Here is a 72,089-nt window from a genome sequence, read left to right as displayed (position 1 = left end):
AGCCGTCTTACCACTCAGGAAGGAGACGCGTTCTGTCTCCTAGAGATGAACATACTTTAGTGCAAATCAATCTCAGAACAACAGCAAAGGACCTTGTGAAGATGCTGGAGGAAACAGGTACAAAAGTATCTATATCCACAGTAAAACGAGTCCTATATCGACATAACCTGAAAGGCCGCTCAGCAAGGAAGAAGCCATTGCTCCAAAACCGCCATAAAAAAAGCCAGACTATAGTTTGACCTAAAACAGGGAATTTTTACTAGGATTAAATGTCAGGAATTGTGAAAAACTGAGTTTAAATGTATTTGGCTAAGGTGTATGTAAACTTCCAACTTCAACTGTATATGTGATCCCTGCAGGAATTGAACACCAAGACCTTGGCGCTGCTAGCGCCATGCTTTTACCAGCTGAGCCACATAGAACCACAGTGTGTTTGTCTTTCACACAGTGCTGCCAGTGAGTGGTACCTTAAAGTTGGAGTGCACACGGTTGTTGTAGAAGATCCCCAGAGGGGTCAGCTCTGCCCGGGTCTCTGGAACCAGCCCATGAGAGTCCCCTGTGGATGAGCTGTGGAACACATACCATATCCCTGCATCCTGTAGGATGACATGGGGGAGGGGTGACAGAGAAGGGAGAAAAAGGAGAACAAAACAAGGCAACAGTAAACATGTCGTCACTACGAATGATGCAGCGCCCCCCTCCTTGAGCCAATCAGTGTAATTTTGTAAACGTCAGATGTCTATGGCAAGATGCATCATTCACCCAAGTAGTGTCGAAATCGGGCCAATGGTGTCTGAGATATCACATGTGACTCCTCAATTGGTGTCTGAGATATCACATGTGACTCATGGAGCAGGTTGAGAGCTTCAAGTTCCTTGGTGTCCACATCACCAACAAACTAACACGGTCCAAGCACACCAAGACAGTCGTGAAAAGGGCACGACAAAACCTATTCCCCTTCAGGAGACTGAAAAGATTTGGCATGGGTCCTTTGATCCTCAAAAGGTACTACAGCTGCACCATCGAGAGCATCCTGACTGGTTGCATCACTGCCTGGTATGGCAACGGCTCGGCCTCCGACCGCAAGGCACTACAGAGGGTAGTGCGAACAGCCCAGTACATCACTGGGGCCAAGCTTCCTGCCATCCAGGACCTCTATAACAGGCGGTGTCAGAGAAAGGCCCTAAAAATTGGCAAAGACTCCAGCCACCCTAGGCATAGACTGTTCTCTCTGCTACCACACGGTAAGCGGTACTGGAGCTCCAAGTTTAGGTCCAAGAGGCTTCTAAACACTTCCAAATCCAAGCCATAAGACTACTGAACATCAAATGGCTACCCAGACTATTTGCATTGCCCCCCCCTTCACTCTTTTACGCTGCTGCTACTGTGTTATTATCTATGCATGTCACTTAAAGAACTCTACCTACATGTATATATTACCTCAATTACCTCAACTAACCGGAGCCCCAGCACACTGACTCTGTACCGGTACCCCCTGTATATAGCCTCCACATTGACTCTGTACCGGTACCCCCTGTATATAGCCTCGCTATTGTGATTTTACTGCTGCTCTTTATTATTTGTTACTTTTATTTATTTATTTTTGGTATTTTTCTTAAAACTGCATAGTTGGTTAAGGGCTTGTAAGTAAGTAATACCTGTTGTATTTGGCACATGTGACAAATAACATTTTATTTGAATTTCATTGTGGTGGACAATAATGTGGCTTTGACAATGAGGTGAAGAAAAAAGAATGATCCTTGAGCACTAAGACTGTCATTGAGTACTGCGCTTACACATTGACACAATTGTGCCTGAACTTGAGCAGTAGGGTAACGATGTTCAACTTTACCCCCCAGTTCAAGTCATAGTTTATTGCTGTTGATGTAAGAGTAGGAAGACAATATCTCCCCAGATCACATGAGATGAACCGGTAAGCCACAGTTTTACATCCGAATGAGTTGCTAAACCGTAAAGCTGCAGTTCGGAATAAAAAATAAAAAAACGAAATGCCATAGACGGCTGAGCGATGGCCTGGAGATACTTAGCCGCTCAAATTCATAGACGGAGCTATGGATACAAGGACTGACCATCCATTAGATCAAAATTATAATGACTAATGTCTGAGATGAGGGGAGCAATACAACCGTACCAGATAAACAACATCAGTGCCCTGCTAATTGCTATTCATTCCATTAAACAGTGGTTGCTTTGGTGGGTTGGCGTACATCATTATAGTCTTACCTGGGAGCCAGCAGCAGCGTTGCTTATGAGGTTATTATTGGGGTTGGAAATCCAAAACGTAGACACTGCCCTAGAACAAACACAAACACACGCACACCAAGACACACACACACACACAGGGAGGAGGACGGGCATTAAAGAAGATGTCTCCAGGCGTGAGTGATTGTTAGTATCAGGATATATGAATTTAATATGAAGCAGAAACAGAACCCTGACTCCTGTTATCCATGGAATAATCCACCTCTCCCACATAAATCCTGTACAGGGACAGGTCTGCCAACACACACGCTCCTGCAAATACAGCGCCTGCTGCTCCCCAAACAGACCTCCTTTTCAACCTCCACCAGAAACACAAACACATCCCATGCAGCGGGACTACTACAGCCCTATCACTCTCACACAGAGGACATGACCTCTCTGTCTTCTCTCACGGTAGGCCTGTCCAATAAAGCCGCACATACACTTCATCTAACTCATTACGCACGCGCACGCACACACACACACACACACACACACGAGTGTACAAAACATTAGGAACACCTTCCGAATATTGAGTTGCACCCCCTTTTGCCCTCAGAACAGCCTCAATTGACTCTACAAGGTGTCGAAAGCACTCCACAGGGATGCTGGCCCATCTACACTGGTTGAAATGGATTTAACAGGTGACATCAATAAGGGCTCATAGCTTTCACCTGGATTCACCTGGTCAGTCTACTCAGTATATACCTCCACTTTATAACTCTTTCATTTTGAGCCATTATCTTTTCAAATGTCTGCCTCTTCACTTGCTTTCTGTTCCTCTACTATTCCCCTCTGTCACTTGTTCACTCTTTCTATCCATGGCCAGACAAGTCTCTTCTGTGTCTTACTTGCACTCCATGCTCGGTGAAGGGGTGTAGTTCTTGTACACTTTGTCTCGGATGCTGGTGCACATGGTCTCATTGCGATCGGTGGGCAGGAGCGTTCCCGGTCTGGTCACCAAACCCAGGTTGTGGAAGAACGTGTTCCTCTGCTCTATCCCGTCCTCCAGGAAGAAACAGTGACCCAGGGTGTCATAGCCTACAGTGTCCTTCACCTGGGAAGGGGAAACATTTGGGAAAGGTTACACAGAGACAGGAGTAAAGAGGAAACGTTTACTGGAGCAGAGCATGAAATCAGCTTGGAGCTGAATGTTGGTCGATTCACTTCAATCAACACATTTTAGATTAATTTGTTTAAAGACCAGCATCACATGGTCCTCATTTCCCAAGTTCTCACAAACACACACACACAGGATGGGCATTTGAAATGGTTTCGCTATTCGAATAAATTCATGATTTTTTTTTCTTCAGATATCTGGACATCAGGAGCCGGTGTGTGACAGTCTATTATCCCTTTCATATACCCTTTACTTTATGGTATGATGCCTGTAAAAAGAAACCTGCTCATGTTTTTTTTAAACCCATTTCATACAGTCCAATTTATATTAAAAAAAAAAAACATTTTCTCCCCAATTTCGTGGTATCCAATTGGTAGTTACAGTCTTGTCTTATCGCTGCAACTCCCGTACGTACTTGGGAGAGGCGAAGGTCGAGAGCCGTGCATCCTCCGAAACACAACTCAGCCAAGCTGCACTGCTTCTTGACACAATGCCCGCTTAACCCGGAAGCCAACCGCACCAATGTGTCGGAGGAAACACCGCACACCTGGCGACCGTGTCAGGATGCATTGTGCCCGGCCCGCCACAGGAGTCGCTAGTGCACGATGGGACAAGAACATCCCTGCCGGCCAAACCGTCCCCTAACTCGGATGGTGCTGGGCCAATTGTGTGCCGCCCCATGGGTCTCCCAGTCGCGGGCGGCTGTGACAGAGCCTGGACTCGAACCAGGATCTCTATTGGCACAGCTAGCTTTGCGATGCACTCGGGACGCTTACAGTCCCATTTTTACCACGTTCTTGTCGAGATGAGCCTTTTATATCTCCCGTGTACATGCCGGCAAGTTTAGAAGTAAGAGTAGATGTGGGACGATATCTATTTTAATTCAATCCATTGAATATATACCATCACAAAAGGCAGGTCCTAAGAAACATTATAAGATCAATAAAATAATTGAATGGCATACTTTAATTATGTTACTGGCGGCACAATGCACATTAAATCAATCAATAGGCCTAGTTATTTTGTTAAATAAACAGACCAGACACACTTAGCCTACCCTGATCACAATTAACACACATATATTTTATAGTAAGCTAAGAATATGAAATAATAAAATTAAATACAAATAATATTTTTCCCACACAACTTGTACCCGCAAAACACCAGTCTCAACGTCAACAGTGAAGAGGCGACTCTGGGATGCTGGCCTTCTAGGTAGAGTTGCAAAGAAAAAGCCATATCTCAGACTGGCCAATAAAAAGAAAAGATTAAGACGGGCAAAAGAACACAGATACTGGACAGAGGAACACTGCCTAGAAGGCCAGCATCCCAGAGTCGCCTCTTCACTGTTGACGTTGAGACTGGTGTTTTGCGGGTACTATGTAATGAAGCTGCCAGTTTAGGACTTGTAAGGCGTCCGTTTCTCAAACTAGACACTCTAATGTACTTGTCCTCTTGCTCAGTTGTGCACCGGGGGCCTCCCAGTCCTCTTTCTATTCTGGTTAGAGCCAGTTTGTATGACAGCGGTTCCACACGTTCCCGTGACACAAGTTGTGTAGAAAAAATATTATTTGCATTATATTCTGTTATATTAAATTAAATTGTATTTGTCACATGCGCCGAATACAACAGGTGTAGTAGACCTTAAGCCCGTAACCAACAATGCCGTTTTAATTTAAAAAATAAGTGTTAAGTAAAAAATAAACAGTAACAAATAATTATTAAAGAAGAGCAGTATAATCACAATACCAAGGCTATATACAGGGGGTACCGGTACAGAGTCAATGTGCGGGGGCACCGGTTAGTCGAGGTAATATGTAGGTAACGTAGGTAAAGTTAAAATAAGTGACTATGCATAGATAATAAACAGAGTAGCAGCAGTGTAAAAGAGGGAGGGGGCAATGCAAATTGTCTGGGTAGCCATTTTATTAGAGGTTCAGGAGTCTTATGGCTTGGGGGTAAAAGCAGTCTTTTGGACCTAGACTTGGCGCTCCGGTACCGCTTGCCGTGCGGTAGCAGAGAGAACAGTCTATGACTGGGGTGGCTGGAGTCCTTGACAATTGTTAGGGGTTTCCTCTGACACCGCCTGGTATAGAGGTCCTGGATGGCAGGAAGCTTGGCCCCAGTGATGAACTAGGCCGTACGCACTACCCTCTGTAGTGCCTTGCGGTTAGAGGCCGAGCAGTTGCCATACCAGGCAGTGAGGCAACCAGTCAGGATGCTCTCAATGGTGCAGCCCTCTTCACAACTGTCTTGGTGTGTTTGGACCATGATAGTTTGTTGGTGATGTGGACGCCAAGGAACTTGAAGCTCTCAAACTGCTCCACTGCAGCCCTGTCGACGAGAATGGGGGCGTGCTCAGCCCTCCTTTTCCTGTAGTCCACAATCATCTCCTTTGTATTGATCACATTGAGGGAGAGGTTGTTGTCAGGTCTCTGACCTCCTCCCTATAGGCTGTCTCATCGTTCACGGTGATCAGCCTTACCACTTTTGTGTCATCGACAAACTTGATGGTGTTGGAGTCGTGCCTGGCCATGCAGTCATGAGGGAACAGGGAGTACAGGAGGGGACTGAGCACGCACCCTTGAGGGGCCCCCGTGTTGAGGATCAGCGTGGCGGATGTGTTGTTACATACCCTTACCACCTGGGGGCGGCCCGTCAGGAAGTCCAGGATCCAGTTGCAGGGGCGGAGTTTAGTCCCAGGGTCCATAGCTTAGTGATGAACTTTGAGGGCACTATGGTGTTGAACGCTGAGCTGTAGTCAATGAATAGCATTCTCACGTAGGTGTTCCTTTTGTCTAGTTGGAGTGCGGCTGCTTGGCCAAGGATACCCATTTCATGAAGCTCCCGACGAACAGTTTTTGTGCTGACGTTGCAGTTTGGAACTTGGTAGTGAGTGTTGCAATCGAGTACAGACAATATTTACGCGCTATGCGCTTCAGCGGTCCGGTTCAGTGAGCTTGTGTGGCCTACCACTTCGTGTAAATCCTATGTGAAAACAGTATATGTGTGTGTGTGTGGCACAGACACACAGAGAGGAGAGAAAGCCAGAGAGAGAGAGAGAGACACACAGAGAGGGAGAGACAGAGAGACACAGCGGGAGAGCTGGGCCAGCTAAGTTAGCTGGCTAAAGTAGAAATGCTAATTGAGGCTATTTTGCTGTGCTACCAGTCCTTGTCTAAAACAACTCCATTCATATGAAACAACAGCCTACCTGTAGGTTGATCATTGTAGCCTACTCCTCATTTAGTCAATTTAATTACGTCATTTTAATTCAGTTTTGCATTGATTAGAAATCTCCCACTTTACTTGTTACACATGGAGCCTCAATGTAACACCATTTTGATTGACCGACATAACAACAAGCTACACATGTGAAACGTGTATAGGCTACCGGTGTGTCTTTATGGGGTGCACTCATAAAAAAAGTCATAAAACTAGGCCTAGGCTATATAAAAACAATGAATACTCTCCCAAGTAATTGAATACTAACGTCCGTTCGGATATTCAAATAACCGTGCCCATCCCTAAAACACACACAGTCTTTGGATTTTAGAAAAGCACTATGTATTATTATTATTATTATTATACACTACCATTCAAAAGTTTGGGGTCTCTTAGAAATACCCTTGTTTTTAAAAGAAAAGCACATTTTTTGCCCATTAAAATAATCAAATTGATCAGAAATACAGAGTAGACATTGTTAATATTGTAAATGACTATCGTAGCTGGAAACGGCAGATTTTTTATGGAATATCTACATAGGCGTACAGAGGCCCATTATCAACAACCATCACTCCTGTGTTCCAATGGCACATTGTGTTAGCTAATAAAAGTTTATCATTTTAAAAGGCTAATTGATCATTAGAAAACCATTTTGCAATTATGTTAGCACAGCTGAAAACGGCTGTGCTTATTAAAGAAGCAATAAAACTGGGCTTCTTCTTCATTACATAGTACCTGCAAAACACCAGTGAAGTGAAGAGTGAAGAGGCGACTCAGGGATGCTGGCCTTCTAGGCACAGTTCCTCTGTTTAGCATCTGTGTTCTTTTGCCCATCTTAATATTTGATTTTTATTGGCCAGTCTGAGATATGGCTTTTTCAATGCAACTCTGCCTAGAAGTCCAGCATCCCGGAGTCGCCGCTTCACTGTTGACGTTGAGACGGGTGTTTTGCGGGTACTATTTAATGAAGCTGCCAGTTGAGGACTTGTAAGGCATCTGTTTCTCAAACTAGACACGCTAATGTACTTGTTCTCTTGCTCAGTTGTGCACCGGGGCCTCCCACTCATTCTATTCTGGTTAGAGCCAGTTTGCGCTGTTCTGTGAAGGGAGTAGTACACAGCGTTGTACGAGATCTTCAGTTTCTTGGCAATTTCTCGCATGGAATAGCCTTCATTTCTGAGAACAAGAATAGACTGACGAGTTTCAGAAGAAAGTTATTTGTTTCTGGCCATTTTGAGCCTGTAATCGAACCCACAAATGCTGATGCTCCAGATACTCAACTAGTCTAAAGAAGGCCAGTTTTATTGCTTCTTTAATCAGCACAACAGTTTTCAGCTGTGCTAACATAATTGCAAAATGGTTTTATAATGATCAATTAGCCTTTTTAAAATGATAAACTTGGATTAGCTAACACAATGTGCCATTGGAACACAGGAGTGATGGTTGCTGATAGTGGGCCTCTGTACGCCTATGTATATATCCCATTTCCAGCTACAATAGTCATTCACAACATTAACAATGTCTACACTGCATTTCTGATCAATTTGATGCTATTTTAAATGGACCAAAAAAAAAATGCTTTTATTTGAAAAACAAGGACATTTCTAAGTGACCCCAAACTTTTGAACAGTAGTGTACGTGCACCACACACACTGACCAGCAGGCCGTTGGTGGCGTGGATGGTAATGCAGCGGGAGAAGGAGTGGTGGATGGAGAGGCCGTCCACGTAGGTTGGTTCCCGGTAGCCCCCTCGTCGGTCCACGTCCCCACAGCGGTGGAAGTGGACCGGGTAGCGGCCCTTCTCCTGCTGCCCCATGTTCCTCAGCTCCACGTGGGACAGGTGCACCGAGGTAAAATTCCTAAATATCTGAGTCGAAATGGGATAGAGGAGAGAGAGCGAAGAGTACGTTTCGCTGTGTATCATATTATGTTTATACACACACACACACACACACACACATATATTTAAGTTTGGACACACCTACCAAATCAAGGGTTTTTCTTATTTGTACTATTTTCAACATTGTAGAATAACAGAAGACAACTAAACTATGAAATGACACATATGGAACTAAAAAAGTATATTTTTATATTCTTCAAAGTAGCCACCCTTTGCCTTGATGACAGCTTTGCACACTCTTGGCATTCTCTCAAACAGCTTAACCTGGAATGCTTTTCCAACCATCTTGATGGAGTTACCACATGCTGAGCACTTGTTGGCTGCTTTTCCTTCACTCTGAGGTCCAACTCATCCCAAACCATCTCAATTGGGTTCAGGTCGGGTGATTGTGGAGGCCAGGTCTTCTGATGCAGTACTCCATCACTCTCCTTGGTCAAATAGCCCATACAAAGCCTGGAGGTGTGTTTTGGGTCATTGTCCTGTTGAAAAACAAATTATAGTCCCACTAAGCGCAAACCAGATGGGACGGGCTATGACCGCAGAATGCTGTGGTAGCCATGCTGGTTAAGTGTGCCTTGAATTCTAAATAAATCACTGACAGTGTCACCAGCAAAGCACCCCCACACCATCACACCTCCTCCTCCATTCTTCACGGTGGGAACCACATATGTAGAGATCGTCCATTCACCTACTCAGCATCTTACAAAGACACGGCTGTTGGAATCAAAAATCTCACATTTGGACTCATCAGATCAGAAGGACAGATTTCCACTGGTCTAATGTCCATTGCTCGTGCTTCTTAGCCCAAGCAAGTCTCTTCTTATTTGTGTTCTTTAGTAGTGGTTTCTTTCCAGCAATTCGACCATGAAGGTCTGATTCACGCAGTCTCCTCTGAACAGTTGATGTTGAGATGTCTGTTACTTGAACTCTGTGAAGCATTTATTTGGGCTGCAATTTCTGAGGCAGTTAACTCAAATGAACTTATCCTCTGCAGCAGAGGTGACTCTGGGTCTTCCTTTCCTGTGGCGGTCCTCATGAGAGCCAGTTTCATCACAGCGCTTGATGGTTTTTGCAACTGCACTTTAAGAAACTTCCAAAGTTCTTGAAATGTTCTGGATGGACTGACCTTCATGTCTTAAAGTAATGATGGACTGTCGTTTCTCTTTGGTTATTTGAGCTATTCTTGCCATAATATGGACTTGGTCTTTTACCAAATAGGACTATCTTCTGTATACCACCCCTACCTTGTCACAACACAACTGATTGGCTCAAATGCATTAAGAAGGAAAGAAATTCCACTATTTAACAAGGCACACCTGTTCATTGAAATGGATTCCAGGTGACTACCTCAATTTATAAAATAGGAAAAATATAGGAAAAACCCTGGAATGAGTAGGTGTGTCCAAACTTTTGACTGTGTACTATTATGATTGTGTTGATCTATTGATTGCTATATTTTACAGTTACAACTGACATCTGTTGAAGAATGGAAAAACATGCATGCAGTCGGGAGTTTACATACACTTAGGTTGGAGTCATTAAAACTTGTTTTTCAACCACTCCACAAATTTCTTGTTAACAAACTATTGTTTTGGCAAGTCAGTTAGGACATCTACTTTGTGCATGACACAAGTAATTTTTCCAACAATTGTTTCCAGACTGATTATTTCACTTATAACTCACTGTATCACAATTCCAGTGGGTCAGATGTTTACATACACTATGTTGACTGTGCCTTTAAACTGCTTGGAAAATTCCAGAAAATTATGTCATGGCTTTAGAAGCTTCTGATAGGCTAATTGACATCATTGGCTTCATTTCCAAGATGGCATAGCAGGCGGACGTCCTTTGTCCTCGTCTTGTCGTGTCCCGTGTATATATATATTTACATATTTTCTTCGCATATCTTTTTATATATATTTTTTCTAAAAACTCAACTTCAAACACTCTCCTGCAACCCGCCTCACCAAGTTAAAAAAAAATATATTATTCACCTCAAATCTGAAATCCACAACAGAAGCTAGCCAGTTCACTGGCTAACGTTAGTATTCAGCTAACCACGGTTGGTGGTCATCAGCTATCCTTTAGCTCGAAAAACTATTGCCAGTTTTGTACAACGCGACTCAGACCAGAGCATACCGGACCTATTTTCTCTCCATATCCCCGGATTTCTACCGCAAGCTCTGGACATTTACACCTGGATCTTGCAGCTAGCTGCTATCCGTGTGACTATTGGCTAACGTCGGTCCCGGAGCAAACATCAATTATTCCGGAGCTAGCCAGCTGAAGAGTTCCATCAGCCACTGCTGGGCTACAATCACCTATCCGGACCCGTTTTACTGCCAATGCGGAGCCCCACAGGGCCTTCACGACTGGACTACCGACGTTATCTGCCCGAGGGAGTTATCCAACTGGCCCCTCCGTCGCGACGTAACCTGAACGCCCATCTGCGGCCCGCTAATCGTTAGCTGTCTACCACACGGAACCCCACTAATCTACCGACGGAAACGCACGAGGTGGCTAAAAACAGACCTCCATCCTCTGCCAGCTTGCTCTCATGGCCCGGGTAGCTGTCTGAATCGCCGTGACCCCAACCAACCTCACTACTCACTGGACCCTTATGATCACTCGGCTAAGCATGCCTCTCCTTAATGTCAATATGCCTTGTCCATTGCTGTTCTGGTTAGTGTTTATTGGCTTATTTCACTGTGGAGCCTCTAGCCCTGCTCATTATACCTTATCCAACCTTTCAATTCCACCACCCACACATGCGATGACATCACCTGGTTTCAATGATGTTTCTAGAGACAATATCTCTCTCATCATCACTCAATGCCTAGGTTTACCTCCACTGTATTCACATCCTACCATACCTTTGTCTGTACATTATACCTTGAAGCTATTTTATCGCCCCCAGAAACCTGCTCCTTTTACTCTCTGTTCCGGACGTCCTAGACGACTAATTCTCATAGCGTTTAGCCGTACCCTTATCCTACTCCTCCTCTGTTGCTCTGGTGATGTAGAGGTGAATCCAGGCCCTACAGTGACTAGCTCCACTCCTATTATCCAGGCGCTCTCTTTTGATGACTTCTGTAACCGTAATAGCCTTGGTTTCATGCATGTTAACAGTAGAAGCCTTCTCCTTAAGTTTGTTTTATTCACTGCTTTAGCACACTCTGCCAACCCGAATGTCCAAGCCGTGTCTGAATCCTGGCTTAGGAAGACCACCAAAAACTCTGAAATCTCCATCCCTAACTACAACATTTTCAGACAAGATAGAACGGCCAAAGGGGGCGGTGTTGCAATCTACTGCAGAGATAGCCTGCAGAGTTCTGTCCTACTATCCAGGTCTGTACCCAAACAATTTGAACTTCTACTTTTAAAAATCCACCTCTCCAAAAACAAGTCTCTCACCGTTGCCGCCTGCTATAGACCACCCTCTGCCCCCAGCTGTGCTCTGGACACCATATGTGAACTGATTGCCCCCCATCTATTTTCAGAGCTCGTGCTGCTAGGTGACCTAAACTGAGACATGCTTAACACCCCAGCCATCCTACAATCTAAGCTTGATGCCCTCAATCTCACACAAATTATCAATGAACCTACCAGGTACCACCCCAAAGCCGTAAACACGGGCACCCTCAAAGATATCCTAACCAACTTGCCCTCTAAATACACCTCTGCTGTTTTCAACCAAGATCTCAGCGATCACTGCCTCATTGCCTGTATCCATAATGGGTCAGCGGTCATACGACCTCCACTCATCACTGTCAAACGCTCCCTGAAACACTTCAGCGAGCAGGCCTTTTTAATCGACCTGGCCCGGGTATCCTGGAAGGATATTGACCTCATCCCGTCAGTAGAGGATGCCTGGTTATTTTTTATTATTTTTTTTAAATGCCTTCCTCACCATCTTAAATAAGCGTGCCCCATTCAAGAAATTTAGAACCAGGAACAGATATAGCCCTTGGTTCTCTCCWGACCTGACTGCCCTTAACCAACACAAAAACATCCTATGGCGTTCTGCATTAACATYGAACAGCCCCCGTGATATGCAACTTTTCAGGGAARTTAGAAACCAATATACACAGGCAGTTAGAAAAGCCAAGGCTAGCTTTTTCAAGCAGAAATTTGCTTCCTGCAACACAAACTCAAAAAAGTTCTGGGACACTGTAAAGTCCATGGAGAATAAGAACACCTCCTCCCAGCTGCCCACTGCGCTGAGGACAGGAAACTCTGTCACCACCGATAAATCCACTATAATTGAGAATTTCAATACGCATTTTTCTACGGCTGGCCATGCTTTCCACCTGGCTACCCCTACCCCGGTCAACAGCACTGCACCCCCCACAGCAACTCGCCCAAGCCTTCCCCATTTATCCTTCTCCCAAATCCAGTCAGCTGATGTTCTGAAAGAGCGGCAAAATCTGGACCCCTACAAATCAGCCGGGCTAGACAATCTGGACCTTTTCTTTCTAAAATTATCTGCCGAAATTGTTGCAACCCCTATTACTAGCCTGTTCAACCCCTATTACTAGCCTGTTCAACCTCTCTTTCGTGTTGTCTGAGATTCCCAAAGATTGGAAAGCAGCTGCGGTCATCCCCCTCTTCAAAGGGGGGGACACTCTTGACCCAAACTGCTACAGACCTATATCTATCCTACCCTGCCTTTCTAAGGTCTTCGAAAGCCAAGTCAACAAACAGATTACCGACCATTTCGAATCCCACCGCACCTTCTCCGCTATGCAATCTGGTTTCAGAGCTGGTCATGGGTGCACCTCAGCCACGCTCAAGGTCCTAAACGGATAATGCCTTAACCGCCAATCGGATAAGAACAATACTGCTGCAACCGTATTCATTGACGCTGGCCATAGGGCTTTCGACTCTGTCAATGCACCACATCCCTCATCGGCAGAGCTCGATAGCCTTGGTTTCTCAGATGATTGCCTCGCCTGGTTCACCAACTACTTCTCTGATAGAGTTTAGTGTGTGTCAAATCGGAGGGGCCTGTTGGTCTGGGCCTCTGGCAGTCTCTATGGAGGGTGCCACAGGGTTCAATTCTTGGCCGACTCTCTTCTCTGTGTACATCAATGAATGTCGGCGCTTGCTGCTGGTGAGTCTCTATGTCCACCCTCTAACGCAGACGACACATTCTGTAATACTTCTGGCCCTATCCTTTGGTACACTGTGTTATACAAACCCTCCAGACGGGCTTCAATGCCATACAAATCTCTCTTCCGTTGGCCTCGCAACTGCTCTTAAATACAAGTAAAACTAAATGCATGCTCTTCAACCCGAATCGCTGCCTGCACCTGCCCGCCCGTCCAGCATCACTACTCTGACGGTTTCTGACTTAGAATATGTGGACAACTACAACATACCTAGGTGTTGGTTAGACTGTAAACTCTCCTTCCACCTCACATCAAACATCTCCAAATCCAAAGTTACATTAGAATTGGCTTCCTATTTCGCAAACAAAGCATCCTTCACTCAGCTGCCAAACATACCCTCCGTAAAACTGACCATACCTACCAATCCTTGGACTTCGGCGATGTCATTTACAAAATAACCCTCCAATACCCTACTCATAAATTGGATGCATTCTATCACAGTGCCATCCGTTTTGTCACCAAAGTCCCGTATACTACCCACCACTGCGACCTGTACGCTCTGTTGGCTGGCCCTCGCTTCATACTCGTCGCCAAAATCCACTGGCTCCAGGTCATCTACAAGACCCTGCTAGGTAAAGTCCCCTCTTATCCAGCTCGCTGGTCACCATAGCAGCACCCACCTGTAGCACGCGCTCGCAGCAAGTATATCTCTCTGGTCACCCCTAAAACCAATTCCTCCTTTGCCACCTCTCCTTCAGTTCTCTCCTGCCAATGATGGAACGAACTACAAAAATCTCTGAAACTGGAAACACTTATCTCCCTCACATAGCTTTTAAGCACCAGCTGTCAAGAGCAGCTCACAGATTACTGCACCTGTACATAGCCCATCTATGAATTTAGGCCCAAACAACTACCTCTTCCCTAACTGTATATATTTATGGTATTTAGCTCATTTGCACGCCCAATTATTTCTATTTCTACTTTTGCACATTATCTTACCACTGCAAATCTACAATTCCAGGTGTTTTTACACTTGCTATAATTGTAATTTAACTGTCGGCAACCACTGGCCTTGTTTTTTGCCTTTACCCTCCCTTATCTCACCTCAATTGCTCAATTGTATATAGATATTTTTCTACTGTTTATGATGCTACTGTTTGTTTTAACTCCCATGTGTAGACTCTGTGTTGTTGTATGTGTCGAACTGCTTTGCTTTATCTTGGCCAGGTCGCAGTTGTAAATGAGAACTTGTTCTCAACTTGCCTACCTGGTTAAATAAAGGTGAAATAAAAATAATAATAATAATTGAGTCAATTGGGGGTGTACCGGTGGATGTATGTCAAGGCCTACCTTCAAACTCAGTGGCTCTTTGCTTGACATCATGTGAAAATCAAAAGAAATTTTTAAAAACATGGTACACCTCCACAAGTCTGATTTATCCTTGGGAGCAATTTCCAAACGCCTGAAGGTACCACGTTCATCTGTACAAACAATAGTACGCAAGTATAAACACCATGGGACCACGCAGCCGTCATACCGCTCAGGAAGGAGACGCGTTCTGTCTCCTAGAGATCAACGTACTTTGGTGCAAAAAGTGCAAATCAATCCCAGAACAACAGCAAGGGACCTTGTGAAGATGCTGGAGGAAACAGGTACAAAAGTATATCCACTGCTCCAAAACCGCCATAAAAAAAGCCAGACCACGGTTTGCAACTGCACATGGGGACAAAGATCGTACTTTTGGAGAAATGTCCTATGGTCTGATAAAACAAAAATAGAACTGTTTGGCCATATTGACCATTGTTATGTTTGGAGGAAAAAGGGGGATGCTTGCAAGCCAAAGAACACCATCCCAACCGTGAAGCACGGGGGTGGCAGCATCATGTTGTGGGGGTGCTTTGCTGCAGGAAGGACTGGTGCACTTCACAAAATAGATGGCATCATGAAGCAGGAAAATTATGTGGATATATTGAAGCAACATCTCAAGACATCAGTCAGGAAGTTAAAGCTTGGTCAGAAATGGGTCTTCCAAATGGACAATGACCCCAAGCATACTCCCAAAGTTGTGGCAAAATGGCTTAAGGACAACAAAGTCAAGGTACTGGAGTGGCCATCACAAAGCCCTGACCTCAATCCTATAGAACATTTGTGGGCAGAACTAAAAAAGCATGTGCGAGCAAGGAGGCCTAGAAGCCTGACTCAGTTACACCAGCTCTGTCAGGAGGAATGGGCCAAAATACACTCAACTTATTGTGGGAAGGTTGTGGGAGGCTTCCCGAAACGTTTGACTGCAAGTTAAACAATTTAAAGGCAATGCTACCAAATACTAATTGAGTGTAACTTCTGACCCACTGGGAGTGTGATGAAAGAAATAAAAGCTCAAATAAATCATTCTCTCTACTATTATTCTGACATTTCACATTCTTAAAATAAAGTGGTGATCCTAACTGACCTAAGACAGGGACATTTTACGAGGATTAAATGTCAGGAATTGTGAAAAACTGAGTTTAAATGCATTTGGCTAAGGTGTATGTAAACTTCTGACTACAACCGTATGTATTCATCAGAAGAAATAATGTACGTAAGACATTATACAGGGCAAATATTTTGCTTATGCATCACGGACAAAGATAATGTGTGTGAGGGAGGGGTGTATGAATCAGGAAGTGTATGTCATCGGTCTGAGTTGCGTAACTGTTCTGCCGGGGGGGGGGGGGTTGGGTTAAATAAAGAGTACAATACTAAACACAAAACATTAAGAGTAGGGAGAGTTGTTCTCCAGGGCTCCTCTCTCTCTCTGAGTGGTGCGTGGGTTGTGTTCATTCGGGCATTCAACGGAAAACCCCAAAATTATAATTGCAAACAGAAATGAAAACGTACTGAAACAGTCCCTCCCTGTTTAAGTCCGTTTTATTCCATTTGGTGCCTAATCAACATCTCCCTGCTGTGGCAGGTCATGTGTGAATGCAGAATGCCCTCACTCATCAGTGCCTGCAGTATGCTCCAATGACCCTCTGCCACAGCAATATGGGAAGTTTCAACATGATTACACCAGACTGAATGGCATTAAATAAGCATATAAACTCCGGCTTAAATGCGCAGGGCAGTCATTCCGAAGATTCAACACAGACCCTATACTCAGAGTTACACACAGGTACATAAGCACTCAGACACACACCTTAATGTGTCCACCGTATGTGTCGTGGCCAAAGAACTGGCACCAGTTGTTTCCATAGCAGGCGTTTTCCATCTCTCCATAGATGAGTATGTTCCTGCTGAGCATTGCTACCTCCGCCCGCATGTCCACCCCGTCCACAATCTCCCCCACATGGCCAAACTGGGGCCTCCCTGGGGGGGGGGGGGGTAAAGAAAACACATACTTTTTTATAGCATATACCATTGTCATATATCAGTAAAAGCAACAACTAGTTGCTGCATGTTAACACTTAAATATATGTCTAAGTGTTCATATTAACAACAGTCAGCCAAATATATGGTTGTCATGATACAGTAGGTCTGCATATTTAATTGGGCCAGGAGGGTGACTTTAATCCCAAACAGAACAACTTCTGCACCTCTCCTTCTAACCATGAAAACAAACTCTAAGATAAAGAGTTGACACTGTCGCTTTGCCATTATTGTCTCCCAATATGACCAGCCGACTGCTGCCAGTACCAACCTCATTCGCGTGCACACACACACACACACACACACACACACACACACACACACACACACACACACACACACACACACACACACACAGAGGGAGAGAGAGAGAACACTTCCGATAAACACATGCTGTAGACAGATGAGGACATTTTTTTCTGGTTGCTATTGCTAAAAACACAAATTCAATTCTATGATATACAATCTGACCATGACTGGCATCCTCACACACACAGCAGAAAACAGGGGGAAGGAAGGAGGGAGTGAAATATATAATTAAGCAGCACCATCCCATGAAGGAAAAAGAACAAGTACTATCCCCGTCTTTTCCCAAGGGTCATATATAGAAGATGTGAAATGAAAAACCAATGCTCACCTTGAACTCTGACCTGTCTGCTGGTGCAGCGCGGGCATGGGAGGAGGGTGAACTCCTCTGCCTGATGCATGGAGTAGTCAGTACTGGCAACCACAACCTGGTTCCCAGGTTGCCAAGTGTGTACATCATCTTGCAGGTTTAGGACAACCTGGTCCACAGCATCAACCTGGAACCCAGATATGGGAAAACCTGGAAGACCACAGAATGGGTGGTATAAGATATGTTGCATAAGCGGTTTTCTACTGCATATCAAAGAACTAATGGCGGGAACAGGATCTAGAGTCACGAAAAGTCATATTCAGTGCCTTCGTAACATTTTGTTACGTTACAGCCTTATTCTAAAATCCCCCTCATCAATCTACATTGAAATGTTGGCTAATTTATTAAAGATAAAAAACAAAAATATCACATTTACATAAGTATTCAGACCCTTTACACAGTACTTTGTTGAAGCACCTTTGGCAGCAATTACAGCCTTCAGTCATCTTGGGTATGACGCTACAAGCTTGGCACACCTGTATTTGAGGAGTTTCTCCCATTCTTCTCTGCAGAGCCTCTCAAGCTCTGTCAGGTTGGATGGAGGCGTCGCTTCACAGCTATTTTCAGGTCTCTCCAGAGATGTTCGCTCGGGTTCAAGTCCGGGCTCTGGCTGGGCCACTCGAGGACATTGAGAGACTTGTCCCGAAGCCACTCTTACGTTGTCTTGGCTGTGCGCTTAGGGTCGTTGTCCTGTTGGAAGGTGAACCTTCCCCCAGTCTCAGGTCCTGAGCAGGTTTTCATCAAGGATCTCTCTGTACTTTGCTCCATTCATCTTTCCCTCGATCCTGACTAGACTCCCAGTCCCTGCCGCTGAATGCCCCCCCACAGCATGATGCTGCCACCACCATGCTTCACTGTAGGGATGGTGCCAGGTTTTCTCCAGACGTGACGCTTGGCATTCAGGCCAAAGAGTTGAATCTTGGTTTCATCAGACCAGAGAATCTTGTTTCTGATGGTCTGAGAGTCTTTAGGTGCCTTTTGGCAAACTCCAAGAGGGCTGACATATGCCTTTTACTGAGGAGTGGCTTTCGTCTAGCCACTCTACCATAAAGGTCTGATTGGTGGAGTGCTGCAGAGATGGTTGTCCTTCTGGAAGGTTCTCTCATCTCCACAGAGGAACTCCGGAGCTCTGTCAGAGTGACCATCAGGTTCTTTGTCACCTCCCTGACCAAGGGCCTTCTCCCCCGATTGCTCAGTTTGGCCCGGGCAACCAGCTCTAGAATGAGTCTTCTTGGTTCCAAACTTCTTCCATTTAAGAATGATGGAGGCCACTGTGTTCTTGGGGAGCTTCAACGCTGCAGAACTTTTTTGGTACTCTTCCCCAGATCTGTGCCTCGACAGTTCTGTCTTGGAGCTCTACGGACAATTCCTTTGACCTCATTGCTTGATTTTCGCTCTGACATGCACCATCAACTGTGGAATCTTATATAGACAGGTGTAAAGTTTGGTGGAGGAGGAATAATAGTCTGGGGCTGTTTTTCATGGTTCGGGCTAGGCCCCTTAATTCCAGTGAAGGGAAATCTTAACGCTGCAGCATACAATGACATTATAGATGATTCTGTGCTTCCAACTTTGTGGCAACAGTTTGGGGGAAGGGCCTTTCTTGTTTCAGCCTGAAAATGCCCACATGCAAAAAGCGAGGTCCATACAGAAATGGTGGTCGAGATCTGTGTGGAAGAACTTGACTAGCCTGCACAGAGCCCTGGCCACATCCCCGTCGAACACCTTTGGGATGACTGCGAGCCAGGCCTAATCGCCCAACATTAATGCCCGACCTCACTAATGCACTTGCAGCCATGTTCCAACTAGTGGAAAGCCTTTTCAGAAGGGTGGAGGCTGTTATAGCAGCAAAGGGGGGACCAACTCCATATTAACGCCCTCATGATTTTCAAATAAAAAAATAAAAAAAATCTAATCATACAACTGGCGCCGAATACAACAGCTGAAATACTTATTTACAAGCCCATATCTAACAACGCAGTTAAGAAAAATAAGTGTATTTACTAAAAGAAACTGAAGTAAAAATATATAGTGTGGGTAGCCATTTGATTAGTTGTTAAGGAGTCTTTAGGCTTGGGGCCAGAAGCTGTTAAGAAGCCTTTTGGACCTAGACTTGTCGCTCCAGTACCGCTTGCCGTGTGGTAGAAGAGAGCAGTCTATGCCTAGGGTGGCTGGAGTCTTTGCCAATATTTAGGGCCTTCCTCTGACACCGCCTGTTATAGAGGTCCTGGATGGCAGGAAGCTTGGCCACAGTGATGAACTGGGCCGTACGCACTACCTCTGTAGTGCCTTGCGGTCGGAGGCCGAGCAGTTGCCATACCAGGCAGTGAGGCTCATACATGCTTGTAAGAAGTTATAAACCATTATACCAGCAGGCTTTAAAAAGTGTCAGCCAAACTGGTTATAATGACGCACCGTTCTTCCATTCGCTGTAGGCTGTGACAGAGAAGCCGACCCCGTCCACAGTGGTGAAGTTCTGGCGTGCCAGCGCCTTCCCTCCTGTGTCATGGTTCTCATGTTCCCGCACGGCTTCTGAACACGAGCCGTTCCCTCCACCAATCACAGATACCAAGGCCCAGGCCTGCCTATGGAAAGAGACATCAGAGAGAAAGAGAGAGAGAGAGAGACACACGAGAGAGAGAAAGAGAATAGAGAGAGCTTTTTAAGTTGAACAGAAATTGAGGTAACACTTTACCTAAAGCATAGAGGTAGGTATAACACTATGGTTTGAGCCTTTGTATTGTCTTATAACAAGGTTTATTGTTATGTTATGTCTCTCCATACATAAAATTATAAGGATGACTGACTATAAGACATTATAAGTGGGTTATACATACTCATGACAAATCTTACAACGCATAACTGCATCATAATGTATTAAACCAGCATGCTTCAAGTATAGTGTTAGAGACCCATTTCGCTAAGGAGGAAGCCTATTTACGAATGCCCCATCTTTAGCTTTTGACACAACCAAAAAGGGAAGAACGCGTTTAAAGTGTGTCCAAGCCCAGTGTGACAGAGCTGGCCTCACCCTGTGCACATCCAGAGGTTAAAATAATCACTGGACTGATACAAATGGTCAAAATTCAATCAACATTTATTATGCTATCAAACAGATGGGTTGAAAGAGGTTAAAATACAAACCACGCAAAAAGGTTATTAAAGCAACAAAAATACTTTCTGCAAAGCATATAGCATCACTAGAAGCCGATTTATACTTGATTTGGCAATGTGATCCGGAGGCTCCGTACAGAGGGTATGATGCAATTGTAAAGCCTCCGGATGCCAAATCAAGCTCTGTACCGCATCGCTGTGTGCCTCCCAAATTTTTTAACAATGCGGAGGGCTCCATATAGCTCCGCCTTGAAATGTCAGAATAATAGTAGAGAGAATAATTTATTTCAGCTTTTATTTCTTTCATCACATTCCCAGAAGTTTACATACACTCAGTATTTGGTAGCATTGCCTTTAAATTGTTTAACTTGGGTCAAACGTTTTGGGACTTTTTACTAGGATTAAATGTCAGCAATTGTAAAAAACTAAGTTTAAATGTGTTTGGCTTCCACAAGCTTCCCACAATAAGTTGGGTGAATTTTGGCCCATTCCTCCTGACAGAGCTGGTGTAACTGAGTCAGGTTTGTAGGCCTCCTTGCACGCACATGCTTTTTCAGTTCTGCCCACAAATGTTCTATCGGATTGAGGTCAGGGCTTTGTGATGGCCACTCCAATACCTTGATTTCGTTGTCCTTAAGCCATTTTGCCACAACTTTGGAAGTATGCTTGGGGTCATTGTCCATTTGGAAGACCCATTTGCGACCTAGCTTTAACTTCCTGACTGATGTCTTGAGATGTTGCTTCAATATATCCACAATTCTCCTGCTTCATGATGCTATCTATTTTGTGAAGTGCACCAGTCCTTCCTGCAGCAAAGCACCCCCACAACACGATGCTGCCACCCCTGTGCTTCACGGTTGGGATGTTGTTCTTTTGCTTGCAAGCCTCCCCATTTTTCCTCCAAACAGTTCTATTTCATCAGACCAGAGGACATTTCTCCAATAAGTACGATCTTTGTCCCCATGTGCAGTTGCAAACCCTAGTCTGGCTTTTTTATGGCAGTTTTGCTGAGCCGCCGTTCAGGTTATGTCGATATAGGACTCGTTTTACTGTGGATATATATACTTTTGTACCAGTTGCCTCCAGCATCTTCACATGGTCCTTTGCTGTTGTTCTGGGATTGATTTGCACTTTTCGCACCAAAGTACGTTCACCTCTAGGAGACAGAACACGTCTCCTTCCTGAGTGGTATGACGGCTGCATGGTCCCATGGTGTTTATACTTGCGTACTATTGTTTGTACAGATGAACGTGGTACCTTCAGGCATTTGGAAATTGCTCCCAAGGATGAACCAGACTTGTGGAGGTCTACAATTGTTTTTCTGAGGTCTTTTCTGATTTCTTTTGATTTTCCCATGATGTCAAGCGAAGAGGCACTGAGTTTGAAGGTAGGTCTTGAAATACATCTACAGGTACACCTCCAATTGACTCAAATTATGTCAATTGGCCTATCAGAAGTTTCTAACACCATGACATCATTTTCTGGAATTTCCCAAGCTGTTTAAAGGTACAGTCAACTTAGTGTATGTAAACTTCTGACCCACCCTATTTGTGATACAGTGAATTATAAGTGAAATAATCTGTCTGTAAACAGTTGTTGGAAAAATTACTTGTGTCATGCACAAAGTAGATGTCCTAACCGACTTGCCAAAACTATAGTTTGCTAACAAGAAATTTGTGGAGTGGTTGAAAAACGAGGTTTAATGACTCCAACCTAAGTGTTTGTAAACTTCCGACTTCAACTGTATATGGACTGGTTTGAATTATGAAACAGTTTTGGGCCTAATTAACACAAGTACCAAAATCACACATTTAAAATATATAAGTAAAGATGCATTGACTGCAATAAAATGCATGTGTCAGTTCACCACACTGCGGTTTCATCAGTCGCCCGCCATCGATGGCTCATCCGTAACCAGCCATTGGCCCGGTCCTTCCCCAGGAGGCTTGGCACTTTTCGCTCTACAAGTTGTTTGGCAGTGAGTGAGTGGAACCAAGCCTTCCCCGGCATTCCTGGTTTCCACACACACAAAACAAGCTTATTTAAGACTTTTACAGCCCAGTTCAGAAGTTACTACTGCTGCTACTGCTCTTAAATGTTGCCAGGGCCATTTCTAATAATACTAACTAATACTGATGGTACAAATGTCACTGTAGGCATAGCTTCTTCTATTGTAGCTACAATGCCTTCACAAAGCAATTTTTAAGTCTTGTTATAGATTTTCAAGACAATTTAAGTCAAAACTGTAACTAGGCCACTCAGGAACATTCAATGTTCTCTAGGTAAGCAACTCCAAAGTATATTCGGCCTAGTGTTTTAGGTTAATGTACTGCTGAAAGGTGAATTTGTCTCCCAGTGACTGTTGGAAAGCAGACTGAACCAGGTTTCCCTCTAGGATTTTGCTTAGCTCTATTCAGTTTCTTCCTTAGTCTTGCCAATGACAAGCATATCCATGACATGATGCAGCCACCACCATGCTTGAAAATATAAAGAGTGGTACTCAGTGATGTGTTGGATTTGCTCTAAAAATAACACTTTGTATTCAGGACATGAAGTTAATTTCATTACATGAAGTTAATTTCATTTTGCAGTTTTACTTTAGTGCCTTATTGCAAACAGGATGCAAGTTTCGGAATATTTGTATTTTGTACAGGCTTCCTTCTTTTCACTCTGTCATTTAGGTTAGTATTGTGGAGTAACTACAATGTTGTTGATCCATCCTCAGTTTTCGCCTATCACAGCCATTAAACTCAGTTTAAAGTATGGACACATTTTTCTATTTTCTACATTGTAGAATAATAGTGAAGACATCCATACTATGAAATAACACACATGGAATCATGAAGTAACCAAGTAACCAAATATATTTTTATATTTGAGATTCTTCAAATATTCTTGCACACTCTTGGCATTCTCTCAACCAGCTTCATGAGGTAGTCACCTGGAATGCATGCCTTGTTAAAAGTTAATTTATGGAATTTCATTCCTTCTTAATGCGTTTGAGCCAATCAGTTGTGTTGTGACAAGGTAGGAGTGGTATACAGAAGATAGCCCTATTTGGTAAAAGACCAAGTCCATATTATGGCAAGAACAGCTCAAATAAGCAAAGAGAAATGAAAGTCCATCATTACTTTAAGTCATGTTTAACACTTTTTTGGTTACTACATGATTCCATGTGTTATTTGATAGTTTTAATGCCTTAACTATTATTACATAGGCTTTCACCAAATTGTAAGGAATTTCAGGATTTTTATTTCTTGGGGTGGATTATCCCTTTATGTGGTCATTTTCAACCATCGCGTAACCTTTTCAGGCGTGGTAACCGTTTTAAACCATTTCCCCTTGCATTACTGTATGGATTTTAGCCTCGCATCTGAAGAAGCACTCCACACAATGACGTCTGGAAGAAGGCCTGACTGTCAGCTCTCTGTGGAGGCTGATCCTAACGACACAATCACGGGCCAACACGCCACTCAGCAGATCAAAGAGCACCTTTACCCGCTGAAATAAAAACAAGAACCATCTGTGAAAGCACCCTGCCCTCCCAGCAGCCATTAGTCAGTGTTTGTGTGTGTCTGTATGCATGCATGTGTGTGTATAAGAGAGAGCAAGAAAGTGCCAGTGAGAGAAACTGCATGTTTTTATTTTTTTATTTTATCCCAGAACATCCTTAATTGCCCGACACACTTCACACACTTTTTTAACGGGCTCTTTGTTTTGGCCAGTAATGGCCCTGTGGAGAATAGATGAGGTCACGGTACTACTGTCCATCAGAGCTCGGCCCTCTCAGATTAGGTAGATGACACATGGCCAGGACGCACCAGGCAGGGGCGGATAAAGGGCTTTTAAAAACGGACAAACCATTTGATGTGAGGAAGGGCAATGGTCATTACTGTCACTCTATGCAGTGGGTGTGTTTGATCATTGATAGTCTATGTGTTGGCTTAACATGGATTGTTGCTGTTCGTTTCAGAGGCTCACCTGCAGGATCCTGGGGGGCAGATGATGCATGAATGCCCATAGGCACAGTACAAGTGTGTGTGTGTGTGTCAGGGTTTCCATTAAGGAAATGTGGCGCCGGACAACGTGACCGGGAAGGTTTGAATTTACCGGCAATTTGAGGAATTTACCGAACCCATATGCATTGGGAGTGTAACCCATTAGGGCAACCACCCACGGTGCTCAGAATGACAGAAATCACATTTAGATGATGGTAATTCATCCTAAACAGAACATGCAACTCTTGTAGTGAAGCAGACAATAAAGCATCATTTTATAACAGCGCACCTGATGCGCTGTATATGACAGATTTGAACATCTCTGTTAGAAATTCTCAGAGAGGAAACGTTTGCAGAGTTCACAACCTGCTACACTTGTGAGAAACAAATGTGTATTTATTTCATAACCATAATTTACGAGTCAACTGTTTAATTGTCTTTTGTTTGGAGTGCTCCATGTGAGAAATGAGCATGGGTATGGTTTCTCGGTCTTGTTAATGTTGAGGGAGCGTGCGCGCCTTAGCACACATAGAAGTAGCCTGCTACGCGCAAATGTAGGAAAGTGCCCATTTGGGGATGTTTGATTTCTGACCACATCCAGCATTAATAAGCTGAGCTTCTCAGTATATTTTCTTTTTACATCCATTGCTCACAGTAGGCCTATTCGAAAAATCTTTGCAACAATCTCCCCTTCAATAAGCACCAAGCCTCTGTGTGAAAGAGCAAATACAATGAACAAAAATATAAAAACCAACGTGCAACGATTTCTAAGATTTTACTGAGTTATAGTTCATGAAAGGAAATCAGTCAATTGAAATAAATTCATTAGGCCCTAATCTATGGATTTCACATGACTGGGACAGTCGTACAGTTTTGCATCTGTTGGTCACAGACACCACAGTTTCATCAGCTGTCCGGTTGGCTGGTCTTAGTCGATCCCGCAAGTGAAGAAGCCGGATATGGAAGTCCTGGGCTGGCGTGGTTACACGTGGTCTGCGGCTGTGAAGCCATTCAGACATACTGCCAAATTCTCTGAAACAATGCTGGAGTCAGCTTAAATGGTAGGGAAATTAACATTAAATTATCTAGCAACAGCTACAGACATTCCTGTAGTCAGCAAGCCAATTGCATACTCCCTCAAAAATGTTGACATCTGTGGCATGGTGCTCTGTGACAAAACTGCACATTTTAGAATGGCCTTTTATTGTCCACAGCACAAGGTGCACCTGTGTAAATATCATGCCGTTTAATCAGCTTCTTGATATGCCACACCGGTCAGGTGGATAGATTATCTTGGTAAAGAAGAAATGCTCACTAGCAGGGATGCAAGCAAATGTGTGCACAACATTTTAGAGCAATAAGCTTTTTGTGCATATGGAACATTTCTGGTATCTTTTACTTCAGCTCATGAAACATGGGACCAATACATTACATCTTGCATTTATATTCTTGTTCAGTGTATCATCATCAGATGATCCCATTTATCCAGTGGAGACATAATAAAATACCTTTCCCTTGCTCAACAACTGTCTGCCCTGAGCTCACTGGCGCTGGCCTGGAATAGGCTAGGTGATACAATGTCACAAGTTTGTTCGAGACAGCTTCCAACTGGATCCAGTTGATTGATTTGATACTATGTTGCACTTGACTAGTGCAGACAGGCAGATAGGCTGAAGAGAGAGATGAATGTGATTGAAAGAACCAGAATTTATCAGTATATTAACTACTGTTTTTATATGTCGGCTTTATGTATTTTTATTTAGTTGACAATGGAAGTTTTAGGCCAACGGCTGCATTGGCCATCTGAGTTCCACGCGCTCATTTAGGTTATTTATACAAGCTCCCGATTGGTGCAGCGCTCTAAAGGCACTGCATCTCAGTGCTAGAAGTATCACAACAGACCTTGGTTTGATTCCAGGCTGTATCACAACCGGCCGTGATTGGGAGTCCCACAGCGTCTGGGTTTGACCGGGGTAGGCCGTCATTATAAATAACAATTTGTTCTTAACGGACTTCACTAGTGAAATAAAAAAATATATGAATCTGCCAATGATCACGGTGTATCAAGTGGCTGGTGCTCTTGCATTAGTTGAATTTTATCATTTACCACATGAGAATGACTTTGATCAATTAAGACGTTATTGAAATGAAACTGTTCCACGGAAATGTGAATATGAAAATCATAACTGGCACGCAGATAGGTAGAAATGGTAGGATAAATTGTATGTTTCCCCAAACTTGAAACTCTTGTGCCGCCTATAATGTTTTTAGAAAATAATTGCCTCCATGTTTCTATGGTCAGATTTTCAAGCAAAGTAAGGCATGCCTAATAATAGGAAGTAAAACATTCAGGTTTCAAACCATTAAGTATGTTTTCAAAATGCAAACTGCCTCCAGCTCACATTGTAAAGTGGTGGGTGAGGCGCTGATCGCCAGCCTACCGTTGTTTTTTCTCACGGTCAATTTGGCAGGGAACATCTTTATTCATCGGCTTTTCATTTTATATATAGGTCAAAAGCCGTCAATTACCAGCTGACGAAAACCCTGGTGTGTGTGTGCAAGCTTGCGTGTGTGCATAGTCCGAAGTGCGCCTGTGCAATAACTCAATTCACCCTTGCACTCCTTTGGCAAAGGGTACAAACACTGTCAACTACCCTGAACCCTGCTAGCTAGCTCACACACAGACATGCAAGCTACGCACAAACAAAATCAGTGTGCAATCAGGAAGCATAACAGACCCTGTTTATGGTGCCTGGGCAGTACAACTGATTTGTGATCAGTTCATGAAAGCGTCACGCTATGGGTTTGATTGATATGGCGCTGGGGACCAAAGCGTTGCCTTGGCAACAACTCCACGTGTGAAACGTGACTAATTTACACTTACCTAAGGGAATTGTTTAAGGGCATTGCATAGATTTTTAATTAGGTAAGCGCATACTGAAGGGGTTTTACGGTAGTTTTAAGGCATGTACGGCAGAGTCTCTGGTTACTATGAAGACGCAGTGTTGCCAACTTAGTGACTTTGTCGCTAGATTTAGCAAGTTTTTAGACCCCACCAGGGAGTTTTATTGGTAAAAAAGAGTATAGCGACAAATGTAGCTACTTTTGAAGGCTGCCCCAGCAACTTTTGGTTGATTTCCCAACTTCCCTTTTTGTGTGTGTGCTTGCGGCTCTGCCGGGTGCTGTGTGTGTGTGTGTGTGTGTGTGTGTGTGTGTGTGTGTGTGTGTGTGTGTACACCAGTGGCGGTCGGTACCATTTAAGATTGAGGGAAGATTGGCCTTATTTCTATTACAGCATATCGGATGACTGTCATTCATATTCCCTTCACCCAGCTCAACGTAACATTGATAGGTTTAAGCTACTACATGATACTCCTTATACCCATACATTTTCCCTATACCCATCACAAGGTTGCTACAACCTAGCCTATGAATGAAAGTTTACAACGGAGGTGCACAGGTCGAGATACATTTTTGTAATCAAGGTGACAGACATTGAAACATTCAATACCGCCTTGCAATCTTTTGCCTGCATCTAGCTGATCTAGGCAGATATCATTAGTCCAAAAGCTGCAAATGAGTTTCTATTGGATAAATTCAGTTAATTTTTTATCTCCGTTTAGTTCAGTTTGCTTCTGTTTAAGAAAAGGGGTTTATAAAAAGAAACATGTTTTATCACATGCAAACACAGTTCACTTTCATAGCAGCCACATACAAACAGCATGATCCTTTTGATCGTTGTATTTGCGAATGCGCAAATTAACGTTATTTCTTGAAAAATAGTTGGCAACACCGCGGAGACAACCTGATTCACTGAACTTCTCCTCAGAGGTCATATTTATTTTGGGAGATGGCAAAAGACAGTAGAAGACAGTAGAAACAAATTGATTCAGAAGATAAAACACATTTAATTTAGTTACTATTTACTCCACTTGTTTCTATTACTTTCTAGCATGTCAAGATAACTTATAGTAGGTAGCTAGCTAGCTTTGTAGCCATGGATTGTGCACCTTCCATTGTTTAACTAAGTAGCTAGTTATACACCTAGCTAGGTTGCTGATGTTTTCCTTTTGCAACCAGGGCAGAGGAAAGCAACATTCATCTCCACAAATGCTGTTTACATTGAAATACCCTTGTAAAATTGACTATCCTACCGATCCTTGACTTCGACGATGTCATTTACAAAATAGCCTCCAACACTCTACTCAGCAAACTGCATGTGGTCTATCACAGTGCCATCCGTTTTGTCACCAAAGCCCCATACACTACCCACCACTGCGACCTGTATGCTCTACTTGGCCGGCCCTCGCTACATATTCGTTGCCAAACCCACTGGCTCCAGGTCATCTATAAGTTTTTGCTAGGTAAAGCCCCGCCTTATCTCAGCTCACTGGTCACCATAGCAACACCCACCCGTAGCTCGCGCTCCAGCAGGTATATTTCACTGGTCACCCACAAAGCAGACCTTTCCTTCGGCCGCCTTTCCTTCCAGTTCTCTGCTGCCAATGACTTGGAACGAACTGCAAAAATCACTGAAGCTGGAGACTTATATCTCCCTCTCTAACTTGAAGCATCAGCTGTCAGAGCAGCTTACCGATCACTGTACCTGTACACAGCCAATCTGTAAATAGCACACCCAACTACCTCATCCCCATATTGTTACCTATCCTCTTGCTCTTTTGCACCCCAGTATCTCTACTTGCACATCATCATCTGCACATCTATCACTCCAGTGTTAATGCTAAATTGTAATTATTTCGCCTCTATGGCCTATTTATTGCCTTACCTCCCTACTCTTCTACATACTGTACATACATACACATGTATTTACACACATACATTCACATGTATTGTGTGTAACTCGGTGTTGTTGTTTTTGTTGCACTGCTTTGCTTTGCTTTATCTTGGCCAGGTCGCAGTTGTAAATGAGAACTTGTTCTCAACTGGCCAACCTGGTTAAATAAAGATGAAATAAATAAATATCCATAATGAATTAAGCACATAAGGGACCTCATGGGCATCCTTAACTTCACTTAAGGGGGGGAAGAAAAAAAGAAAAAAAATCACCTTAAAATGTTTTGTGCAAATCACTTAAAGTTAACGAAACTTTAAAGGTAAAGGGGAAAATTAACTTAAGATGTTTTATGAGCTCTACACCTAAAATAGTGAGACACCCAAACTAGACTATTTGAATGGGTTTTACAGCAGATCACAAAAACAAACAAAAAAGTTGTCCTGTATTCAAGTCACTTCCATTGCTAAAGGTCCGTATTTATGTGGACATGATGTGTGTCCCTCTATGTTCAGGGGAGATGGTGTGTTTTGACCTGTTCGGGAACTCTGTGTGAAGGCGAAAACTACAGTCTCAGCTCATTTTGCACAAATCCTGGAAGCAAGCCTGTTTAACCCTCCAGTCATTCACTTCCTGACATAATATGGAGTGATATTCTGCTGGCAGATAAAATGAGATCTTTCATGCCTTATAGAGGCGCACCCTTTCCTTCAAAGGGTGCGCCTCTATAAGGCATGAAAGATTAGGCTTGATCTTGAAGGACAGAGTAAAACGAAACCTCTGTCACCGCCATGAGAGATGGGTAGTATAAACAGTTACACACCCCTCCAGACAATGACGCAGCTTCAGATGGAAAGCAATTCGATATTCCTGTGACGCGCTACACACTGTGACGATCTCAAATGAGATGACTCTCTTGCGTCACCTACGACTCCATCTCAAGTCATTGTCTACCTATTCTTTACCAAATTCATTAGGTTATATTGATTTTGTATTCAATTGTATTGTTACCTGTATTTGAGGTCATGGACGTATGTACTACCAAGCAGGCTCTGGATGGTTCTCTTAGTCTCGTCCAGCAGGCTCTTGACAGCCGAGTCTCCCACGGCCAGCGTGACGATGCGCCTCGCAGGCAGCGACCGGAGCAGCTGCGTGAGCCGCCGGCTGTCGTTGCGTGACTCGTGCGTGTCGTAGCGCTCGCTGAACAGCACACCGGCCGTATCCTGGTCCACCACACGCAGGTTGATGCCACGGCTAAAGTTGCGCTGGAAGGCATAGCCCCCCGTGGCTAGGCCTGAGGAAGAGACGCTGCGGGTCAGGAGGGTCCACGACAGCCTTTCTGTCCCGTGAATCTCCAGGGTTGCACCACCACGCACCCCGATGAACTTCCGGCCCAATTCCGGTACTTCCGCGACTGCCTTTTCGTCTGAACGGCCCAGCAGGGCGATTGTGGCCTGGGAGCGGTAGCGGCATTTGGGGGCACCGATGTGCAGCGAACCCCCGTCTTCAATCAGCACATGGCGCGTTCTGAGAGTGATGTTTTTGGAGCCCTCAGCATTGTCTGCAAAGACCACTCGGCCTGCGAGGAGACAAATATAAATGACAAAACATGAAAGCAATCCGTTCAGCAGAGGCTGGGTTCTTTATTCCTCAACTTCATCTCGGAACCCAGTGCCAAATATTGCATGCTGTGACTATTTACACTGGCTTCGGAAAGTATTCATTCCCCTTACATTTTTGCACATTTTGTTACGTTACAACCTAAATAGATTAAGTTACATGTTAAAATCGGGCCTCCCGGGTGGCGCAGTGGTCTGAGGCACTGTATCGCAGTGCTAGAGTTGTCACTACAGACCCAGATTCGATCCTGGGCTGAATCACATGAGGCTCAAAATTGAGCACAGGTGCATCCTTATTCCATTGATCATCCTTGAGATATTTCTACAACTTGATTGCAGTTCACCTGTTGTAAATTCAAATGATTGGACATGATTTGGAAAGGCACACACCTGTCTATATAAGGTCCCACAGTTCACAGTGCATGTCAGAGCAAAAACCAAGCCATGAGGTCGAAGGAATTGTCCGTAGAGCTCTGAGACAGGATTGTATCGAGGCACAGTTCTGGGGAAAGGTAGCAAAAATGTCTGCAGCATTGAAAGGTCCCCAAGAACACAGTGGCCTCTATCATTCTTAAATGGAACAAGTTTGGAACCAACAAGACTCTACCTAGAGCTGGCCACCAGGCCAAACTGAACAATCCGGGGAGAAGGGCCTTGGTCAGGGAGGTCACTCTGACAGAGCTCCAGAGTTCCTCTGTGGAGATGGGAGAAGCTTCCAGAAGGACAACCATCTCTGCAGCACTCCACCAATCAGGCCTTTATGGTAGAGTGGTCAGACAGAAGCCACTCCTCAGTAAAAGGCACATGACAGCCCTTTTTGTTTGCCAAAAGGCACTTAAAGACTCTTTGGCCTGAATGCCAAGCTTCACGTCTGGAGGAAACCTGGCACCATCCCTAAGGTGAAGCATGGTGGTGGCAGCATCATTCTGTGGGGATGTTTTTCAGCAACAGGGACTGCGAGACTAGTCGAAGGAAAGATGAATGGAGCAAAGTACAGAGAGATCCTTGATGACAACCTGCTCCAGAGCGCTCAGGACCTCAGACTGGGGCAAAGGTTCACCTTCCAGCAGGACAACAACCCTAAGCACAAAGCCAAAACAACGCAGGAGTGGCTTCGTTCTCAATATCCTCGAGTGGCCCAGCCAGGGCCCTGACTTGAACTCGATCGAACATCTCTGGAGAGACCTGAAAATAGCTGTGCAGCGATGCTTCCCATCCCACCTGACAGAGCTTGAGAGGATCTGCAAAGAAGAATGGGAGAAACTCCCCAAATACAGCTGTGCCAAGCTTGTAGCATCCTAACCAAGAAGACTCAAGGCTTTAATCGCTGCCAAAGGTACTTCTACAAAGTACTGAGTAAAGGGTCTGAATACTTACGTAAATGTGATATTTCAGTTTTTTGAAAAATATTCTAAAAACCTGTTTTTGCTTTGTCATTATGGGGTATTGTGTGTAGATTGATAAGTGAAAAAAACTATTTAACCCATTTTAGAATAAAGCTGTAACATAACAAAATGTGGAAAAAGTGAAGGGGTCTGAATACTTTCCAAATGCGCTGTACTTCTGAGATAGCCAGAAACAGCATTCAGACCAGAGAGAGGACCTAGCCTACCTCCTGATTGGATGGTTAGGGAGTATAAGGTGGCAGAAGAGTCCAATCTAAACAGATCTCCCCTCCGAACAACCATGGCCTTCTCTGGGTTGTGACCTGGGTTCCAGCTGCTCAGGGAGGTGCTGTGGTCTGGACAGTTCCCTGTACACACAGACATGACCAATCAAAGACAACATCACTGACACAGCACTTAGATAGAGATACTCTAAGACAGAGCAAAACAGGATATGATAGGTCATTGACTATAGTTCAGTCTCATTCCTGTGGAGCAATGGGCCTAAGTAACTTAGCCAGGTCAGTATTATCAGCTCATAACATCCTCATACTCACAGACACATACACACTCACCATCCAACACGTCTCCACTGGTGAGGCTGAGGATGAGGATGATCGAGAGGAAGAAGGCCCCCAGTGAGACACCGAAGCATATTAAGGTATTCCTCTTTCTCTGACCACGCTCTAGGCGGTGGCCATTCTCTGATAGGCTAAAGGTCGCCCGGCGCTCAGGAGGTGGGCCAATGGGCTTCAGGGGGGGAGGGGGTGGGGCCTTGGTTGGAGGCGGGGAGTGGACGGGTACGACCCTGCCGGGGACGAATCCTGGCGACCGGTGGTTACCGTTGGGCGGGGCCACAAAGACGGGGAAGTAACTGGGGCCATCACTTATCTGCATGGTATCTGACCTACTGACAGAGAGAGAGAGAGAGAGAGAGAGGGAAGAGGGGGCCAGGGAGAGAGGGGGAAGAGTGAAAGTGGAAAAATAAGGGGATCTTAAACTCAGGGAAACAGGCAATGATCCAGCAGGCCTTTACTGTTTTCCCCAGGTGGGGAGTTTAGCTGAAATGTATAATTAATCCGTCCATCCAGGACGTGACCGTGGCTGCTCTTGTCCAGAGTAATGAAGGAGATGTTCAATGTATTGCTATATTCTGAAGCCACGTTAAAAGAGAACACAGATGGCACCAATTAGAGTGCTAGAGGAAAATGCCCCCCCCACACACACAGCCAGCTGGAACAGTAGTAATGGTCTGACTAGCCAATGATTTAATAATTAGGCCTAAACATGTCAGCAACAGTCCCATCATACATGAGCATCAAACTGTATTCTTTCAATGAGAGAAACATACGAACTATACACATGTGCTTCATACACATTTAATACATTCCTCGTGTCAGAAATGCAAGATATGAAAGGAGTAAGTAACTGGCTGGGTTAATCATACACATCTGCAACAGAGTAGAGTGAAATAGAGTAGCATGGAGGATGTAGTGCTGGATTTTGGTCACATATCTATTTTAAATACACACCTCGGTCTCCACTGACAGATGACAGAAACATGTTGCATCCATACATTAATTAAGTAACTTAACTTTTGAACGACATGGAGTGTGCAGTTTGGTTAAAAAACAGAAGCAAGTGTGCATCAAGCACCCCCTTTTTACTATGCAATAATCATAACATTCTTCTGTTGAAAATTCAAACAGTCGCTCCGTCTGTATAGGCTACAGACAGGCCGTTTGCTAAATACTTATAGGAAATCTTCTATCATCTTCACCCGGGGCTGATTGCGGTACCATCGGAACAATGTGAGGTCTCCTACCTTGCACGGGATTAATCTGTGCCTTCACTGACCATTCGCTCTCTTCCAAAATGCAAGCGTTGCCCCCGACGCGTGGACTAACGGAACTAATAATTAGAAAAATCAATCGTTTGCGTTCTGTGTACTTTTTATACTTTTACATGGTGTTTTCTTTAGGGGCTGTAGACCGCCAGCCCCATTCACAGGCGCGGTTTGGAGAGAGGAAGTGAGGAAGAAGGAGCGCACGAGCACGTGGGAGGAGCTTGAGTTGACTCCCACTGCCGCCACCTGCTGTCGCACGAACGGTAGACAGGGCATAGGCCAGGGAGTCTGTTGTTCTTGTTCTTCTTGTTCTTCTTGGTGTGAATTTCCGGCAAGACTCGAAGCTTTTATATATGTATTTATTTTTAGCGTGTTATAAACCCTGGATGAATGACAGGTGGCGCTGTATTGAAGCCAATGCACAGCCATCTTGGCACTCCTCCATTGTAAAAAAAAAAAAAAAAAAAAAGATTTTGGAAGCTATATAAATGCATAACTAATATCTACATTCGTTTTGGACACGCTTATTATATTACAGACACCTTTTCATTCCTCCCAAACAAGGTAAATGCCTTTTATATTCTCTCCGGGGAATATAACAATGTGCCTTGCGTGAAAGCCTCTGTCTTTCCGGATGACTGTGTGATCTTGCTCTCCATGGCCGATGTGAGCAAAACTTGAAACAGGTTAAGAATCACGAGGCCGCCTGGCCAGACGAAATACCAGGGTGCGTTCTCAAAGCATGCGCAGACCAGCTGGCAGGTGTCTTCACAGACATTTTCAATCTCTCCTTGTCCCAGTCTGTAATCCCAACATGTTTCATACTGACCACCATTGTCCCTGTTCCCAAGAACTCTAAGGTAACCTGCCTAAATGACTATCACTGTGTAGCGCTCATCTGTAATTAAGAAGCGCTTTGAAAGGATGGTCATGACACACATCCACGCCACACAGGAGGCTGCTGAGGGAAGAACTGCTCATAATAATGTCTGAAACGGAGCAAATAGAATGGTTTCAAACACCTGGAGATCATGTGTTTGATATATTTTAAACCATCCCACTAATACCTCTCCAGTCATAAGCTTGGGTATATTGGTTCTCTCCAATTAAGGTGCCACCAACATCCTGTGCAACACCATCATTCCAAATACCATATACCCAAGCTTATTCGCATACCGCCCCAACAGATCCAGAGAAGACAATTTCAATTGCACTTCACATTGCCCTTTCCCACCTGGAAAAGAGGGGAAATAACTACAGTATGTTAGAATGCTGTTCATAGACTACTGCTCAGCGTTCAACACCTTAGTCTCCTCCAAGCTCATCACCAAGCTAGGAACACTGAGACTGAACCCCTCCCTCTGCAACTGGATCCTGGACTTCCTGACAGGTTGGGCCCAGGTGGTGAGGGTAGGCAATAAAACCTCTACCACGTTGACCCTCAAAACTGGGTCCACTCAGGGGTGTGTGCTTAGTCCTGTACTCCTACAGCTGCATGGCCGCGCATGACTCCAACACCATCATCAAATTCGATGACGACAAGACGGTGGTAGGCTAGATCACCGACAGCAATGAGTCAGCTAACAGGGAGGAGGTCAGAGACAGCAGTGCTGTGCCAGGACAACAACCTCTCAACATCAGTAAGACCAAGGAGCTGATTAAATCAAACATCACTAATGCTCTTGTGGCTGAATGGAAACAAGTCCCCGCAGCAATGTTCCAACATCTAGTGGAAACCCTTGCCAGAAGAGTGGAGGCTGTTATAGCAGCAAAGGGGGGACCAACTCCATATTAATGCCCATGATTTTGGATTGAGATGTTTGACGAGCAGGTGTCCATATACTTTTGGTGTCCTTAAAAATATTTAGATATCAGGTCATCACAGATTTGGCCCCTGGAGGGCGTGGCACCCATCTGATGAAATAAAGGTTGAATAAAATAAATAAACACATACAAGAAGGAGCAGCTTGGCATCACCTTGATGCAAAAGTAAACAGCAGATGGCTGACAGGAACGACTCCTGGGTCAATTCCCTTATATGCGGACCCAAACAAGGGATGGGATGTTCTGATGGTATTAGGTAGTGGCCTAGAGAGGGATAGTACTATAAACAGTTTAATTTTTTGTTACTGAAATAACCCCTTTTTCATTTACAAGGGAATGTGTGCATTACCACTAGAGGTTGGGGTGGTCTGTTGTATTGACCCTTATGGTAACACTTACCAGAATACATTATCCCTGCAAGCTTGAGGTTAAGGCTTATGCTATGTCTCTCTATGTATCAACATTTCAACTGACTCAAAATGGCTGGTATTTAGTCAGGATCTTTGTGATATTATTAGAAAACATTGTAAGGGATTCATAATTATGACAAGTCTTGTAATGCATTGTTTTGGGTTAGCATGACCCAGAAGTTGTTCCTGTCAATTGTGTGCTGTTTAGTCTTGTATCAAGGTTAATGCCAAACTTCTCCTTCCTGGATGTGTTAATTTATTAATTTTATTCAACTTTCATTTTGTAAGATGGTTGCCAACACAACATACCTGGGGGCGTGACACCAATCTTACAAAAATGAAGGTTGAATAAAATAAATAAATGAACATATGCAGAAAGGAACATTTGTGTTAACCTTGATGCAAGAGTAATATACAATAATAATATATATCATATATGCTATTTAGCAGACGCTTTTATCCAAAGCAACTTACAGTCATGTGTGCATAAATTTTACATGTGGATGGTCCCGAGAACCAAACCCACAACCCTGGCGTTACAAGTGCCATGCTGAGCTACAAAGAACTACAACAGCAATGAACTGACAGGAACGACTACTTGGTCAATTTAATCATATGCGGACCCATACAAGGGATCAAATGTTCTGATAGTATTTGGTAACGTGCCTAGAAAGGGATAGTAGTTTTAACACAAACAATATAAACAGTCAGTGTTCTATGCACCATCAGCTTTTGAAGTAATTAAAGCTTTAATGCACAAAGGTAATTGATTGTGGTTTCAGCATGGCTGTGCTACGGTCATAGGTACAGTATAGCCTATCTATTTACTAGGCTACTTGTCCAATTATATGAGATGAGGATGATAATTTGTTCCTTCGGGAATATAAATCCACCACGGCCAAAAAAGGTGAGGAATTTATACTGCAATGATTATGAAAATAAAATGATTATGAAAAAGATTCCTATGTCTAATTACACTGAACAAAAATATAAATGCAACATGTAAAGTGATGGTCCAATGTTTCATGAGCTGAAATAAAAGATCCCAGAAATGTTCCATATGCACAAAAAGCTTACTTCTCTCAAATTTTGGGCACAAATGTATTTACATCTCTTTTAGTGAGTGTTTATCCTTTGCCAAGATAATCCATCCCCCTGACAGGTGAGGCATATCAAGAAGCTGATTAAACAGCATGATCATTACACAGGTGCACCTTGTGCTGGGGACAATAAAAGGTAACTTTAAAATGTGCAGTTTTGTCACACAACACAAATGCCACAGATGTCTCAATTTTTGAGGGAGTGTTCAATTGGCATGCTGACTGCAGGAATGTCCACCAAAGCTGTTTCCAAATCATTTAATGTTAATCTCTCTGCCATAAGCCATTGTCATTTTAGAGAATTTGATAGTACGGTTTGCTTATGTCAACGTTGTGAACAGAGTACCCCATTGGGGCAGTGGGGTTATGGTATGGGCAGGCATAAGCTACGGACAACGAACGCAATTGTTTTTTATCCATGGCAGTTTGAACGCACAGAGATACTGTGACGAGATCCTGAGGCCCATTGTCGTGCTATTCACCCGGCGCCATCACCTCATGTTTCAGCATGACAATGCACAGCCCATGTCGCAAGAATCTGTACAAAATTTCTGTAAGCTGTAAACGTCCCAGTTCTTCCATGGCCTGAATACTCACCAGACATGTCACCCATTGAGCATGTTTGAGATGCTCTGGATCAACGTGTACGGCACCGTGTTCCAGTTCACGCCAATATCCAGAGACTTTGCACAGCCATGGAAGTGTGACAACATTCCACAGGACACAATCAACAGCCTGATCAACTATGTGAGAGGTGTCGCGCTGCATGAGCCAAATGGTGGTCACACCAGATACTGACAGGTTCTGATCCACGCTCCTTTTCTTAAAGGTATCCTTGACCAACAGATGCATAAAGTTTTACCAGTCATGTGAAAGCCATAGATTAGGGTCTAATGAATTTATTTCAATAGGTGACCTGTACAGATTTTCAATCTGCTCAGTAATGGCAAATGGCTGCATTATGTTTTCCTGTTAGCTTGTGAATAAGCTTTTCATCATATTCCCGATTTGCACATAATACTTACTTGCCAGCTTGCAATAAAATATTTCAACCACTAGGAGATGTGCATATGCATGGTCTAAAGTTTGCAGGGAGGTGAGCACACTCAAATCAAGCGCATTTTTTAAATGAATGCCAACTTTTGCCTGAAACCCCAAAATGTGCATGCACTGGTTATATTTTGTACTTACACAGGGTTTATTAATGAGGCCCCTGGAGTTTGCAAAAAAGGAACGTGAAAGACTGATCATAACGCAAAAGATTATGATTGAATGAAACAAAAATCCAACTCTTTGGCCTGAATGCAAAGCACTATATGTGGAGAAAACCAGGCACAGCTCATTCCCCATCTAACACCATCCCTACCATGATGCATGGTGGTTCAAACAGTAATGACCCCAAGCAGCCAAAGCAACGCTGGAATGGCTTCAGAACAAACATGTGAAAGTTCTTGATCGGCCCAGCCAAAGCCCAGACTTGAAACCCATTGAAAATCTGTGGAATCTTGAAGATTAATGGGGAGCGGCAGGGAACTAATTTAAGAGCTTGAAAGAAAAAAAACCTGCAGGGAAGAACGGGAGAAAATCCCCAAATCCAGATGTGTAAATCTGATACAGATATACCCTAGACGACTCAAAGCTGTAATCACGGGCAAAGGTGCTACTACAAAGTATTGACTCAGGGGTGTCAGTACTTAACTGAGATCAGCATTTCATTTTCAATCAATTTGCAAAAATGTCTAAAAAACATGTTTTCACTTTGTCAATATGGAGTACTGGGTGTAGATGGGCGAGAAATCCATTTTGAATTGAGGCTGTAACAAAATGTGGAATAAGTCAGGGTTAATACTTTCTGAAGGCACTATCATCTTGTGAGTGTCTAGTCAGCTAGTGCTTTCAGTGTCTACAACATACAATCCAACCCATTCTGCCAAGATGTTGTCATTCTTCAAATACTTACTTTAAAATTGTTTATATCCGTTTTATTATCACTAATCAAGACCATGTTACATAATTTCCTTCAGTAATGCAGCGTCTTGGGAAAAAAACAAACAGAAATCACATCGTCTGGGTGACCAGATTTTCAACGGTCATCATAATAAAATAAAATAATGCTCACCACAGATGGATGCCAGATCATATTCAAGTTACAGTAGTACTTACAACTAGAATTTAGAGGCTTGTCCAGTACAAACTATTTATAAAGTGAAAACGGATGAAAGCATTACATTTAAGTACAGAAAAGTCCCCAGTAGAGTTCAATGACACATTATCTAACAGCAACAACCAATCCTAACATTTCAGTTCATCAGATAGTACCAATCAAAACTAGAGGTTATGTGTAGCATCCATGGCCTTCAGCTAGCCAGAATTTAGCCAGCTAAAAGGTGAAGAAAACACTAGTCTATCATGGCATGCAGTAGCACTTTATAACAAAATCCGCTTCCACTTAGTGTCTAATACAATAAAGTACGTGATTGGCAAATGTTTAACCTTATTCTGCATTAGGGTTTCTCAGAAAGAAAAAAAAATGTATTCTGTCAGATAAGGGTTCAACAAAAAGTGCGCAGGAGTCCAGTTGTCTCTGCAAAACCAAGCTGTCTTCAAAGCAATTTACCATCACGCATTTCACTTATTTTTCAAAGCTTTATGGCATCAGTGGCATGAGTCTTAAACGATGTAACAAGAACTACCAGGTGTGCAGGCAGTTTATACAAAATCAATATCTAGAAATGATATTCCTCTGAAATGATAAAGCTTCATTTGTTTTACGATATAAAATTGAGTCGTAGCAGCTTTACTGAAAGAATAGATGAAACAAAAAGCTTTGTATAGCTTATACAATTTCAGAGGTTTCTAGGATGCTGTCCGTATCCCGTGTTTTGTTCTTCAATATGCTGAACAGTTGGCAACACTGGCACTGCCATTTTAAAATGTCAGAGTTTTATCTTGTACAGTTCTACGTAACACGTGATAGGTGCAAATATGGCTTAGTCAAGACAGACTTAGTTGAGTGGCGGTCCAGTCTTCCATCCAGCATAGCTACTCCACAGAAACCGCTTAGATATGCTCAGAGGTGTGTGCGTCAGATGTCCATACATTGGACCAGAGCCGCATCCTTCTGAAGGGCAGCAAAAAAATGTGACAAGCACACAGAATCCAACTGCTCTTCTGTGCTCAAAACACACAATCCTTGAGTACACTCAAGTGTTCCACTGTAGCTCAGTTGGTAAAGGGCACTTTCCAAGGGGTTGGATTCCTGGACCACCCGTATGTAAATTATATGCACCCATGACTAAGTCGCTATGGATAAAAGCGTCTGCTAAATGGCATGTTATTATATCCGTCCATCATCCCCTCCGTCTCTCATCCCCACGCTGTTTCAAATTATAAACTAAAATATACAAAAAAAGAAAAATGTTATTTTTTTTTTAAAAGGCTGGGTATTTCAAAATGTTCACAGTTGCAGTAGGTGGGTGACTAAGGGTCGAATTCAAGTTGACAAGTTGACGAGCTCGTGGGCCACAAACTGTTTCAAGCGCTCCAGGTACTGTCCATAGAGCTCGACGTCGTTGTGGCCGGCACCTTCCACCCACAGGGGCTCCACGGGCCTCTGGCAGCGCTCGTACAGCGCCAGGCCATGGGAGAAGTCGATCACCTCGTCTTCCGTCCCGTGGATCACCAGCACCGGAGACGTCACCTTGGAGATCTTGTCAATACTTTGGGAGGCAAGGCGAGGACAGACACACACACACACACACAAAAGAGGAAGGGAACAGTTAGGCAAGTATAATTTCCCCCAATGCTGAAACAGATGACATGAATAGGATTTAAAATATCCCAATGGGGTCATTTCAACAGCAGGCAGCTTCCCCTTTTAGCCTTGTCAACAGTGCAATTCTCCATAACCTGGTGGCAACCAAGGACCACCAGATGGGGCTATTGAGTCCAGAGTGACTCAAACATGACTGCTTTTATGATCTGTGTGTGTGACTCTCTCACTTGGGAAAGGCATCAAAGCAGTAGGTTTTCTTGGTGTCTGGGAAGGCCACTCTCATGCCAGAGGTGAGGGGGGAATGCAGTATGACCGCGGCACTCTCGTAGCGTGCCGCCAGGTCCACGGACGGGACTGTACCGATACTCTGACCATACACGATCACGTTCTCTGGCCTAATACCGTACCTGAGGGGAGACACAGAACACCCTCGGGTTAAACATTATCAGCATCAAGGTGGTAAATAACCTAATATATGATAATGTAGGCCTAGTCAAGATGATAATGTAGTCACAGTTAGTCAGTCTCCATTGACATGATTTAGTCACTACTCAGGTCAGAAGTCAATTGGTCAGGCGAAGGGTGGAAGTCAAGGATAGATGTGGGACCATTGACATGTCAATAAGACCAAAGAAATATTAAATACAGAGAAATAATAGAGGTACAGAGATCTATACGTCACTTTGGATAAAAGTGTCTGCTAAACGGCATAAGCGAGAGACAGAATTCCTTAGCTGATTATGGAGAATGTGACCAACAGCCAGTCAGCTGATGATCCTGGCTCTAAACCGCTGCAGGACTGAGAACAAACATCAGTTCTACCTAACCCAGCATGTACGGTACAACAGCACCTCGATTTTTTAAATCAATATATGAAGAGTGTCTTAACTGACTTTGCTAAGAAATAGGCCTACTTTGAAGGAAAATGTACTTGATGCGATTGTGGTATTGTCTCACCTAGCCATCTTAAAGATGAATTAACTAATTGTAAGTCACTCTGGAAAAGTGTGTCTACTAAATTACAAAATGTAATCCACTATTCCCTATAAGAAAAATAATTATCATGAAAGAGCAGATTGTTGTTGCCAATGGAACAACCTCATTTTCTGATTATTCAAATGAAATCATTAACATGCAACTAGTAGGTTTTCAAAACACGAGTCAAAGAAGCTCCACAAAAACAGAGCATGGGTGTGTCCATTTGGACATGTAACAGAAAATGTTTTGCAACTGAAATGAAAAAGAGTATCTTCCCATTTGGTGCATGATGAACACAAAGCTTTTGTATTGACGCTTCAGACATCCTCTGCCCCCAGCGACTTGCCAGTGAAATCCAGCCAGGCTGTGAACATTGACCCCACAGTAGGTCATCCAACTGGTTGGAGCGTGAAAGCACAGGCACGTGATGGGGCGGAGGCTCACAGGAGGTCAAAGCCATCCAATGGACTATGTAGGAGTTTCCCCATTTGACAAGGTCCCATAGGAATTAACCTATATAAAAGAACCAAAATACTCAGATGTGGGTGAGGAATTTAAAACTTCAGCCTGTTCTTTACATGCAACTGTTTTGAGCAGCAGTACCTCAAACGTTAGGCCTGGATTTTATCTTTAGCCTATATCAGATACATCTAATCTAGTTACTGGTATTACTGCCAGGCTATAAAAGGCTGGCCAAAGCATAAAATAGCAAGAGGTTGTCAAAACACGCTGTTGATTATAAATTAATCTAAAACATCTGATATACAATAAAGTCAGGGCTGTAACAGTAGGTCAGGTGATATGAGCGTGTGTGTTCTGCCAGGCCAAAAAGGACCAATTTCAGCATGAACTCACTTCACCTCACTGAGCATGCTGCATGGTTACGCAAGCTCTAACACCCCAATGTATTCTCTAGGGTGGAACTCAAGGCCACAACTTCTACTAGTGTCACTACTTGGGCTGACCCCAATTAGTCGACATTGTCTTTTGTTTGGAGCCCTCCGCTACCTTGCCTGCACGCAAACGTAGGCATATAAAATTGCCCATTTGGGGATCTGATAGTATTTCTGATTGGCATAACACACCACCACTAATAACCTGTAGAGCTTCTCAAAGTAATGTTTTCACCTCAAAATAGCAGATTACTTCCTGTCAACCAATATGATTTTTTTTTTGTCAGGGACAGCCCTAGTCACTACACATGTACATCGAATCTACTGTGCGATCTCGCTGCATCTCCAGCCGGCCTCAGAGCCTGATTCCTCCAGGTTTCTTCCTAGGTTCCTGCCTTTCTAGGGAGTTTCCTAATCACCATGCTTCTATATCTGCGTTGCTTGTTGTTTGGGGTTTTAGGCTGCGTTTCTGTATAGCACTTTGTGACAGCAGCGGATGTAAAAAGGGCTTAATAAATAGATGTTATTGATTGACTACAGTGACACCACAAATACAGAGGGAGAGAATTATGTTCATTGAAGAGGGACGTCTTTGAAAAGTCCAGGTAGTCCCTCCCCATTTGTCTGTTTTCATCCGTTTGGTGCCTATTATACAGTGCATTCGGAAAGTATTCAGACCCGAATTGTCCCACATTGTTATATTATAGCATATTTTAAATGGTTTGTCCCCCCCTTTCAATCTACACACAATACCCCATTTCACAGTAAGGTCCACACAATTACAATTTTATTTCATTTGAATGACAAACCAAACATTTACACAAGTATTCAGTGATTACAGCCTTGAGTCTTCTTGGGTATGACACTACAAGCTTGGCACACCTGTATTTGTGGAGTTTCTCCCATTCTTCTCTGCAGATTCTCGCAAGCTCTGTCAGGTTGGATGGGCAGCATCGCTGCACAGCTATTTTCAGGTCTCTCCAGAGATGTTTTATCGGGTTCAAGTGCAGGCTCTGGCTATGCCACTCAAGGACATTGCGAGACTTGTCCCGAAGCCACTCTTGCGTTGTCTTGGCTGTGTGCTTAGGGTTGTTGTCTGGTTGGAAGGTGAACTTGGCCCAGTCTGAGGTCCTGAGCGCTCTGGAGCAGGTTGTCATCAAGGATCTCTGTACTTTGCTCCTGACTAGTCTCCCTGTCCCTGCCATGTTTCCTCCAGACATGACGGTTGGCACTGTGAAGTAGTGATGTGCGACATAAGCCTAGCTTCTTGAAACGGGTCACATACAGGTTGTGTTCTATATATTGTTATAGTGTTCTTAACTATGAAGTTGTTCATGTTCTTAGCTTTTGAAAATAGAAAAAAAGATTCTGGGATTGAGCATGTGCTTCTTCAATATGTACCACTGTTCCACTTTAGTGCATTTAACTATGTCACAAGTAAAAGCCTTGGGTAGTGAGTTGACAATTCCAAGTCTGGAAGGTTAAAACCACCCTCAGATTTAATTTTTAAAAAGATAATATTTTACATCTTCCTAATGAATTTCTATAAATGCCGGTTATGACCGAGTATACGTTTTTAAAGAATGCCTTCGGTGGGGTAATTGGTATTACCGAAAATGTGCCATTCTAAGAGGCTTATTCTGCCTGTAAGATTTATGGGAAGATCATTCCATTTAAATAGATCTGCTTTCATATTGTTGAGAATTGAAATAAAGTTCTTTATATATTTGTCACTTAAGCATCCTAAATATCTTATATTGTTTGTGGTCCACTTAAAAGGATTGCGAGTAATTTTTTCTTATTGCCATTGAGTTTTTTCCCATGTTAATTTTATATCCTGTGATTTGAGTATTCTGACAATATTGTTAAGCAAAGGGGGCATTGAACTTTCAATACTGGTCAGGTATAAATCAGAAGATCTCCAAATAAGTTAAGTTTATATTCATGGTTACCAATACCCGTTTTGGGTCCTGTAATTCTTTCTGCAAGCGGTTCAATTGCCAGTGCAAACAGGAGGGTGGACATTCCCGTATTGTGCCCTTTTAAATCAATTTCATCATCAGATAATGTATTGTTTGTGCTTTAGGACATTTATACAATATTTTTATAATCAAAATTGATTATTTCAGATGGAAAATGTAAAGTTTTGAACAGAAAAGGCCATTCAAGACGGTCAAAAGTATTTTCTGCATCAATAGCCATTATTGATCAATCTATATCTTATTTTTGGGGGGCGTATTGTATTAAACTGAAACATGTGTGTATTTAAGGATCTCTCCTGTTTGCTATGTATTAAGTCTGGTGAGACTTTTGCCATTCTATTACTTATAACCTGCTATCATTTTATTGTCACAATTTATTCAACTTATGGGCCTCTAGTGAGAAAGGGACTCCAGATTTTCATATAACTGAACATTTTTATACATGGAACTACTGAATTGAGTGATGTGTGTTGTCATGTGTGTAAACAGGGGTCTACTTTGTCCCAAAATACTGAATAGAATTTTAATGGGAAAGGCATCAAATTGTATTTCATGAAAATAATGCAATCTGCGAGAGGGGGGGAGCGAGAGAGAAGAAAAACAAATTATATCAAGACACCGTTGCCCTAGATCCCACAAGAACTACACCTACCTCGGCCTAAACTGTAACACCACAGGTGACTTCCACAAGGCTGTGAACGACAAGGCAAGAAGGGCCTTCTACCTATGCCATCAAAAGGAACATCCCAAAAAGGATTTGGCCCACAAAAAAAACTCAGTTATAGAACCCGTGCGCACTCACAAAACAAGAATTAAAAAATAATAATAATAATAATAAAAAAATAAAAAAAGGGACAAACACTAGGACTGTGGCAGTCTTGGAATTTGAGGTTAAGGTAATTGGCCAGAATAATGTACGGGGGTGTTACAATTCTGTTCATAAACTTGTTAACATGGATATGGTTCTTAATAAAAACCCATTTGAAACAAGCCATTACACTTCGTTATTATCATGGCATTTCATTATTATTCAGGTTATTACATGAATATTAAATCAACAAATTAAGAAATGTCAGGTTGGAGGGGGATATGTCACATTTTTGTATTGACAACATTAACTGAGTCAAAATAAAGATATGCCTACCTTGTCAGTTGGCTTTTCTGCATATAAAAAAAATTCAATACAGATCCTATTGACACAAAACCATTCAAACGAAGTCTGATGGGTTTTGTCCCACGTTTCCCAAAATATTTGCAAGGAGTACGCTATAATGAGAGAAATAATGTAGCCTAAGCTACTGAAAATAGGCCTTTTATAAAGATTTTAAAAATCATGACAGGAGCGTTTGATTCTTAAAAGAGTCCAAACAGGCTACTTTAGGAAACCTTCTGGATGGACATATAGACCTAGAGAGAGAATCAGCTTACTGACACAAACCCACTTAAAAGCATGCATCAAAGCCAACAGTGTGTCAGAAATATTTGCTTTTCTGGGGTTCGGCTACAGATGGCGACATGAGGGTATAACATTTCTAGCTGAGGAACAATGAGGGTTCTCTCAAAGTTCATAGTTTTAGGCTGCAGTTGCAATTTGTTTTTTCACAAAAAATGGTAACAATACAATGTAGCTATTTTGAATCATTTTGTCATTAATCAAACCATTGAAATATATTTGACGATTTCCAACGAACAAGCTAACTATCGAAAAGTTTCAGCGTGTGTAGTTAAGTTAGCCTGCTAACGTCTTCATAGCTAGTAGCATGGAATCAGGACATGACCAAACTGTTGCTGAGATAATGGATGTTGAAACTTCCAAGGAGAGAAGAGGCATTGTTGAAACACACGCATATGCTTGCAGTGTAAAAAAGGGGGGTGAATGCGATTCATACCCGAATACCCCAACCAAGGAGCAACTTCCAAAGAAGCTGAGAAGTGAACCATCAATGAGCCAGCTACAGGACAACATCGTCCGCATCCTCACGGCTAAAATCAAAGAAGGCGCAGATGACATGGATTTTATGAAAAAGAACACTATCAGTATCGTTAACCTGAAGAAATCGATTGATTTCAATGCTGAGGAAAACTGAACTAACTAACCACTATCATTGCAAATGCAGTTAGACTGTATCTACAAGGAAAAGGCCCGGGGAGCATTTGTAAGATCAAGACGAAAATGGATGGAAGAGGGAGAGAAAAATACAAAATATTTATTTAATTTAGAAAAAAGTGCAGGCGAAAAGACTTATGTAAATGTATTATTAATAATACTCCAAATGAAAATCCAAAAGAAATCTCAGCATGTTGCCCAGTTTTATCAGAATCTTTATACATCAGCCCAGCCAACATCCAATAGGGGTATTTTCTTAGCAATGTTTGCTACATTGTCTAAGATAAATAATGATTTCAGGGATTTTTGTGATGGGTCATCAAATTGAAATAAAAGACCGTATTAAAAGCCTTAAGGACAATAGGTCCCCTGGAAGTGGTTTAATAGGCAAGTTTTATAAAGCATTCAATGATAAATTGAGTCCTTTCATTCTGTGTTTCAAGAATCAATAGAAAAAAGGGGAGTTACAGGCTTCCTTAAAGCAAGGTGTAATTACTTTGATTCCCAAACCTAATAAGGATCCTCTTTATATATAGACAACTGGAGACCCATTAGCCTGTTGAATAATGATGGAAAATTATTTGCCCTTGTATTTGCTAAGAGGTTGAAACAAGGCTTGCATCGTATAATTGATGAAGAACAATCTGGTTTTATGCATGGTCGATACATTAGTAATAACATCAGGTTGATCTTAGATATGATTGAATATAATGACCTCATCCTTGATGATAGTTCTTACATTTGTTGATTTTTACAAAGCTTTTGACACTGTAGAACATGAGTTTATGTTCAAAGTGTAACAGTACTCTTCTTGCATTGTGTACAATCAATCATCGACAAACTCCAACTTGTAGCACCAGTCATGGAGCTTTATTCTGATAGAAACAGCACAAAATTGCACGTCATGCAATGCATGACTCACCATCCAACTCTGCACTCACGCACTGTACAAAATATACGAACCCCCCCACCAGACACAGTAAGTTGCTAGCTAGTATTAGCTGGAATTCTCTACAACAAAATGCATAACAAATATGCACCAAAAACCGCTAAATCTTGTGGTGTTCATAACATTTGCAAACAAATGTATATAAATTGTACATTTAAATCATGGGAGTATAAAAATCACTTTTGACGTACAGTGCTTTGCAACCAACAACTTACCGCTGGTTTGGTGCTTGTTCACTGGGACGATTCTAACTGAAACATCCTCCCTCGTAAGCAAGCTACGCAAACCAGCCAATAAGATGCCATGTTGAGTAGGTGAAGGCAAGACAAAACTAAAACCAAAAACCCATTGGCTTAACAATAAAGTGGCAAGGGGAATCACCAATATAACCCTGTTACAAAAGCAATACGTTTTTGGGGGTTTGGTGACTTTTTTGAAAGCAGTCCAAACTTTATATAGTGGTTGTACTAGCTCTGTAAAATCAGCTCATGGAACATCCCAAAGATTTGATATTGGCCGTGGCATTAGGCAGGGCTGCCCAATTAGTCCATGTTTATTGGTTACTCAAATTATGGCTATTCAAATCAAGAAAGGGAATTTAAGGTGTTTCAGCACTTGGCAATGAATTTAAACTATGTCAACTGGCTGATGATACCACCATATTTTTAAGAGACAGGAATGAGGTTTCTAAAAGAAGTTTCCTGTATTGAAGACTTTTCCTTGGTTTCGGGTTTGAAAATTAATATCAGTCTTATTTCCACTCAAGGATTGTGTTTTACAGGAAGTATACGATATCCCAATTAAAGGTAACTTATCTTGGAATTGTTATGTGCAAGACTAAAAAAACAAAGGAGTGAATTGAACTTTAACCCCATTAATGAGAAAACAAAGAAGAAATTGAACCTCTGGTTGATGAGATATTTCGTTATATGGTCGAGTTTTATTATCCAAAGCGCTTTGTCTCTCGTTATCACTCGACTTACCCCCTAAAATTGTAAAGGACTTACATAAAATTATAATCTTATTTGGAGGAACAAGCCTCTATCTCCAAAAATATATTCTCACTAATACCTAAGAACAAGGAGGTCTTGAAGTTTTAGATTTCAATAGTAAATAATACTTTTAAAATAAATTGGATTCTGAAGTATGTTAAGAACCAGAACAATATTTGGAATGCCTTCCCTAAGTATTTATTTGACTCTGTTGGTGGTTTAGAATTTTTGCTTCAATGTAATTGATGTTGATAAAATCCCAGTAAAGTTGGCCAAATTCCATAAGCAGGCAATTTTTGCTTGGATGTTAGCGTATAAACACAATTTTTCCCTTCACAGATGATTTAAAAATAAAGTATCTTTGTTGTTCCATATAAAGTATTTTTTCAGAACTGGTTTGAGAATAAAAGTATTTTGCTTGGCCAGTTACTGAATGAGGATGGATATCCATGCTCATATGGGGAATTTCTTGATAAGTTTAAAATTCCAATAACCCCRAAAGAATATGCAATTGTTTTTGATGCGATTCCAAGGGGGGGGGTTGTATCTCTTAAATTCCTCTGTGGTTGATGTAAGTAACATAGATTTACATTAAAATATATTAATTGGCAATATTAACAAATATAAAATGTATTAATAAACAGATTAGGAATATTGTGATACTACAATTCCCTCAACAAGATTATTTTGGTCAAATATCTATGGTGATATACAATGGGGGAAAGCATGGAAAATTGCTAACAAATATTGTATCAGTAACAAAGTTTCATTTAAAATGTTACATAGAATTTATCCTGTGAAACATGTCTTGGAAAGATTCAAGCTGAATATAACTGATTTCTGTGGAATGGAGAAGGAGACAATTTTGCATTTGTTTTTTGCCTGTATTTATAGTATAATTCTTTGGATTGACATACAGAACTTTGTTACAAAAAAAATAAAAAATAGGACCGGTTGTACTATTTAATGGTTTATTTCAGAAATTCTGATAAAGATGTAGTATATTTAATTCAACTGCTAATACTAGGTCAATTTCATATTCACAAACGCAAATGATCTAATTCAAAACCTAACTTTGCTCACTTTATAAATGAGTTTAAACAATATGGCACTACTTTAACTTAAATAAAAACAAAAAAGCAATTAACTTGTATTATTAATTAACATGATTTGTATGCATGTGACTATTACTCGTTTGTTGATATTTGTTCATATATTTTTACAATCTAATTTTTTTTTAAAGGGGAAAAATATATATTTGCTTTACAACATATTAAAAACACCTAGGATTACGTTAGCCTACCTTCAGAAAACCTATAAGATACTGAAATTGACAAGGAAATTATGAAGGGGACAGTTATGCTATAGTATGAAGATGAAATTGACAATGATTCAAATACACACAACACGTCCATAGAAACATGGCCATAAGCCCATTTATCAGCGACACCGATTAGAGGGGGAGTGTGTTGGAAAGATTTTACAAATACTGTGAGGAACTATGATTTGAATGGATGTATTAAAAAATAAAAAAACATTTAAAAAGGGCTTCATTGACTTACTGTGTGAGGTGAAGGAAAAATAATAATAATAGAAAAATGACTAAAGCCTTGCTAGGTCCTTCCCTACATTTGTGAGAAGCAGGCCAGGTACTTCCATGCGTGTTCCGTCAACATTAAGAGGACATAGAAACAAGACATGTCATTGCTCACATGGAGCACGTAAATGGTATGAAATAAACCAAAACTTGTTGCATATTAACGTCTTCATCCATAACCGTCAATTACACGTTATTCAATTAAAAAGTCACAGCCACGGCCTCCCGGGTGGCGCAGTGGTCTAGGGCACTGCAGCGCTAGCTGTACCACCAGAGACTCTGGGTTCGCACCCAGGCTCTGTCGCAGCCGGGAGGTCCGTAGGGCGACGCACAATTGGCCTAGCATCGTCCGGGTTAGGGAGGGTTTGGCCGGTAGGGATATCCTTGTCTCATCGCGCACCAGCGACTCCTGTGGCGGGCCGGGCGCAGTGCACGCTAACCAAGGTAGGTGCACGGTGTTTCCTCCGACACATTGGTGCGGCTGGCTCCCGGGTTGGAGGCGCGCTGTGTTAAGAAGCAGTGTGGCTTGGTTGGGTTTCGGGGGCGCATGGCTTTCGACCGTCGTCTCTCCCGAGCCCGTACGGGAGTTGTAGCGATGAGACAATATATATATATTTTTTTAAACAAACAAAAAATGTCACAGCCATAAAAAACAACCAATTGAGAACCTGCATGCAGAATTCTGCAAAAATATACACAAAACAATGCATGCAGAGCAGAATTAGGACTATCTGGTAGTTCTCAAAATCCAGAAAAGAGCTGTTAAATTCTACATCCACCTAAAAGCAAGCAACACACATTCCACCAAAGTCCTCACCTACAGAGAGAGATGGATGAACTTAGAGATGAGTCTCCTCAGCCAGCTGGTTCTGAGGCACTCTGTTCACAAATACAAATAGACCCCACAGAGCCCCAGGACAGCAACACAATTAGACCCAACCAAATTATGAGAAATCAAAAAGAGAATTATTTGACACACTAGAAATAACCATCCCAAAAAAAAGCTAATTGGAATGCTACCTGGACCTAAACAGAGAGTACAGTGGCAGAATACCTGACCACTGTGACTGACCCAGAATTATTGAATATGTACAGACTGTGCAAAGCCTTGCTATTGAGAGAGTCACCTGGCTCGAGAGAACACATGTTATGTGCCCGCATAATTAAGGGGAAACTGATCTGCCCTTCCTAACATCCTGCCAAATGTGTAACCATATTAGAGATACATATTTCCCAGAGACACAAAGAATGTGAAAACAAATCTAACGTTGATAAATCTAACATTTTGAAACCAAGTAGTGCAATATTAACTGCTAAGTTATTTGTTGATGTTGCTTTGTGTCTTCTCACTTGTGTATTTCACTTGCTCTGGCAACGCAAACATGTTTCCCATGCCAATAAAGCCCCTTTGAATAGAATATTGAGAGAGCGAAAACTAGAGAAAGAGAGGAAGCAGGCTAAGCGAGCAAATGTAAGGGAAGAAAGAAGAAGGGAAGAACAGAACTGACAGGAGAGATCAAGGAGGAGGAAGCAGTCAGGCTATAAGCAAATTCGGTCTTGTGTACTTTGTGTTCTGTACTATTTTTCCACTTAAGAGGACCTGATGCTACATACCCGACTGTACATTAGTAATAGCTGCTCCCAGCAGTGGAGGCTGCTGAGAGGATGGATCATAATAATGTCTGGAATGGTGTCAATAGAATGTTTGATACCATTCCATTGACTCCATTGCAGCCATTATGAGCCGTCCTCCCCTCAGCAGCCTCCACTGGCTCCCAGTCATGTCAATCGGAACTGAAGATTGAGTGGTTACCCTCAGACGGAGGACACTACTGCCATTGTGTGCAGGGCATTGTCGCCCCATACCAAATGACGTTACGAACCACGAGTTAATAAAACCACTTATTGTGTGGGTTGCCCTATGGTGTGTGTGTGTGTGTGTGTGTGTGTGTGTGTGTGTGTGTGTGTGTGTGTGTGTGTGTGTGTGTGTGTGTGTAATGCTGGAGAAGAGACCTTCATGTTGTCTCCAATCAATAATATGATTGATTAGGAAGTTTGTCGTTTTCACTTCCTGGGGCACAGGTTGTTGCCGGGGTTGCATTGGGTCTCAGTAGAGATCCTATAAAATTCTGTCTGAAACCTCACTGGAGATCTGTTGCTAGGCTACCAGTCAATATTAGACTTAGGAGGATTGACTGCTGGAACACCTCCAAGTCCAAGTGAAAAGAAAATTATACAGCACTATTCTATAGGAGTGGACAGCTCTCCCAACCACAGCAGGCTCACACTGAGAAAACAAAACCCTTTCAGTTCCAGAATCTCACACAAACGGGTGTCAACAACTTCAAAAACAAACTGTGTATACTACACACTGAACATGTCATCCTACTTGCGTACACAACACAATCACACCCTTCTTATGAAAGAAATTTCGATAAAGTGGTCTTATCTAGGACATGGTTCGTTAAACAGGTTGTCCTCTGTCCATCCCATTCCGGATGTCAGCCTACTTCCCTATCGTCTCCCTCTCTCTGTGTGGTGAAGAGAGCAGATGGTGTTACCGACACACCCAGGTATGGGGCCTCAATGCCATAACACGGATACTGGCTGCACGCCCTATACCCGAGGACAATATGCAACAATAAAGAGTGTGTGTGTACACACCGGCAAAGCTGTCTGCTGACGGTGTGGGACACACCTTCTGACTCATGACTGAGTCACCCGACTACTCAGGTAAAAAGAAAGCCGACCTCACCCTGCACCAGAACAAAGAAACATACAGCACACACATTAGGGCTGTCCCCGACTAAATAAGATCTTAGTCGACCAAGAGAGTTGTCTGCTCTTTCGACCAATTGATTGGTCTACATTTAAATACAACTTGTATTTTTCCATATATTGAGCATGTCTGATGCTTTAAGCACACTGTTTGATTAAATAATTAAGACAAAATTACTAGAGGGAGTACGACCAGCAATTGATTTGAATGTGCAGGGCTCAGAATTGCTGTGCTAAAAATATAAAAAATAGCGACTGACTAGAACCCATTGTCTCCCTCCTCCCTGCTGCAGCGACCACCATAGAACAGCAAAGTGTTCATCCCACGGTCCGTATTCCTGAAACTGCAACATAATTACAGTAATTTGACTGAAAAGCTCTGTACCGAAATCATTAATTTGTTTAGGAAAAACATTCCCTATTCCCTCAACCCTTGCTCGCTTCACGTGACACATATGTATCACATGACCAAAGGCCGAGTCGCACAGGACTAGTATTAGAGAACGTTAGTCATGTAATTATTACTCCAGAATGTCTGTTATTCCAGAGGACAATTCAGATGGGATTTGTATAATTTTTTTCCCAAACTGCCCCCTGTAATTCTTATTTTTGTTCAATAAATTGACAGTTATGACGGAAGCCTGGAGGTTTTTATTCTAGGAATGAATATACATTATTTTAACATGTTGAGGGGTTAGGGCCACACTGAACTTGGTTCCCAAGTTTCTAAACCATCTTTGGTTTACTGTCGCCATAATATTTGAAATGAGGAAGTGTGATCATAATCATTAAGATATTTTGGTGATCATTTGGTGATCATGAAGAATGGAATTGAAATGCGTTTTAAGGCTATGGATGAGAAAGTTAAATCATTTAGAAACATTTAGGCCAGTCGTATTCTGCTTTCATAGATATTAACAGCAAGGGTTGAATTAAATAGGCTTAGGATTTTTTACTGATGCATTTGGCAAGATTCAATTCATACGCACAAAACACAAGCATTCAATGTGAAAGTTCATATATGAATGTCCTACATGAAGCCTAAGTTAATGCGCAGCACTTAGTTCAATTTATCGAATCAGTTATTGTTTTCTTGCGAAAACACATGTCAAACGTAAACATTTCTCTCAACACAGGAATGTCTATTTGCACAGGACTAGTATTGAGAGGACCTTGGAGTAGGCCAAAAAAACAAAAAACAGTAGGTTATTCTGGCTGGAATAGTTACTCTCCTGCCATGTAAAAATTACTGACAGGCCTCTCGAGTGGCACAGTGGTCTAAGGCATAGCAGTGTTAGCTGTGCCACTAGAGATCCTGGTTCGAGTCCAGGCTCTGTCACAGCCGGACGTGACCCGGGAGACCCATTGTGCGGTGCACAATTGGCCCAGCATCGTCCGGGTTAGGCCGGCAGGGATGTCCTTGTCCCATCGCGCTCTAGCGTCTCCTATGGCGGGCCGGGCCCATGCATGCTGGCACGGTCGCCAGGTGTACAGCGTTTCCTCTGACAAATTGATAGTGGCTGGTTTCCGGGTTAAGCGGGCATTTTGTCAAGAATCAGTGTGGCTTGGACGAACAGCTCTTGACCTTCACCTCTCCCGAGTCCGTAAGGGAGTTGCCGCGATGGGACATTTGGATACCACAAAATTGGGGCGTGAAAAATATTTACTGTCTGGCAGATTCGGACGGGAGTAAAATTACACGTGGTGTTGTGTGCTCATAATTACATTGCCCGACCTCCCCCAGTAAAACTAATCCCATCCGAAGAGAGCACAATAGGGCCTGGAGAAGGTTTATCATCAAGGATCTCTGTACTTTGCGCCGTTCATCTTGACCCTGACTAGTCTCCCTGCCGCTGAAAAACATCCCTACAGCATAATGCTGCCACCACCATGCTTCACTCTTGGCATTCTGGCCAAAGAGTTCAATATCGGTTCCATCAGAACAGAGAATCTTGTTTCTCATGGTCTGAGAGTCCTTTAGGTGCCTTTGGCAAACTCCATGCAGGCTGTCATGCGCCTTTTTACTGAAGAGTGGCTTCAGTTTGCAGAGATGGTTGTCCTTCTGGAAGCTTCTCCCATCTCCACAGAGGAACTCTGTCAGAGTGACCATCGAGTTCTTGGTCACCTCCCTGACCAAGGCCCTTCTCCCCTGATTGTGCAGTTTGGCGGGGATGCAAGCTCTAGGAAGAGTCTTGGTGGTTCCAAACTTCTTCCATTTAAGAATGGAGGCCACTGTGTTCTTGGGGACCTTCAATACTGCAGACATTCTCCTCAATTTTGTTAGACAATAAGGCAAGGGCTGTTTCATCTCCTCATTCTATTGCTGCCTCCGCCACATTGTTCTCAACATTAATATGAAGTTACCCTTGTTTTTATGCACATAGCAACATGGTCTAGGAAAAGGCGCCAATTCAACAGCGCACTGATGCGTTTCAGAACCGTGAACAGCGACCACTAACCAACTCGGGACAAAGCACATTTATTTTATAACAAAATTATACATTTTTTTTAGTGTGGCACCATTGTTCTTACGTAACCAAGATATATAATTTCAGTAGCACGTTTTAGACTGATCCCCATGTCCTCCACAGTGGATCAGTCCACTCAGACAGGTGTCTTGTATAGAGGTGGGACGATTAATTAGGGCCGATTTCAAGTTTTCATAACAAATCGGTAATCGGCATTTTTTGGAAGGCGATTATATTGCAATCCACGAGGAGACTGAGTGGCAGGCTGACCACCTGTTACACGAGTGCAGCATCAAAAGGACCTTGTGGCTGCAAGGTGCCAAGGTAAATTGCTAGCTAGCTAGCATTAAAAACGTACCTAATACAAAAAAAAAAAAACACGGTTGATGATATTACTAGGTTAACTAGCTTGTCCTGTGTTGCATATAATCAATGCAGTGCCTGTTAATTAATCGTCGAATCACAGCCTACTTCAACTTCGTAAAACGGGTGATGATTTAACAAAAGCGCATTCATGAAAAAAAGTACAATCGTTGCACCAATGTACCTAACCATAAACATCAATGCCTTTCTTAAAATCAATACACAAGTATATTTTTTTTAACCTGCATATTTAGTTAAAAGAAATTCATGTTAGCAGGCAATATTAACTAGGGAAATTGTGTCACTTCTTGCATTCAGTGCAAGCAGAGTTAGGGTATTTGCAGCAGTTTTGGCAGCCTGGCTCGTTGCGAACTGTGTGAAGATAATTTCTTCCAAACAAAGACCGTAATTCATTTGCCAGAATTTTACATAATTATGACATAACATTGAAGGTTGTACAAAGGACCAGCAATATGTAGACTTCGGGTTGCCACCCGTTTGATAAAATACAAAACAGTTCCGTATTTCACTGAAAGAATAAACGCTTTGTTTTCGAAATGATAGTTTTCAGATTTGACCATATTAATGACCTAAGGCTCGTATTTAGTATAATTAAGTCTATGATTTGATATAGCAGTCTGACTGAGCGGTGGTAGGCCGCAGCAGGCTCGTAAGCATTCATTCAAACAGTACTTTAGTGCGTTTTCCAGCAGCTCTTAGCAATGCTTGATACACAGCGTTGTTCATGACTTCAAGCCTATCAACTCCCGAGATCAGGCTGGCAATACTATATTGCCTATAAGAACATCCAATAGTCAAAGGTATATGAAATACAAATGGTAGAGAGAGAAATAGTCAATGCGTCATAATTCCTATAATAACTACAACCTAAATTCTTAACTGGGTATATTGAAGACTCATGTTAAAAGGAACCACCAGCTTTCATATATTTTCATGTTCTGAGCAAGGAACTTTAGCTTTTTTACATGGCACATTGCACTTTTATTTTCTCCTCCAACACTGTTTTTTCATTAATTAAACCAAATTGAACATGTTTCATTATTCATTTGAGACTAAATAAAATGTATTAAATTAAGTTTTTTTTTTAAAGTGTTCATTGTTCATTCAGTATTGTTGTAATTGCCATTACTACAAATATTTAAAACACATTTAAAATATAAAAAAAGCCAACAAAAAAAGAGGCTGTTTTTGGTCCTCCAATAATCAGTATCGGCGTTGAAAAAAAAAAAAAGTCGACCTCTAATAGAGATGCCATTAAATTACTAGAGTATTCTAATTCTATGGTCATCTTTATCATATCTGCATCTAAAAAATTTACAAGTTTCCCCACTATCTGAACCCCAGTGAGTTTAGTTGTGTGAAGTTTTGTATTGTTGTGATCAGATGATTGACAGACATGTCTCTGTTAATCCAAACACAGGGCAGTGAAACACACCAAGATTAACCATGTTATTTTAAGGAGGCCAGGCCTCCCTGTAGAACAGAACAATATCACATGCCCTGTGTATACTTGGGGCAGGCAGTGGCATGGAGGCCACAGGGTAAGGAAGGTCCCCATTGCGCTGATCTGAGGTCTGTGTCTTTTTGCCCTGTGTGGTTACAAATAAGACTTATGGGAGAGGTGGGCTTATCTTATCTGCCATCAGGGGCATCTTCTACCATGAGGGTGTCAGTCAGTTTGGCAATTACTGACATGGAGCTTTGGATAACCAGTGGATGGGTGGCGTAGTGGGGCAGAACCTGGCATAATTTTGAGGTGGAAAACAATTTGACATTGGAGACAGAAAGCACTGGCCATCTGAAAATGTGCATGGTTTGAAGCACTCGAATCGGGCACAGAGATAGGCTATACTAAGCCTTGGGCCAAATTAAAAGTAGCACGGCCTCATCTGGCTTGATAGTGGAAATTAGGCTATTGTCAATCAACAAGGACTACAAACCCCACCACCCATGTGGTGCTGTCTCGAGGTTCTCCTCTCCTGAGCAATGGAAGCCCACATTGGTAGATGGACGCCAGTGCTTTCACTGTTGATGCTGCTGCCACCTTCATACTTAACGAGATCTGTTACAGAATTTGCAATGCAAAGAGGAGCCGTCTGTCCCGCAGTCGAGTCCAAACTACTGTAGTCTTCAGTGACTATACTCCTCACTCATGTGGCAGGTAGCCTAGTGGTTAGAGTGTTGGGCCAATAACCAAAAGGTTGCTAGATCGAATCCCAGAGCTGACAAGGTAAAAATCTGTCCTTCTGCCCCTGAACAACCCACTGTTCCTAGGCCGTCATTGTAAATAAAAATGTTCTTAACTGACTTGCCTAGTTAAATTATTTTTTACAAATGTGCAGTTTAGCCTTACACAATGCCAGAGAAAGCTCTGCTTATCTGTGTCACATTACTGGAGCCATGAATCAGATTGTGATGTTCCGTTCAATACCAGCCTCATGAAAATGTCCTACTCTATATACACTGTAGAAGTAAATTGGGACAGAAAACAAACACATCTGATAGCTTTTTTATTTTTATTTTTATAAATAAACATTGTCAGTTTAAGCTAGTATTTTGCATGGGCTGCGTCTCAATCCAAAGCATCCGCCTATGTCGGCCTTCCGCTACGTCGGTGTTTGTCAGACCATGAGACATCCCAAAAATTGGTCTTCTCACAATAACGTCTGTAGCATAAATGTTTTTTTTAATACCCAGAAGGATCCTAAAATTCCAAATCAAATAGCTAAATGATCTATGGTATGACCATCTTAAAACAATTCCACAGGTGCCTGGGTGAAACACCACTTTGCCAGTTCAACACAATCATAATATATTCAAATGTCCTTACTTTCATAATGAATTCATATTCACATCATACTGAAATGTAAAAGTAGTAGCAATCAGACAGGTTTCTCAGCCCTAGCTACAGTATAACCTGCTGTATGTAGACTCGTCTCTGTATGATAATATTTTCCTGTTTAACTTGACTCTGACTCCCCCCCCCCCCCAAGGAGGCCTATTATATGGAGGACCACTTATTCTAGTCAATGTCATTATGCTGGGCAATTTGGCCCTAAGTGGCACTCGGTGTGAGTCACTCTTTTCTCTGTCTTTCTCCATGTGTCTTTGGACGTTCCATCTTTCCTCCAACTCATTTGTTTGTTGCTTTGATTTGCCGTCATGATGCAGGAAATAAATCTGGATTCACTTTTATTCCACCCCCCAAAAAACTGTGCATAAACAAAGCCACAAACAAAATATCCAGCTTAAACATGTCACATGCGAAGACACAGGGAAGCTGTGTGTGTTAGTATAGGACCCCACCTGGGACCGAGAGCTGTCGACAAGACAAAACAGACTGGAGAGGGGATGTCATAGAGGACAAAGGGCGGAAGAGAGTGTTGAGACTAGAGGTTTCATGGGGATCAATTCATCGAGATGGATAAATGGAGGGCCAAAGGGATGGCTTAGAGGAACCAGTGAACAGAAAGCCATTGCCTATGGGGCGAACGGGTAGAGGAGACACCATAGCCTACACATTTTCAATCATCATTCGATGTAATGAACAAGAAAAGCTGTCCCCACCTTGCTTTCCAACCTAGGGCGTATAAGCCATGGAGCGAGCTGAAGGTGGAAAGACAGCCAACAACTCTTGGTAGGACACAACAACGTCACAGACAGGTACTCCTCCACCATCACCTCCGCCCCCTGGTCACTTTACTTACCGTGTCCTGAGGGAGTGCCAGGCGGCGTCCACGTCGGCGTACAGGTTCTTTTCCGAGGGTTTCCCCGAGCTGGCCCCGTAGCCAGAGTAGTCGTAGGAGAAGACGTTGCAGTTGATGCGTGAGCCCAGGCCGATGTAGAAGCTGCTCATCTGGCCCAGGTCCACGGCGTTGCCGTGCGAGAAGAGGAGCGTGAAGCGGGCACTGGGCGAGCAGCGCACAAACATGCAGGCGATGCGGTTGCCGCGTGAAGTGCGCGTCATGAAGCACTCGATGGCGTCCTTCTCACGCGCCGAGTACTGCCAGTCTGCGCGCTCAGACAGGTGCAGGGTCCAGCGGCTGCCGCTCTCGTCACACAAGAGGGTGTAGGTGGGCTCCGGGGGCAGGAAGGCCAACTTGGAGGTGATCTTGCTGGGGCATGGAGGGCAGCAGAATAGGCAGCACAGCTCACTCAGGGACAGGTGGTTCATCCTCAAACCCTGCTGGGGCAAGGGGGGGGGGGGGGGGGTCATTACCATTTACTGCTCATCATTCACTATTACTAAAAATAGCCATTAAATAGCCAACACTTGCATGATCTCCCCAAGACGGAGGACAAATGAGAGGGTTTAAGGTGCACGCGTGTTTACATGTGGTTAGGTTAATTGTACACCTCATGTCTCTTATCCAGCCCAGTGCACAAGCACACCCCAGTTATTGATGGCCATTTTGAAAGTATGCTCAGACACACAGCTGAGTCTCGACCACTGATGTATTACTCACTCCACAAACAGACCGACAACCGACCATGAGTCACACATTTTAAAGCGTATAACCAGATTTCACCTCTGCTTAAACTCTCTGATAAACAGAAACCCTGTATCTAAAACAAGTTGAGGATAAACATGTATTTTTGGTTCGGCAAACCCTGGGAAGAGTCGACCGCAAGTGTTTAGGCTACTAGGCTGGTGTGCAGGGATTCTCAAAGCTCTCTATCCACCCTGTCTTGTTAAGTGGGACATGCACATGAACTCCCCTAGGCTTGCCCTCAACAAAGTTGCTTTTACATACATGCAGAAGAGAATCAATAGTGTATGGCCTTCCTTGGCCATGGGATCATTCGACAGCTATAGTACTGATGAGCATTTCTTCTGTCTGCCTCAAAGTTTCTTGCTACGCTGAGTACATAGAGTAGCTTTAACAATGCCTCCTCGGTCCCAGGCTTGCTTTCAGAAATAACTTATAGTTGGTTTGATAAGAGCCTGTTGGTCAGCGTCTTTGTGATGATCTGTCTGCACTGCCTGTTGTTTCAATGATGTCCTATCAAAATGTGCCCCTGGTGAAATGGCTAGGTGTTTTCAATGTATTCTGTGACCCACACATGCTTTAAGAAAAGATATTGGTGTCATTTGTATTCCCTCTCACTAAGACTATTTCTGAATCCCTATCGTGTTTGCCAGAATTGCGTCGCATCGATTAGCGAAAACAAATCGTAGGTCTCATTTAAGTGAACAGTCACGCAGTGCTCAGCAAAGAAAAGGTAGCTAGCAGCTAATTTACATGAGTTAGCAAACTAACAAACACCGGCAATATTGTTAAGCTTTGAAAAACTGGCAAACGGCGAAGAGGATCACATACATACATACCTGGTTATTGGTAACGTCACGGGTTGTCGTTAACGTCTGAACAAGCCAGCTGATGAAAAATAGCTAACTGGAAACAAGTACAGGTAGCTAGTTAACCAGGCAGGTTGACTTTAATGTCCATTCGTTCCCCCTCGTCCACTCTCTTATAGGTAGCGTTAAATAGCTATGTATTTTCTTGATACTTGTACGACTACCCAAACCAAGCTCCGACTGCTTACCACTCTAGCTTGTCAACAAGTAGTCCGGATAATGACTTAATTGCATCCACAAGACTTGCGTAAACAAATATGCTATATAAATGTTGACTGTCACCAGTTTCAATCCTTGTAGCTATCTCACTGTCGCTAGATGTCTTCCGTTCAAGGCAAGGAAACCGTCTGAGGAACATATCGAAACCGCAGTGGCGAGATGATGATTGGATTGGTTTATTAGAAAGCCAATTACAAACTACAATGTGCTAACAGAGACCAATCAGATTGCTCAAGGCGGTGTTTTGCAGCGTTGAAAACTACTGACCCACTGGGCGTATTCGATTATGCTGAGCCGCGGGGCACCGAACATAGTCCGTCACGTCATCAGACAAAAGCGCGGAGGGAGGCGCGCCCTTCTGAAATCGAACAGTAGTCTGCGCCGCTCGATCATTTTGTCAACAAGGCAGCATGATGGATGGTCCAGAAGCACACTTTTTTTCCCCCGATAAAATAAATGTTCGATTTTTCTAACTACTATTCATTGGAAGTGCAAATAAAGCGTTTTCATCAAAAGCAATCCCTTTTGCATGGGAAAACACAGAATCCTAGTAATTACTACACGTGCTTAATTAAGTCACTTTAATTTTGAGATGACTTTGCTGTGGCTTTGAAGCGGGCACCTGGCTCACGCCCGGCAGGCAGCCATTCCAAATCGAATGCAATCAACCTTCAACCGATAGAAAACACGCCTAAACGGGCGCCCGGTGTGATTAATCGAACCTCATCACTGGGAACTAATGCCGCCTTCAAAACAACGGGAAACTCGGAAATCTCCGACTTTAGTAGCCTACTTTGAAGACAACGGGGAACTCTGAAAAAACTAGCGCCGACTGGGAAAATCGTTTTGAACGGTCAACACAGAATTCAAAGTCGGAAACTTAGCCATCTGTCTATAGCTCCGACTTTCCGACCTGAAGATCACTGACGTGACGTGCCGGAGCAGCAGGGTAGCCTAGTGGTTAGAGCGTTGGACTAGTAACCGAAAGGTTGTACGTTCAAATCCCCGAGCTGAAAAGGTACAAATCTGTTGTTCTGCCCCTGAACAGGCAGTTAACCCACTATTCCTAAGCCGTCACTGAAAATAAGAATTTTTTCTTAACTGACTTGCCTAGTTAAATAAAAATAAAATAAATTTGACATAGTTTTTGTCTGTGTTCCCAGTTGTCTTGAAAGCACCATTAGAGCTTCAATGTTGAATGTCATACTTATTTAAATTTTATGCGGACTGGGGATGAGGAAAATGCGTTATCTGAAAGGGAAAGTGTCAATACAATATTTCAATTAGAACAATAACATATTCGCATGTGGATATTTGTAATAAACTACATGACCAAAAGTGTGTGGACACCTGCTCGTGGAACATCTCGTTCCAAAATCATGGGCATTAATATGGAATTGGTCCCCCCCCTTTGCTGCTATAACAGCATCCACTCTTCTGGGAAGGCATTCCAGTAGATGTTGGAACAACGCTGCAGGGCCTTGCTTCCATTCAGCCACAAGAGCATTAATGAAGTTGGGCGATTAGGCCTGGCTCGCAGTTGGCGTTCTAATTCATCCCAAAGGTGTTCGATGGGTTTGAGATCAGGGCTCTGTGCAGGCCAGTCAAGTTCTTCCACACCGATCTCGACAAACCATTTCTGTATGGACCTCGCTTTGTGCACGGGGGCATTGTCATGCTGAAACGGGAAAGGGTCTTCTCCAAACTGTTGTCACAAGTTGGAAGCACAGAATCGTCTGGACTTTAATATAATTATATGCTGTAACATTAACATTTCCCTTCACTGGCACTAAGGGGCCTGGACCGAACCATGAAAAACAGCCCCAGGCTTCCTGTTTCCATCACAACTGTCGTGATTTTTTTGTATATGGTATGCCTTTACTCGAATAAAAACTGTGGATGAAACGTGGTTAGTGACACTTCTCTGAGAGGCTTTTATTTCGAAACGTCAAAAATCCGTGACCCGGAAGGACTTTTCTTGTGTGTTGCTGATGAGTCGCTGGTCCATGTGTTGTGGTAGCTGATATCAACGTTAGAAACCTATGTTTAGATCAAAATGAGTTCTCAAAAGGGCAACGCATCGCGCTCGCGAGGACAAAAGCACCAAAACACGACTGCTTACAAGAACGACAAATATGGAGCAAGTGTTCAAGTAAAGGTAGGGTCTTATGACTGGCTGGCTAACGTACATTTGGAGCCACTCTGGCAAGTCAGCTACAGTATGTTCACCATTTGTATGGATACTGCTGGGCTAATTGTAGCTCTACTCGTTTACTTTTCTCTGTGTGTGTATATCGGATGTTATTATTGCAGATAGCAAACTCGAAGGTCCACGACGGGTTATGTCAACGCTGCAAGGAAGTTATTGAGTGGAAAGTCAAATACAACAAATACAAATCCCTTTCCCAACCTCGAACATGGTGAGTACACACATGCTATGCTCTATTGTCCTCGTGGACACCTAACATTTCTTTCCATTCAAAATCTTATTTTCCTTCAACCTATTAAACCTATTCCAACCTTAACCTGTATGGGGAAAAAGTATAAGGTTTTCTCAAACATCTTATGTTATTGTGGATGTATACTTGTCTGTCCATCAATACTTACTTTAACCCATTTGTGATAATGTTATATGTTGGTTCTTTCTTTTGGTTTTAAGAAGAAACACACCAGTACACCAGACATACATCCCAGCTCAAAGTTATACAAGTAACAAAAAAAATGCCAATCAGTGTGTTGCACGCACACAAAAAATATTAGACAGCAAGGCTCTTGATCCAGGATTGTATTCTCTGCTATTACCAAACGTAACTTGGTTTTGCATTTAGCACAATTTAGACAGTTGACTTATAAGATATCTAGCTGACAAACATTTAGTTGTGAATTCCATACTGTAACTAGATCCCCTGGCTGCACAAGTCTCGTCGTTGTGTGCTTGTAAACAAACACCACGTGACTGGGGACTACTGATAAACTTCATAATTTAAAAATTCTGACAGTTGAAATGAAGAACGCGATCTTTATCTCCTAACATCTTGCACAAGTTGACTGCAGATATTTGCTTAAAAAGTAGGTAGAAATATACATGAGTATAAAAAATTCCAAGACATAGTTTCAACGGTATTGAAAAACCATGCCGTGGCTATTTCCAAATACCCCGGTATATGGTAGACCGTCCAAGCCTATTACCGGTCGCCCCCGCCTCTCGCTAGCACAGGTAGGGCGACACCGTATGCTAGGTAGCTTTCTAGTATGTTGGCCCCACCTGCTGTGTACCAGAGTAATCCTTAAAACTTCTCTAGGGTAGGGGGCAGCATTTGGAATTTTGGATGAAAAGCATGCCCAAATTAAACTGCCTGCTTCTCGGGCCCAGAAGATATGATATGCATATAACTGGTAGATTTGGATAGAAAACACTCTAAAGTTTCCAAAACTGTTAAAATAGTGTCTGTGAGTATAACAGAACTGATTTGGCAGGCGAAAACCTGAGAAAAATCAATTCGGAATTATTTTTGTTTTGTTGGTTTTATAGTTTTCTATTCAATGCCATTACAGTATCCATTGACTTAGGACTCAAATTGCAGTTCCTATGCCTTCCACTAGATGTCAACAGTCTTTAGAAATTGTTTCAGTCTTGTATTCTGAAAAAATTAGGAAGTAAGAGCAGTCTGAATGAGTGGACCCTAAAGTGTCACAGAGCTTTTTCATGCATGCGACCGAGAGAGTGGCTTTCTTGTTTAACTTTTATATTGACGACGTTATTGTCCGGTTGAAATATTATCGATTATTTAGGCTAAAATCAACCTGAGGCTTGAATATAAATATCACTTGACATGTTTCTATGAACTTTACAGATACAATTTGGATTTTTTGTCTGCCTGTTTTGACTGCGTTTAAGCCTGTGGATTACTGAAGAAAACGCGTGAACAAAACTGAGGTTTTTGGATATAAAGAGACTTTATCGAACAAAAGGAACATTTATTGAGTAAATGAATGTCTGCTGAGTGCAACCATATGAAGATCATCAAAGGTAAGGGATTAATTTTATCTCTATTTCTGACTTGTGTAACTCTTCTACTTGGCTGGTTACTCTTTGTAATGATTTGTCTGCTGGGCTATGTTCTCAAAAAATCGTAAGGTATGCTTTCGCATTAACTTCACAAGAAGTTAATCTTTAAACCTATGTAAAATATGTTTTGTTTTCTGAATTTTTATTATTTCTGTATTTGAATTTGGCGCCCAGCAGTTTCACTGGCTGTTGAAGAGGTGGGACGCTAACGTCTCACGTACACAAGAGCAGGTTTAAGACTAGCTGGCTAAGCTAACAAACAGCCCTTGCCGTCGTTAACAGCACTGCGGAAAAGCAATGCCGATATTCGGGGGCGTAGGACACCGCCTACCGGTTATGGCGGCTGGCATCCAACGTTATTGTGCATTGTTGCCACCTACTGTACTGGAGCGTCCCCGCCTCCTGTCGTTCCTAACTTAAGAATTGACCAATAGAGGTATAAAGAGGGGTTCCTGCAATGCTGGCCGCAATTACACCCTTCTCGATATCTAGGGGTATGACTGTTTTTGTGCTTGCCAGTTAGCTAGCAGTTCTCAGCTGTTCGCAGGCAACATTTTTTTTTTTTTTTTTTTACTGACGATTCAAAACGGATGATTAACATATATTTTTTGAGTCATTACTGAATTAATGTAACAAATCAAACATGAAACCTCAAACAATTAATTTAGACCCAGCGTTTATTTAAAACATTTTTTTTTTTTTTTGAAATGTGTGCCATTGCCCAGTTAAGACTTGGCAATTTAATTGAAGTTTTACAGTGTATATAATTTTGGTACTTTCAAATTAAATGGCTTTTCCACATCCATTGAATTGGCACTGGCTGCATCCATATGCACACATCGTGCCATTATTGATAGGTTGACTTACTTAATGTGGGGATATAGATTTTTGTCAATGCACTCCCATTACTCAAAACCCTGAAAGGAGGAGTGCTAAGATGTTGGCACAGTGGCTTTAAATGGTCTTATTGGCCAGATAGAGGCGTCAACTATTCGGTGTATACACATCATTGCGGTTGAAACCGTGCAAGGAGACTTCTGAAAATGCACAACCAACATGTAAAAACTAATAGAGATATATATCATTAATCCACGCAACATGCGTTGGAATAATTGACACAAGTAGGAGCGCTACATCATTCGTGAGGGGCATGTTTTTCTCTATACTTGTTTTAAATGTGGAAGACCCAGGGAAGCTTGTTGGGTATTCAGTGTTTTTGTGTGTTTTAGTGTGAAATGTTCTCAGAAGACGGTGAAGGATGCATATCACGTCATTTGTAAAATCTGTGCCCTGAAGCTGGAGCTTTGTGCCAAGTGTGGGAAGAAAGAGGACATCGTAATTCCGTGAGTGTTCCTACTTCCTACGCTATTGTGTGTGTGTGTGTGTGTGTGTGTGTGTGTGTGTGTGTGAGAGTGTAAAGCCCACACAATGGGCTAAGCTGGCAGAGGTGTTGCTTGGGAACTGTGTTGTCTGTTTCGGGGGGGTGTTCATAATGCAGCTTGTCAATCAAAGTCCAGAAAACATTCCTATAAGATAAACACAGCGTTTCAAAGACTGCTATCTACTGAAGGGATACAAATATTGAGTGGCTGCGGAGCCAACTTTTCTGGACCTTACCGAGCACTTAAGGTCCCGAAGCTTCAGCGCATTCGCGGGATTCTATACTTCACGCACAGTCTCTACTCTTAGCTACTCGTATAAAACAGGTTACTCTGGCGTATGGTGCTCATTTAACAAAGTTAGATCAAAGCTGAATCAATGTGCAAGATCACATAATGATAGTATTCTACATAGCAGAACTGAATATAATAGTATGCTACTGTAAGGCAAAAACACCACCTAGTTTTGCGGATTTAAGGAATATTGTGCAAATGGTTGCATTTTTGTCTCACGTGGCCAAACCTCAACGGTGCGCTACTAGGCAAAATTCGCTCACTGTACATAATTCAAAACAACACTACTTCAAAATAACACTGTATAATTAACTCAAGAAAATCTAAATTCACATCCCAGTGAAACTGACTGAGATCAAATGGTTTGTATGCAGATGCTGTATAGACGTTTCACCGGTAAAACTTGAGAGAATTTTCATTCACGATTGACAGTTAGAAATGTGAAGTGAGGGAGACCACGCATTTTGTTTTGCATAAAGTAGAGGTAAAGAAACGCATGCGCAGAACGTGATCCGCACATGTGCAGAAGCTTCGGGACCTTTAGCGCTTGGGAAGAATGGTACAGAAAAGTCATATCCGCAGCCAAAGTGAAACAAATCATCCAAATTTACCTTGTTCATTGTAGACTGGGGTTGGGCAACATCACCCTGTGTCTTTATTGTGATTATTTACCCATAAAGCATTGTGTTTTACAGTGCATTCGGAAAGTATTCAGACCCCTTCCCTTTTTACACATTTTGTTACAGCCTTATTCTAAAATGTATTAAATTTTTAAAAATCCCTCAATTTACACACAATACCCCATAATGACAGCAAATTTAGAAAACATAGGAAACAAATACCTTATTTACATAAGTATTCAGACCTTTTGCTATGAGACTCAATTGAGCTCAGGTGCATCCTGTTTCCATTGATCATCATTGATGTTTCTACAACTTGGAGTCCACCTGTGGTAAATTCAATTGATTGGACATGATTTGGAAGGTCAAACTGAGTAATCGGTGGGGGGGGGATGGCCTTGGTCAGGGAGGTGACCAAGAACCTGATAGTCACACTGACAGAGCTCCAGTGTTCCTCTGTGGAGATCGAGAACCTAACACGACGACAACCATCTCTGCAGCACTAACAATCAGGACTTTATGGTAGAGTGGCCAGGCGGAAGCCACTCGTCAGTAAAAGGCACATGACAGCCCGCTTGGAGTTTGGCAAAAGGCACCTAAAGACTCAGATCATGAGAAACAAGATTTTCTGGTCTGATAAAACCAAGCGCCACGTCTGGAGAAGACCTGGCACCATCTCTACGGTAAAGCATGGTGGTGGCAGCATCATGCTGTGGGGATGTTTTTCAGCAGCAGAGATTGGGAGACTAGTCAGGATCGAGGGAAAGATGAACAGAGCAAAGTACAGAGAGATCCTTGATGAAAACCTGCTCCAGAGCACTCAGGACCTGAGACTGGGCGAACGTTCACCTTCCAACAGGACATTGACCCTAAGCACACAGCCAAGACAACACCGCAGTGGCTTCCGGACAAGTCTCTGAATGTCCTTGAGTGGCCCAGCCATAGCCAGGACTTGAACCCGGTCGAACATCTCTAGAGAAACCTTAAAATATCTGTGCAGCGACGCTGCCCATCCAACCTGACAGAGCTTGAGAGGATCGTCAGAGAAGAATGGGAGAAACTCCCCAAATACAGGTGTGCCAAGCTTGTAGTGTCATACCCAAGAAGACTCGAGGCTGTAATCGCTGCCAAAGGTACTTCAACAAAGTACTGAGTAAAGGGTCTGAATACTTATGTAAATGTGATATTTCCGGGGTTAAAAAATAAATACAAATTTGCAATTTCAAAACCTGTTTTTGCTTTGTCATTATGGGTTAGTGCCGATTTTTTTTTATTTTATTTTATTATCCTTTAAACTACTACTACTAGTTTGATGGTTGTAGCCATCAATTATCCCATTAACAATCACCCATATTAGCAAACTTATTTCATTTCAAATTTCTTTAGTTTAGACTACTTATCGCATTGAACGATATCCGAAAAATGCATGTGATAAGTGGTCGGTATTGATAATTTCCGGTTTATTGTCCCAGCGCTACCACACACCTCTCCAAAGTGTGCACAGTGAGCGTCTTGTCGCACGAGGTGCTCAAGTTCAGAATGGCCGTCCGTCAAAACCCATACAGAGCCAGAGCTCTGACTTAGCATGTTACTGTACAGCCACGGCGTTCCAATTTAGGCACTTATCAGTGTCAAAATCTGCCATTTTCAACCTGAATACAGGTATGAGTGTAATGGATTTTAAAAATAATCTTTATATTACACCCCAAATACTGTTAATTGACCCCGGGTTCAGTTGTGACATTACGCTCCATGTGTTTGAGACAAAATCATGCATTCTCTGATTGCTTTAAAATAAATTTGTAGCAAACAAATGTAAGTTGTTTGTATCCCATTTTGAACTCTGTAGCTATTAAAAAGCTTGGAGTAACTATCCAAAAGGTAAAAAGTGTTACAACTATCCAGAGTCTTCCCTACTTCTATTTCAATTGGCTTAAGTCTCTGAAGAACCTACAAAAAACCTGGGTCGACATTCCAAAAGTGTGCTGTTGGGCACTAGTAGTTTCAGGCTGTAAAAATCTGTGTTCCATTCCGTTTTTAATTCAAATTCCTCCCAAAGGGTTAACACACAGAAGCAGGGAGAGGAAGAGGAGGAATACACCAATCAAAAGATGACCGGACGTACTCGGAGGAAGGACTTCAATGAGCTTGATGATGACTTTGGTGACTTGGGCAGTGATGATGATGATGACCTTGCCAGTGACTCAGGTCCTGAGAAGGCAGGAAGCGGCAAGGCCCTTGTCCCTAATGTGGCACATGTTAGTTTCAAAGACTGCTAAACCAGGATGACCCTAAATGTACCTCCTATCCATTTGATTAATATACTTATCCTCTCATTATACATACTTTTGCTAAGAAGACTCATCACTGTAGATTTATTCACTCTAAAATACAATAGCCTACTTGTGTTGGGACGTTAAATGGACAACCCCCACTTTCAATTAATTGTTTTGTAGTAGATCCCATGAGACAGCAATTTTTGTCATGCTTTGATGGGTTTAAGGAAGCATTATTTTGTTTGTGAAGGAATATTCACAAGCACTACTGGATTGAAGTCATTATAGTGCCCCAGCAGCTGTTTTTGAACTTTTCCAGATACATGAATACACACGTATGTACACACATGTCAAAAGATACATTTTGAGAAAATAGAGATTATTTTTATTTATTCTGACAATGTATTTTGAGTAATATGCATTATTTCAGCTGAATGCTTTCCTCTGTAGGCCATAGTGGAACATCTTCTCTCAGATTTCTCCCTTTTTAGAGCTACAAGTGGACCATAATCTTTATGGTGAGTCGCACTAACTTGTTACCATACTATTAACATAATTAATTGATGATCTCAGTGGGTTTTATTTAGTGCCTTTGGTAATGACCACATGCCAGTTGTGTTCTGCTTATTCAAACACATGACCTTAGTGCTCCTCCTGACTTAAAGGAGTAGTTTTTCAAATGAAGGAGTAGGCCTTTAATTTTTTTTTTAAATACCATTTTCAACAGGGTATTCAGTATCTTTTTGACCCAAACCATTTGGTGCCCTTACTTATAAGCCATTGGAAAAGCTCCTTGGTGTTTGTGGTATATTAACTCCAAGTATTGCACACAGCTGGAATCCATCATGCAAGTTATTTGTTAAGCAAACTATACTGAACAAAAATAAACGCAACATGGTTTCATGAGCTGAAATAAAAGATCCCAGAAATGTTTAATACACACAAGCTTATTTCTTATTTTTTGTACAAATCTATTTATATCCCTGTTAGTGATCATTTTCTCCTTTGCTGAGATAATCTATCCACCTGACAGATGTGGCATATCAAGAAGCTGATTAAACAGCATGATCATTACACAGGTGCACCTTGTGCTGAGGACAATAAAAGGTCACTCTAAAATATGCAGTTTTGTCATGCTACACAATGCCACAGATGTCTCATGTTTTGAGGGAGCAGGCAA

General features: G+C 42.6%; 3 protein-coding genes across 4 annotated transcripts in view; 1 reads left to right on the top strand and 2 right to left on the bottom strand.

Annotated features, from left to right (window-relative positions):
• LOC111958112 (cell surface hyaluronidase-like) overlaps positions 1–34,627 on the bottom strand; it is a 78,537-nt gene extending 43,910 nt beyond the window's left edge. The window contains 11 exon segments of the mRNA XM_023979294.2: positions 468–596; positions 2,245–2,314; positions 3,114–3,319; positions 8,265–8,474; positions 16,797–16,966; positions 17,664–17,852; positions 20,118–20,287; positions 30,618–31,185; positions 32,838–32,978; positions 33,186–33,520; positions 34,436–34,627. Coding sequence (XP_023835062.1) covers positions 468–596; positions 2,245–2,314; positions 3,114–3,319; positions 8,265–8,474; positions 16,797–16,966; positions 17,664–17,852; positions 20,118–20,287; positions 30,618–31,185; positions 32,838–32,978; positions 33,186–33,507 — 2,175 coding nt within the window. The 5' untranslated portion in view covers positions 33,508–33,520; positions 34,436–34,627.
• Positions 34,628–39,757: 5,130 nt separating this feature from the next.
• LOC111957917 (alpha/beta hydrolase domain-containing protein 17B) lies at positions 39,758–62,592 on the bottom strand. Of its 2 annotated transcripts, none has more exons than XM_023979018.2 (4): positions 62,023–62,592; positions 60,401–60,879; positions 41,793–41,972; positions 39,758–41,509 (listed from the first exon to the last, which is right to left on the bottom strand). In XM_023979018.2, the coding sequence occupies exons 2-4, from the start codon at positions 60,865–60,867 to the stop codon at positions 41,284–41,286; spliced, it is 873 nt and encodes a 290-aa protein (XP_023834786.1). In that variant the 5' UTR covers positions 60,868–60,879; positions 62,023–62,592; the 3' UTR covers positions 39,758–41,283. The 2 variants fall into 2 exon arrangements, with proteins under 2 accessions (XP_023834786.1, XP_023834785.1); XM_023979017.2 differs by having other exon boundaries at positions 60,401–60,876; positions 62,023–62,591.
• Positions 62,593–64,263: 1,671 nt separating this feature from the next.
• LOC111957409 (uncharacterized protein C9orf85 homolog) lies at positions 64,264–71,864 on the top strand. Its single transcript, XM_023978210.2, has 4 exons — positions 64,264–64,429; positions 64,585–64,691; positions 67,570–67,683; positions 70,693–71,864. The coding sequence occupies exons 1-4, from the start codon at positions 64,328–64,330 to the stop codon at positions 70,910–70,912; spliced, it is 543 nt and encodes a 180-aa protein (XP_023833978.1). The 5' UTR covers positions 64,264–64,327; the 3' UTR covers positions 70,913–71,864.
• The last annotated feature ends 225 nt before the right edge of the window (positions 71,865–72,089 follow it).

The sequence above is a fragment of the Salvelinus sp. IW2-2015 genome, linkage group LG33 (assembly GCF_002910315.2).
Source record: "Salvelinus sp. IW2-2015 linkage group LG33, ASM291031v2, whole genome shotgun sequence".
Taxonomy (NCBI): Eukaryota; Metazoa; Chordata; class Actinopteri; order Salmoniformes; family Salmonidae; genus Salvelinus; species Salvelinus sp. IW2-2015.
Note: the sequence above shows the minus strand (reverse complement) of the source record. Positions and strands in the feature narration are given on the sequence as shown.

Excerpts from the sequence above, each read along its gene's own strand:
- LOC111957917 (XM_023979018.2), bottom strand. The coding sequence starts at position 60,867 with ATGAACCACCTGTCCCTGAGTGAGCTGTGCTGCCTATTCTGCTGCCCT. Across the intron at positions 41,973-60,400 it reads TGGCACTCCCTCAGGACACG|GTACGGTATTAGGCCAGAGA; the intron begins GTAAGTAAAGTG and ends GTCTCCCCTCAG. Across the intron at positions 41,510-41,792 it reads TGCTTTGATGCCTTTCCCAA|TATTGACAAGATCTCCAAGG; the intron begins GTGAGAGAGTCA and ends TGCCTCCCAAAG.
- LOC111957409 (XM_023978210.2), top strand. The coding sequence starts at position 64,328 with ATGAGTTCTCAAAAGGGCAACGCATCGCGCTCGCGAGGACAAAAGCAC. Across the intron at positions 64,430-64,584 it reads GAGCAAGTGTTCAAGTAAAG|ATAGCAAACTCGAAGGTCCA; the intron begins GTAGGGTCTTAT and ends TTATTATTGCAG. Across the intron at positions 67,684-70,692 it reads AAAGAGGACATCGTAATTCC|GGTTAACACACAGAAGCAGG; the intron begins GTGAGTGTTCCT and ends TTCCTCCCAAAG.